The sequence below is a fragment of the Triticum aestivum genome, chromosome 1D (assembly GCF_018294505.1).
Source record: "Triticum aestivum cultivar Chinese Spring chromosome 1D, IWGSC CS RefSeq v2.1, whole genome shotgun sequence".
NCBI classification, from domain to species: domain Eukaryota; kingdom Viridiplantae; phylum Streptophyta; class Magnoliopsida; order Poales; family Poaceae; genus Triticum; species Triticum aestivum.
In genome coordinates, this window is record NC_057796.1 from 334,909,346 (window position 1) to 334,981,097 (window position 71,752).

The 71,752-nt window shown below is 47.8% G+C and overlaps 3 protein-coding genes and 1 pseudogene across 11 annotated transcripts; 3 read left to right on the forward strand and 1 right to left on the reverse strand.

Moving 5' to 3' along the window:
• Positions 1-34,039: 34,039 nt before the first annotated feature.
• On the forward strand, positions 34,040-38,623 carry LOC123181863 (uncharacterized). Of its 9 annotated transcripts, XR_006491913.1 has the most exons (4): positions 34,041-34,781; positions 35,075-35,154; positions 35,237-35,362; positions 35,558-38,590. XR_006491913.1 is itself a non-coding variant. In XM_044594259.1 (3 exons), the coding sequence occupies exons 1-3, from the start codon at positions 34,316-34,318 to the stop codon at positions 35,569-35,571; spliced, it is 606 nt and encodes a 201-aa protein (XP_044450194.1). In that variant the 5' UTR covers positions 34,047-34,315; the 3' UTR covers positions 35,572-38,587. The 9 variants fall into 9 exon arrangements, 2 of the variants coding, with proteins under 2 accessions (XP_044450194.1, XP_044450195.1); XR_006491912.1 differs by having other exon boundaries at positions 34,040-35,362; positions 35,558-35,591; positions 35,682-38,588; XR_006491915.1 differs by lacking the exons at positions 35,075-35,154; positions 35,237-35,362 and having other exon boundaries at positions 34,044-34,781; positions 35,558-35,591; positions 35,682-38,588.
• A 1,632-nt stretch (positions 38,624-40,255) lies between these two features.
• Positions 40,256-44,495, forward strand: LOC123169563 (putative disease resistance RPP13-like protein 1). Its single transcript, XM_044587432.1, has 2 exons — positions 40,256-41,423; positions 42,334-44,495. Exons 1-2 carry the CDS (start codon positions 40,296-40,298, stop codon positions 44,362-44,364), a joined length of 3,159 nt encoding a protein of 1,052 aa, XP_044443367.1. The 5' UTR covers positions 40,256-40,295; the 3' UTR covers positions 44,365-44,495.
• A 983-nt stretch (positions 44,496-45,478) lies between these two features.
• LOC123159187 (uncharacterized) lies at positions 45,479-46,869 on the forward strand (annotated as a pseudogene).
• Positions 46,870-61,545: 14,676 nt separating this feature from the next.
• LOC123169573 (late embryogenesis abundant protein 19) lies at positions 61,546-62,653 on the reverse strand. Its single transcript, XM_044587440.1, has 3 exons — positions 62,462-62,653; positions 62,008-62,361; positions 61,546-61,903 (listed from the first exon to the last, which is right to left on the reverse strand). Exons 1-3 carry the CDS (start codon positions 62,519-62,521, stop codon positions 61,766-61,768), a joined length of 552 nt encoding a protein of 183 aa, XP_044443375.1. The 5' UTR covers positions 62,522-62,653; the 3' UTR covers positions 61,546-61,765.
• Positions 62,654-71,752: the final 9,099 nt, after the last annotated feature.

Sequence of the window (71,752 nt, forward strand, 5' to 3'; positions counted from 1 at the left end):
GCTCTCTTGTTTCATCTTACTGAAAACGAGGCCTTTCAGTCATCTTGCCCATGTGGTATGATTTGCATGTCTCAAGTGATTCAAAATCAAGCGAGTCCAAAGGATCCATCTGTATGGAGTTTCTTCATGCATATCTACCAATAGACATGGTTCGCATGTCTCAATCTTTTCAAAAATGAGTGAGTCCAAAGATCCATCGACATGGAGCTTCTTCATGCGTTTTATACCAATATGACTCAAATGGAAGTGCCACAAGTATGTGGTACTATCATTACTATCTTATATCTTTTGGCATGAACATGTGTATCACTACGATCGAGATTCAATAAACCATTCATTTTAGGTGCAAGACCATTGAAGGTATTACTCAAATAAACAGAGTAACCATTATTCTCCTTAAATGAATTACCGTATTGAGATAAACATAATCCAATCATGTCTATGCTCAACGCAAACACCAAATAACAATTATTTAGGTTTAATACCAATCTCGATGGTAGAGGGAGCGTGCGATGTTTGATCACATCAACCTTGGAAACACTTCCAACACATATCGTCATTTCACCTTTAGCTAGCCTCCGTTTATTCCGTAGCCTTTTATTTCGAGTTACCAACACTTAGCAACCAAACCGGTATCTAATACCCTGGTGCTACTAGGAGTACTAGTAAAGTACACATTAATATAAGGTATATCCAATATACTTCTGTCGACCTTGCCTGCCTTCTCATCTACCAAGTATCTAGGGTAGTTCTGCTTCAGTGACTGTTCCCCTCATTACAGAAGCACTTAGTCTCGGGTTTGGGTTCAACCTTGGGTTTCTTCACTAGAGCAGCAACTGATTTGCCGTTTCATGAAGTATCCCTTCTTTCCCTTGCCCTTCTTGAAACTAGTGGTTTTACTAACCATCAACAATTGATGCTCCTACTTGATTTCTACTTTCGCGGTGTCAAACATCGCGAGTTGCTCAAGGATCATCATGCCTGTCCCTGATATGTTATAGTTCATCACGAAGCTCTAATAGCTTGGTGGCAGTGACTATGGAGAACCATCACTATCTCATCTAGAAGATTAACTCCCACTCGATTCAAGCGATTGTAGTACTCAGACAATCTGAGCACATGCTCAACGATTGAGCTTTTCTCCCTTAGTTTGCAGGCTTAAGAAACTTGTCAGAGGTCTCATACCTCTTGACGTGGGCACTAGTCTGAAATCCCAATTTCAGTCTTTGGAACATCTCATATGTTCTGCGACGTTTCAAAAACGTCTTTGGCGCCTCAATTCTACACCGTTAGCATTACGCACTGAACTATCACGTAGTCATCAAAACGTGTATGTCAGATGTTCGCAACATCCACAGACGACGCTCGAGGTTCAGCACACCGAGCGGTGCATGAAGGACATAAGCCTTCTGCGCAGCAATGAGGATAATCCTCACTTTACAGACCCAGTCCGCATAATTTCAACTATCAACTTTCAACTAAATTTTCTCTAGGAACATATCTTAAACAGTAGAACCAAAGCGTAAGCTATGACATAATTTGCAAAGACCTTTTGACTATGTTCATGATAATTAAGTTCATCTGATTATTTGATGAACTCCCACTTAGATAGACATCCCTCTAGTCATCTAAGTGATACATGATCCGAATTGACTAGACCGTGTCCGATCATCACGTGAGACGGACTAGTCATCAACGGTGAACATCTCCATGTTGATCGTATCTACTATACGACTCATGTTCGACCTTTCGGTCTCTTGTGTTCTGAGGCCATGTCTGTACATGCTAGGCTCGTCAAGTCAACCTAAGTGTTTCACATGTGTAAATCTGGCTTACACCCGTTGTATGCGAACGTTAGAATCTATCACACCCGATCATCACGTGGTGCTTCGAAACAACGAAACTTCGCAACGGTGCACAGTTAGGGGGAACACATCTCTTGAAATTTTAGTGAGGGATCATCTTATTTATGCTACCGTCGTCCTAAGCAAATAAGATGTAAACATGACAAACATCACATGCAAATCATAAAGTGACATGATATGGCCAATATCATCTTGCGCCTTTGATCTCCATCTTCGAGGCGCGGCATGATCACCTTCGTCACCGGCATGACACCATGATCTCCATCATCGTGTCTTCATGAAGTTGTCTCGCCAACTATTACTTCTACTACTATGGCTAACGGTTAGCAATAAAGTAAAGTAATTACATGGCGTTTTTCATTGACACGCAGGTCATACAATAAATTAAGACAACTCCTATGGCTCCTGCCGGTTGTCATACTCATCGACATGCAAGTCGTGATTCCTATTACAAGAACATGATCAATCTCATACATCACATATATATAATTCGTCACATCCTTTTGGCCATATCACATCACATAGCATACCCTGCAAAAACAAGTTAGACGTCCTCTAATTGTTGTTGCATGTTTTACGTGGCTGCTATGGGTTTCTAGCAAGAACGTTTCTTACCTACGCATAAGCCACAACAGTGATATGCCAATTGCTATTTACCCTTCATAAGGACCCTCTTCATCGAATCCGATCCGACTAAAGTGGGAGAGACAGACACCCGCTAGCCACCTTATGCATCAAGTGCATGTCAGTCGGTGGAACCTGTCTCACGTAAGAGTAAGTGTAAGGTCGGTTCGGGCCGCTTCATCCCACAATGCCGCCGAATCAAGATAAGACTAGTAACGGTAAGCAAATTGAACAAATCATCGCCCACAACTACTTTGTGTTCTACTCGTGCATAGAATCTACGCATAGACCTAGCTCTGATACCACTGTTGGGTAACGTAGTAATAATTCAAAAAATTCCTACATGTCACCAAGATCAATCTAGGAGATGCTAGCAACGAGAGAGAGGGAGTGCATCTTCATAACCTTGAAGATCGCTAAGCGGAAGCGTTGCAAGAACGCGGTTGATGGAGTCGTACTCGCGGCGATTCAAATCGCGGAAGATCCGATCTAGCGCCGAACGGACGGCGCCTCCGCGTTCAACACACGTACAGCCCGGGGACGTCTCCTCCTTCTTGATCCAGCAAGGGGAGAGGAGAAGTTGAGGGAGAACTCCGGCAGCACGACGGCATGGTGGCAATGGAGCTCGTGGTTCTCCGGCAGGGCTTCGCCAAGCACTACGGAGGAGGAGGAGATGTATGACGAGGAAGGGGCTGCACCAAGGGAAGGGTGTGGCTGCCCTCCCACCCCCTCACTATATATAGGGGGAAGGGGAGAGGGGGCTGGCCCCTCTAGATGGATCTAGAGGAGGAGGCGGCAGCTAGGGGAAACCCTAGATGGGTTTGGGCGCCCCCACCCCCTAGGAAACTTGCCCCCTAAGCCGGGAGTGGCGGCTGCCCTAGGGGTGGCGCCCCCACCTCTCTTGGTTATGTGAGAGGGGTTGGGAGGGGCGCACAGCCCCTTAGTGGGCTGGTTTTCCCCTTCCCCTTGGCCCATAAGGCCCCCCAACGCTTGCCGGGGCCTCCGAAACCCCTTTCGGACATGCTGGCCATAGCCTGGTACCCCTGGAACAATTCCGGACTCCAATACCCTTCGTCCAATATACCGATCTTCACCTCCGGACCATTTCGGAGCTCCTCGTCATGTCCGGGATCTCATCCGGGACTCCGAACAACCTTCGGTAACCACATACTATTTCCCATAACAACTCTAGCGTCACCGAACCTTAAGTGTGTAGACCCTACGGGTTCGAGAACCATCCAGACATGACCGAGACACCTCTCTGGCCAATAACCAGTAGCGGGATCTGGATACCCATATTGGCTCCCACATGTTCCACGATGATCTCATCGGATGAACCACGGTGTCGGGGATTCAATCAATCCCGTATACAATTCCTTTTGTCTATCGGTATGTTACTTGCCCGAGATTCGATCGTCGGTATCCCAATACCTCGTTCAATCTCGTTACCGGCAAGTCTCTTTACTCGTTCCATAACGCATGATCCCGTGGCTAACTCATTAGTCACATTGAGCTCATTATGATGATGCATTACCGAGTGGGCCCAGAGATACCTCTCCGTCATACGGAGTGACAAATCCCAGTCTCGATTCGTGCCAACCCAATAGACACTTTCGGAGATACCTGTAGTGCACCTTTATAGCCACCCAGTTACTTTGTGACATTTGGTACACCCAAAGCATTCCTACGGTATCCGGGAGTTGCACAATCTCATGGTCTAAGGAAATGATACTTGACATTAGAAAAGCTCTTAGCAAACGAACTACACGATCTTGTGCTATGCTTAGGATTGGGTCTTGTCCATCACATCATTCTCCTAATGATGTGATCCCGTTATCAATGACATCCAATGTCCATGGTCAGGAAACCATAACCATCTATTGATCAACGAGCTAGTCAACTAGAGGCTTACTAGGGACATGTTGTGGTCTATGTATTCACACATGTATTACAGTTTCCAGTTAATACAATTATAGCATGAACAATAGACAATTATCATGAACAAGGAAATATAATAATAACCATTTTATTATTGCCTCTAGGGCATTTTCCAACAGAATGAAGCCTGCAGCAACCTATTGACAGGTTTCGAGGTAAGACAGAGAAAAAAACCCATGTAGACAGTAGCCCCTGAGACACTGTCTGGTGTTCGGCGAGAAGAACCGGACATAGGATCAATCTTTTATTGTAGGAGACTAACGTAATATGTATGAATAAGTGCTACCTCTTGAGCACTGCGTTGGTTTTCCCTTGAAGAGGAAAGGGTGATGCAGCAAAGTAGCGTACGTATTTCCCTCAGTTTTTGAGAACCAAGGTATCAATCCAGTAGGAGGCCACTCACGAGTCCCTCGCACCTACACAAACAAATAAATCCTCGCAACCAACGCGATAAGGGGTTGTCAATCCCTACACGGTCACTTACGAGAGTGAGATCTGATAGATATGATAGGATAATATTTTTGGTATTTTTATGATAAAGATGCAAAGTAAAGTAAACAAAATAAAAAGGGAAATGGAAATAGCTTGTTGTCGGGAGATTAATATGATGGAAAATAGACCCGGGGGCCATAGGTTTCACTAGCGGCTTCTCTCAAGAGCATAAGTGTTTACGGTGGGTGAACAAATTACTGTTGAGCAATTGACAGAATTGAGCATAGTTATGAGAATATCTAGGTATGATCATGTATATAGGCATCACGTCCGAGACAAGTAGACCGACTCCTGCCTGCATCTACTACTATTACTCCACACATCGACCGCTATCCAGCATCACTACAGGAAACAGCTACTTTGCCGTCTGCCATGGCGGACGGCAAAGGCTCGAAAGGCGGACGGCAAAGACCTTTGCCGTCAGCCGCGGACGGCAAAAGGCTCCGGCAAAGAACGCTACGGTAAACAGCTCCTTTGCCGTCTGCTTCCTGGCGGCGGACAACAAAGGCTCTTTGCCGTCTACGGCGGACGGCAAAGAGGGCAGACGGCAACAATTGCGCTGTCAGTCCGTTAAGTGGCTAACGGCAGACCTTTGCCGTCCGCCGCAGACGGCAAAGAGCCTTTGGTCTTTGCCGTCCGCCTTATGATGTCATCTACACGTCACTAGATGGCAGGTTCTTTGCCGTCTGCTGCCACTGATGGCAAAGTGCAGGTTCTTTGCCGTCTGCCATGGACGGCAAAGTCTTTGCCGTCTGCCACTGTAGGCAAACTGACCAAATGGGTCAGCTCCCAGGAAGCACAGTTGGCTGCCACGTGGCTTCTTTGCCGTCCGCGGCAGACGGCAAAGAGCTCTTTGCCGTCGGTGGCAGACGGCAAAGAGCCTGCATATTGTCTGTTTTTTCTGTTTTTTGTTAAATCCCACAATTTGCACAGAAAATATATATGACATATAGATATATTTCACAGGCATTCATCACATAAACAAGTTCATACATCATTTCATACATAAACAAGGTCCATCCATCATTTCATACATAAACAAGTTCCATCCATCATTTCATACATAAAGAAGTTCCATCCATACATAAAGTAGCACTCCATAGCTAAGGTGACTAGAATGAGAAGACAAGAATGAGAAGACAAGAAGAAGAAGAGTAGAACAAGCACTCCATCCAGCACATAATGAAATCTGCAAAATGGCAAAATAAGAAAGTTAGAAATGGATCGTTTTTGAGGTAACTAAGGTGAAATGGATCGTTTTTGAGGTAACTAAGGTGAAATGGATCTTTTTTAGCTCACTTAGGTCAAATGGATCGTTTTTGAGCTAACTTAGTTGAAATGGATCGGTTTTGAGCTAACTTTGTTGAAATGGATCATTTTAGAGCTAATTTAGTTGAAATGGATCTTTTTGAGCTAACTTACGGTGAAATGGATCATTTAAGAGCTAATTTAGGTGAAATGGATCGTTTTTTAGCTCACTTAGGTCAAATGGATCGTTTATGAGCTAAATTAGTTGAAATGGATCGTTTATGAGATAACCTAGGTAAGATGGGTCATTTTGGAGTTAACCTAGGTGAAATGGGCCATTTTAAAGCTAACGTAGGTAAAATGGATCATTTAGGAGCTAATGTAGGTAAAATGGGTCATTTCTGAGCTAACTTGGATGAACTGCATCATTTATAAGCTAACCTAGGTAAAATGGGTCATTTTGGAGGAAAATAAGCTAACTCTAGGTCATTATGGTAAGCATATTGGAGGAAATAAAGCTAAGTCTAGGTCTTTATGCATTTGTTAAGCAAAACACTAGAGAAACTTACCGTGATCAGGGAGGTGTAGGAGCGGGGTGGCTAGTGCCGCTACCTGGAGAAGGATCGTGCGATGCGTTTCTGGAGTTAAGCTGCACCAAAGATCATTTCCAATGTCTCGTTAGCATTACGACACTCAAATGTTAAGACTACCAAGTAATGTCCATTCAAACTAAACTCACCGTGCTCCCAGGAGCAATCACTGGCATCGGCGGAGCGGGCTGACCGGACTTCTCGCACACAGACTGCACATTTGGTTTTCAGAACAGAGTCATACTAGTTAGTAATGAGACTCAAATGTTAAGACTAGCAAGTAATCTGCAGAAGAAACTTACCACAAGGAGCTCGTACATGGCCCTTGCCTGCATGTCATTCCGTGCCCTCTCCTCCTCCATCATCTTTCTCGTCCTCTCCTCCATCTCCCGCTGCCTCTCCGCCGCCTCCGCCAGAAGTTTCTCCGTTCTATCTCTCTCAGTCTGTATAGCAGCCTGCAACACCACTCACATGACCATTTGTAATCATTGATGGAAGCGCACACAATGTAATGGAGAAAGATAACTGAGTACGTATCACTAACCTTGATGGCGAGTTGCACTGGCCGTTCACGAGGCCTTATCTCAGGAGCGGAGCTCGACTGGCGCGCCTTGATCTCCGGGAGAGTGCTAGGACAACGGATAAGTCCATCTCCAATGGCTATGGAGCCATGGGACCTCCCGCCACCAGATATCATCACCAGCTCTGGATCAATGGGACCCTGGCTCGGGTTAAAGTCCTCCCCTTTCCTCGCCTTCCCCTCATCTCTATATCTCACGAGCTTGTTGTGGGAGGAGATGTTGGTGAAGTTGTTTGCATCATCGAGGTCAGACTGAGAGAAAGCCTTGACTTTCTTGTAAGAGCCAGTGTGGGCCATGGCATACAGGTCGTACACCTCTGGCACCTTATCCGCCTTATTGTGGCGTGCCTGAAAGAGAGAAACAATGAAAATTAGTAATTAAAGGGCTCAAGCTAGCATGATGAATGAATTGCATGAATCATGAAGCAAACCACATACCCAGTTGCGCCCGAACTGATATAAGTTGGAGCTGCCTTGATGGTGTGGCACACCTTCCATTTGGGCACGTTTGTCCTTGGCCTGGTTGTGGAGGGCTAGCCATTCTTGTGAGCACCACTCATCGACCAACACCTCCCAACAATCCATCCGATCCGCACACCATCTCGGAGGCGCCTAAGTTAGCAAATAGAAACTTGAGCGCTACGGCTAAGAATTACTAAATGAAGGAACTTAAGTAGAAGGCCTTAAGAATTACCTTCATGTACTGCTCCTTACTCAGGAACTTATCGCGGCACGCCGGCTTGGTCTTCTTGATACCACGCAAGGCGTAGTAGTCTCGAACAGCCTGCACCCGAGCCTCGTGCCGTAAGTTCTGGAGTAGGCGCTTGCAGACGTTCTGGATAACATTTGCGCAGTCCTCCTCGTATCCCTCCTCACACCTGTAGAATGTCTGCAATCAAATGAGACAATATTGATTAGTACAATTAATAACTAGCTAGTTGAAGATTTTGAAATGTGTAAAGGAGAAATTACCCAGAACGTCCTGATCACCATGTCTGCCCTCGTGTCGCACACGACACCGTCGATAATGACATCCGGCGGGGCCGGGGCAGCCACGTAGTGCTCCCAGCTCAACCCAAGCTCTGGAAGCCGACCCTCACCAGGCAACGTGACAAACCCCGGGAAGTTTTGCCGGCAAAGAACTCCAAGGACGGAGTTGGGCCGGCGGACACTATGATGGTGGTCCCAACCCCTGCAGCATGACAAGGCCAACGCATTAGTTATTTGAAGAAACGTGAATGCAGAAGGTACAAAAATATTAAATGCACTTACGTACCTCTCCCCATCAGGGAAGATCAACCACCTCTGCTCGCGGGTCGCCGGCACGGACGGGAGCCGTGTAGCACCACGCTGGTAGACGGTGCCACCCTCCTCCTCAAGATCAGTCGGCTCCCCGCCATCATCAGCATGGCCACTCGGCTCCTCGGGCTGATCCGGCCAGGTACCCCATCCGGACGTGTGCTCCTCCGGGGTCTCGTGGGCCGAACTCTCGTGGGCCGAAGGCCAGTCGACCCGAGGCTCGTGGGCCCAAGACCCGTGGACCGGAGGCTCGTGGACCGGAGTCCGTGTAGCCTCCTCCTCGGACGAGTCCACCCTAGCAGTCACGTGCTCGGGTGAAACAGCTGGGGGTGGCGGCGAGGAAGGCGCCCTAGCAGTCACCCTACCTCCTCTCCCGCGACCACGTGCCCCACCTCCTCTCTTCCTACCTCGTCCCCTGCTGGGCACCGCGGTGGACGAAGAAGGGCCCGGCGGTGTGGACATACTGTCCAGCAACGCTCGGCGGAAGAGGTACGTCTGGAATCGAAGACCTCAGACCACGCGCCGAGGAAGAAGGGGCCTTGGCGCGCTCCCGACCAGCGCCCACCATCTTTCAACACCTGCCATGACAAACAGTAAACGAAATTAGTACAACATAAAAAAAAGACCGACATGAATAATAATATGTGTATCACTTAAGTGTATCATCATCAAGTACAACATTAAAAATTTAATACCTGACACTACTAATAATCTCGATCAGTATCATCAATAAATGCATAATCATCATCATCACTATAATCAATGACGGGCTCATAGGGTTCAGTGGCATCAACATGTGCAAGGCCACCTTGACGTAATCGGTCAAGCAATGACAGGTCATCCGCAGCAGTAACCTCTTCTTGTTCCGGCTCTTCTTGTTCCTCCTCTGGGGTGATGTCGGATTCACTGTCGCTGTCTACTTCAATGTTTTGGGGTGAAGTATAGCGGTTCTTGAAACGCTTTTTGGAAAGACGTGTCTCTTGGAAGAATTCTCCTTCATATGTGTCTGGGTTAATGTGAGGTTCATAATCCTCTTCCTTTGGGGGAGATAGTCTAGCACGTGGCGGCACTTCATAAACGACATCCCAACCTTTCAGATTTGGATTAGTTTGGCAGGCCCACGGTAGATAGAATACTTGGGTCGCCTGTTGAGCCGTAATATAGACATCAGGAACATCTAAATGGGTGCTTTGGTTGATTTCAACTAGCCCTATATGTTCATGAGTTCTTCTAGTCTCCTTCGGCTGAAACCAATAACATTTGAAGACTACGACATTCGGTGGGTTTTCACCATAGAATAGAAGTTCATAAATTGCTTCAACTCTCCCATAATACTCGGTACCTCCTTCGCCGATAGCAGATACACAACAATTTGTAGACTTTCGGTCGGCCATAGATAGCTCTTTGCCATAGGTACGAAAGCGATACCCGTTGATGTCGTATTTGTCAAATGAACGGACCTTATAGTCAAAACCATTAGCGACTTGTCTCAATTCGGCGTCCATAGACTCTGAATTAGCCTACAAGTTTAATATGAAAGGATTGTTGCATTACGCACAAATTAGCGAATGAAACCGGGATAGCCGCCTACAAATTAGCCTACAAGTCTAATAGAAATTACCGTTTGTTTGAACCAAGAGATGAAACCGGGATAGCCGCCACCTTGCTTTGCGAGAAGCTCATACTCTTCGACAGAATCCTTTTGGATCACCGCTCCATACGAGAATAAGGCGACGTATCGACTGTATGAAATATCCAGGAATAAGAGCAGTTCAAAGGAAATAGAAGTTGCGAAACTATGTACCGAGAACTTACTCGATGTACGGCCGCACTTCTATCAGGTTGTTGAAGATATACAACGAAATGGTCCGCCATTGTTCGTTATCCAAAGATACTGGATTTGAAACACTGGCTGGTGCGAGATTCCCTTTGAATAGGCTGAGGTTGGATCCACCCTTTTTAGGGTCGTCAGCATTGTACCGAGGCTTCGGATTATGCAAATGACGATTTTTGGCTTCGTAGTGTGCTGTCACGAAGTTTGCCGCCTCCTCAGTGATGAATGCCTCAGCCATCGATGCTTCAATTCTACGTTTATTTTTACATTTTTGTCGAAGCGTCTTCTGCATCCTCTCAGTTGGGTAGCACCAACGATTTTGCACGGGCCCCCCCAATCTTGCCTCGGTCGGGAGATGCAAAATCAAATGTTGCATTGGATTAAAGAAGCCCGGTGGAAAGATCTTCTCTAACTTGCAGATCAACTCCGGCGCCAACTCTTCCATTTCTTCTAGCACGCCAGGCGATAGTTCTTTCGCACAAAGAACACGGAAGAAATAGCTGAGTTCTGCCAGTACTAGCCATTCATCCTCAGGGATGAAGCCACGCAACATCACCGGCATTACCCGCTCAATCCATATGTGCCAATCATGACTCTTGAGACCAAATATCTTCAATTTATCAAGACTGGCTCCCCTCTGTAGATTCGCTGCATACCCATCGGGGAACATCAACTGCATTTTCACCCACAAGATAATTTCCCTCATAGCCGGCCTTCCAAGATTGAACCATGCCTTTGGCTTCGTCCAGTTCTGCTTTCCTTTCGGTTCTTTCATGTTTTGTAACGGCCTATCACATAGCGCCTCCAGATCGACTCTAGCCTTAGTATTATCCTTTGACTTCCCATCTATGCCGAACAATGTACCAAAAAGTGCCTCGGCGATATTCTTCTCAGTGTGCATCACGTCGATGTTGTGTGGGCAAAGGAGGTCTTTGAAGTAAGGCAGATCCCATAAGCATGTTTTGTGAGTCCAGGCGTGCTTAGAATTATACCCCTTGAAGTACCCTGGACGCTCGGGATCTGGCTCGAGAGCGTTTAACTGATCCAGGGTCTGTTGGCCTGTCAATGCATGTGGTGCAGAGTTTTTGACAACTCTACCTCTGATGAAGTTCTTCTTGTCTTTCCTGAACTTATGGCGAGGATTCAGGAACTCTCTATGCATGTCGAAGCAAGAAAACTTGCGACCGGCCTGAAGCCAACGAAACTCAAGAGCTCCCTTGCATGTGGGGCACGGGAACCTTCCATGCACACACCAGCCAACGAATAGCGCATACGCCGGCAAGTCATGCGTCGAGTACATGTACCAGACACGCATTATGAAGTTCCGTTTGCTATAGGCATCGTATGTCTTGAACCCATTATCCCAGGCTTCTTGCAATTCGTCCTTAAGCGGTTGCATGTACACATTCATATTTTTCCCCGGATAGTTGGGCCCTGGAATTATCAACGTCAGGAAAATGTTCTTTCTTTGCATAATCTGTCCGGGGGGGAGATTGAGTGGAAAGACAAATACGGGCCAACAACTGTATTGGGCTGCCGTCATACCAAACACACTGAACCCATCCGTGCTGATGCCGACTCGAGGATGCCTCGGATCTGCCGCTTTGTCACCATGTAATTCATCAAACTTTTTCCACGCAACACCATCCGATGTGTGTACAATCATCAGATTCCCATCTGCATCTAGTTCGGTTCTTTTGCCCGTTTTGTGCCATGTCATCTGTCTGGCCGTCTCTTCGACCATGAAAAGACGTTGAAGTCTTGGTACGATTGGCATATACCGAAGAACACTAACGGGGATTTTGGTCTGTGTCTTCTCACCCATACCGTTGTCTACCACAACATACCTGGAAGACTTGCAAATGGGACAACAGTTCAAGTCCGCATAGTCAAGCCTAAACAAGACACATCCTTTCTCACAGGCATGTATCTTATCATAGGGCATCTTCAGTGCACGGAGGATTTTGTCCGACTGGTACAGGTTTGCAGGCATTACATGGCCTTTGGGTAGAAAGCGTCCAAATACTGTCATCATTGCATCGTAGCATTCTCTGCCCAAGTTGAACTGAGCCTTCAGAGCCATTACTTGTGAGATGGCATCCAACTGACAAAGCTCAGTGTGCTCATGGAGCGGACGTTTTGAAGACTCCAACATTTCATTGAAGGCCTTTGCAGATTCCTCCATCTCCTCGTCCGAATCCCGAGCATCATCAAAGTCTTGCACCATGTTTTCCATACCGGTACCATGCTCGTCGGTGCGACGACGATCCACCTCAGCTCGGTCACGTTGGGCAGACTCACCATGAAATGTCCACACCGTATAATCGGGCGTAAAACCACTCTTCTGCAGGTGTTTGCCCATTTCAGCCTCTGTCCTCTTTTCCCAATTGCCGCACCGTAAACAGGGGCACCAGGTTTTCCTCTGGCCATTTGCAAATGCGGCTCGCACAAACCCCTTGGTTTTTGTGAACCATTCAGTGCTCCATTTGTTCTGACCAGTGTGACCGGTGTACATCCACGCACGATCACTCATCTTGACTTTCAGAGCTACTAGACACACAACAAATATATATATATATAATTCACCATGTATGTATTCATCAGTTGATCTACTTTGTCAATTTTATTACGTCCATGCAACCTACACTCTAATAGGTAATGATAGGTCCTAATCCCACCCGAGTATGTTTAGATTGGGTTCATTTTCCCATGCTATGCCCCGGATCCTACGCAAAATTTCGGCAGCACCTCCCCGCTGTTCTCCTGATACACGTCTCTGCAATAAACAGAGAGGATGTGTACCCGGAGAACAACAGGGGAGGCACTGACGAAATTTATGCGTCGGATCCGGAGCAAAGCATATGGGAAAACGAACCCAATCTAAACATACTCGGGCTGTCCATGGATAGCGTTGGACAATTCGAAAGAATCAAGGTTATAAATATGCAAATGCATGCATATTTATAACTATGACGCTTTCGAACGGGAGACACATATTGGTTACGCATACTGATGATTCAAGACACATATATATCTAGCTATCAAGTTTCATCGGAATAGATCAAATAATTAATGGGGGAGGAGGACATGTCATTTGTGCTCACCCACGAACGAAGGGGCAGAGCTCGTCAAACGCACGGCGAGGTCGTCGAACACCAAACCTCGCAGCGATGAAACAACTGCACATTTAAAACTACCCGATCAACACAATTATATATGATGTTTTTCATAACAAAATCGAAAGATATATGACCTAACTAATAATTCACAAATATATGACCCCGTCGGGCTGGAAGGCCAAAGAACACCTTTTCGGGGTCGGGGTGTCGGGTCGGGGTGTCGGGTCGGGGTCGGGTCGTGTCGGTGTCGGGTCGGTGTCGGGGTCGGGGTCGGGTGTGTCGGGTCGGGGTCGGGGTCGGGTCGGGGTCGGGTCGGGGTCGGGGCGGGTGTCGTGGTCGTGTCGGGGTGTCGTGTCGGTCTCGGGGTGCCGTGTCGGGGTCGGGGTGGCGTGTCGGTCTCGGGGTGCCGTGTCGGGGTCGGGGTGTCGGGTCGGGTGTCGGGTCGGGTCGTGTCCGGTCGGGGTCGGGTGCGCTCGGTGTCGGGGTGTCGGGGTCGGGGTCGGGTCGGGTGTCGGTCCGGGTGGGTCGGGGTCGGGGTGGCGTGTCGGGTTGTCGGGGTCGGGGTGTCGTGTGTCGGTCGGGTGGTTCGGGTCGGGGTCGGGTCGGTGGTCGGGTCCGGTCGGGGTCGGGGTGCGGGTCGGGGTCGGGGTGTCGTCGTCGTGTCGGTGCGGGTCGGGGTGTCTGGGTCAGGCTCGGGGTCGGGGTCGGGTCGGGGGTCGGGGTCGGGGTCGGGGTCGGTCTCGGGGTCGGGGTGTCGGGGTGTCGTGTCGGGGTCGGGGTGTCGTGTAGGTGTCGGGGTGCCGTGTCGGTGTCGGGTGCCGTGTCGGGGTCGGGGTGCTGTTTCGGGGTCGGGGCTTCGGGTGTCTCCTCCTCTCCTTCCTCTTCTTCTTCTTCTTCTTCTTCTTCTTTTCCTCTTCTTCTTCTTCTTCCTTTCTTTTCTTCTTCTTCTTCTTCTTCTTCTCTTCTTCTTCTTTCTCTTCTTCTTTCTTTCTTCTTCTTCTTCTTCTTCTTCTTCTTCTTCTTCTTCTTCCTCCTCCTCTCCTCTCCTCCTCCTCCTCTCCTTCCTCTTCTTCTTCTTCTCTTCTTCTTCTTCTTCTTTCTTCTTTTCTTTTCTTCTTCTTCTCTCTTCTTTTCTTCTCTTCTTTCTTCTTCTTCTTCTTCTTCTTCTTCTTCTTCTTCTTCTCTTCTCCTCTCTCTCCTCCTCCTCCTCCTCCTCTTCTTCTTCTTCTTCTTCTTCCCCCTTCTACTTAACCTAAAACAGTCTAAACTAACCTACACTAAAAACCTAAATAATTAAAACTAAACTATTTAAACTAATTAGACCTAAACTTAAAACAGAAAAAAAACAAAACAAAAAAACAGAAAAAAAGGGAGGAGGGGCCTCACTGTGGGGGAGCGGCGTGGGTCGAGGGGCCGGCGACGGAGGGCCGGGGCGGGGCGGTGGAGGATGGCGGGGCGGCGGGGGGGCCCGGGCCGGCGGTGAGGCGGGCGGGCCGGTGGCAGGAGGCCCGGGCCGGCGGGGGGCCCCGGGGCCGGCGGGGGGGATGGGGGGGGGGGGCCGGGGCGGGGCAGCGGAGGAAGGGGCCGGGGGCGGGGACGGCGGGGGGCCAGTGGCGGCGGTCGGGGGCCGGGGGCGGCGGGGGGCCGGGGCGGGGGGCGACGGGGCGGTGGGGAGGCGGCGGGCGAAGCCGGGGCGGCGGGGCGACTGGGGCGCGAGCGCGCGGCGGGCGGCGGCGGAGGTGGGGAGGAGACGGGCGAGGCGAGGACCGAAGTGAGTAACGGCGGGGGTACCTGCCGTTAGGCAAGTGCCCTCTTTGCCGTCCGCCAGCCTTTGCCGTCCGCCTTTCTGCCTCTTTGCGGACGGCAAAGAGGTGGGCCGTTAGGATTTTTTCAAACGAGCGGGGGGTGGGGGCCACCACACTCTTTGCCGTCCGCTGGCAGACGGCAAAGAGCTGGCAGATGGCAAAGAGCTTCTTTGCCATCAGCCTTTTCTTTGCCGTCTGTTTATGTGTAGCTAATGGCAAAGAGCTTCTTTGCCGTCAGCTAGCAGACGGCAAAGAGCTGGCAGATGGCAAATTAGCTGATTCCAGTAGTGCATGCATCTAGAGTATTAAGTTCATAAGAACAGAGTAACACTTTAAGCAAGATGACATGATGTAGCGGGATAAACTCATGCAATATGATATAAACCCCATCTTGTTATCCTCGATGGAAACAATACAATACGTGCCTTGCTGCCCCTACTGTCACTGGGAAAGGACACCGCAAGATTGAACCCAAAGCTAAGCACTTCTCCCATAGCAACAAAGATCAATCTAGTAGGCCAAACCAAACTGATAATTCGAAGAGACTTGCAAAGATAACCAATCATACATAAAAGAATTTAGAGAAGATTCAAATATTGTTCACAGATAAACTTGATCATAAACCCGCAATTCATCGGTCTCAACAAACACACCGCAAAAGAAGATTACATCGAATAGATCTCCACAAGAGAGGGGAGAACATGTATGAGATCCAAAAAGAGAGAAGAAGCCATCTAGCTATAACTATGGACCCGAAAGGTCTGAGGTAAACTACTCACACTTCATCGAGAGAGGCTATGGTGGTTGATGTATAAGCCCTCCATTGATCGATGCCCCTCCGCGGAGCTCCGGAATAGGCCCCAAGATGGGTCTCACGGGTACAGAAGGTTGCGGCGGTGGAATTAGGTTTTTTGGCTCCGTATCAGTAGTTTGGGGGTACGTAGTATATATAGGAGGAAGAAGTACGTCGGTGGAGCAACAGGGGGCCCACGAGGGTGGAGGGCGCGCCTGGGGGGGTGGGGGGTAGGCGCGCCTCCTACCTCGTGCCCTCCTGGTTGATGTCTTGATGTAGGGTCCAAGTCCTCTGGATCACGTTCGTTCCGAAGATCACGTTCCTGAAGGTTTCATTCCGTTTGGACTCCGTTTGATATTCTTTTTCTGCGAAACTCTGAAATAGGCAAAAAACAGCAATTCTGGGCTGGGCCTTCGGTTAATAGGTTAGTCCCAAAATAATATAAAAGTGTATAATAAAGCCCGATAATGTCCAAAACAGAATATATTATAGCATGGAACAATCAAAAAGTATAGATACGTTGGAGACGTATCAAGCATCCCCAAGCTTAATTCCTGCTCGTCCTCGAGTAGGTAAATGATAAAAACAGAATTTTTGATGTGGAATGCTACTTGGCATAAATTCAATGTAATTCTTCTTAATTGTGGTATGAATATTCAAATCCGAAAGATTCAAGGCAAAAGTTTAATATTGACATAAAAATAATAATACTTCAATCATACTAACTAAGCAATTATGTCTTCTCAAAATAACATGGCCAAATAAAGTTATCCCTACAAAATCATATAGTCTGGCTATGCTCTATCTTCACCACACAAAATATTTAAATCATGCACAACCCCGATGATAAGCCAAGCAATTGTTTCATACTTTTAGTGTTCTCAAACTTTTTCAATCTTCACGCAATACATGAGCGTGGGCCATGGACATAGCACTATATGTGGAATAGAATGTTGGCTGTGGAGAAGACAAAAAGGAGAAGATAGTCTCACATCAACTAGGCGTATCAACGGGCTATGGAGATGCCCATCAATAGATATCAATGTGAGTGAGTAGGGATTGCCATGCAACGGATGCACTAGAGCTATAAGCAGATGAAAGCTCAACAAAAGAAACTAAGTGGGTGTGCATCCAACTCGCTTGCTCACGAAGATCTAGGGCATTTTGAGGAAGCCCATCATTGGAATATACAAGCCAAGTTCTATAATGAAAAATTCCCACTAGTATATGAAAGTGATATCATAGGAGACTCTCTATCATGAAGATCATGGTGCTACTTTGAAGCACAAGTGTAGTAAAAGGATAGTAACATTGTCCCTTCTCTCTTTTTCTCTCATTTTTTTATTTGGGCCTTTTCTTTTTTTTTATGGCCTCTTTTTTTTTCTTTTTTTTTCGTCCGGAGTCTCATCCCGACTTGTGGGGGAATCATAGTCTCCATCATCCTTTCCTCGCTTGGGACAATGCTCTAAAAATGATGATCATCACACTTTTATTTACTTACAACTCAACAATTACAACTCAATACTTAGAACAAAATATGACTCTATGTGAATGCCTCCGGTGGTTTATCGGGATATGCAATGAATCAAGAGTGACATGTATGAAAGAACTATGAACGGTGGCTTTGCCACAAATACAATGTCAACTACATGATCATGCGGAGCAATATGACAATGATGGAGCGTGTCATAATAAACGAAACGGTGGTATGTTGCATGGCAATATATATCGGAATGGCTATGGAAATGCCATGATAGGTAGGTATGGTGGCTGTTTTGAGGAAGGTATATGGTGGGTGTATGATACCGGCGAAAAGTGCGCGGTATTAGAGAGGCTAGCAATGGTGGAAGGAGGAAAAGTGCGTATAATCCATGGACTCAACATTAGTCATAAAGAACTCATATAGTTATTGCAAAAATCTACAAGTTATCAAAGCAAAGTATTACGCGCATGCTCCTAGGGGGATAGATTGGTAGGAAACGACCATCGCTCGTCCCCGACCGCAACTCATAAGGAAGACAATCAATAAATAAATCATGCTCCGACTTCATCACATAACGGTTCACCATACGTGCATGCTACGGGAATCACAAACTTTAACACAAGTATTTCTCAAATTCACAACTAAGCATGACTCTAATATCACCATCTTCATATCTCAAAACAATTATCAAGCATCTAACTTCTCATAGTATTCAACACACTCATAAGATTTTTTTTACTAATCTTGAATGCCTATCATTGTCAAAGCAAACTACCATGCTGTTTTGTAGGACTCTCAAAATAATCTAAGTGAAGCATGAGAGAACAATAGTTTCTATAAAAAAAATCCACCACCGTGCTCTAAAAGATATAAGTGAAGTACTAGAGCAAAAACTATATAACTCAAACGATATAAGTGAAGCACATAGAGTATTCTAATAATTTCCGAATCAAGTGTGTCTCTCTCAAAAAGGTGTGTACAGAAAGGATGATTGTGGCAAACTAAAAAGCAAAGACTCAAATCATACAAGACGCTCCAAGCAAAACACATATCATGTGGTGAATAAAAATATAGCTCCAAGTAAAGTTACCGATGGAAGTAGACAAAAGAGGGGATGCCTTCCGGGGCATCCCCAAGCTTTGGATTTTTGGTGTCCTTAGATTATCTTGGGGTGCCATGGGCATCCCTAATATTAGGCTCTTGCCACTCCTTGTTCCATAATCCATCAAATCTTTCACCCAAAACTTGAAAAGTTCACAACACAAAACTTAACAGAAAATCTCGTGAGCTCTGTTAGCGAAAGAAAACAAAACACCACTTCAAGGTACTGTAATGAACTCATTCTTTATTTATATGGGTGTTAAACCTACTGTATTCCAACTTCTCTATGGTTTATAAACTATTTTACTAGCCATAGATTCATTAAAATAAGCAAACAACACATGAAAAACACAATCTGTCAAAAACAGAACAGTGTGTAGTAATCTGTAACTAACGCAAACTTCTGGAAATCCAAAAATTCAGCCAAAATAGGAAGACCTAGAAAATTTGTTTATTGATCAGCAGAAATTGGAATCAATGTTTTATCACGTTCTGGTGATTTTTAACAATTATTTTCGTGAACAGAAAGTTTCTGCAATTTACAGGAAGATCAAATAACTATCATCCAAGAAGATCCTATAGGTTTAACTTGGCACAAAAACTAATTAAAACATAAAAATAAGTCTAACCAGAGGCTATATCAAAAATTTATTACTAAACAGAAGCAAAAAGCAAAAAACTAAAAATAAAATTGGGTTGCCTCCCAACAAGCGCTATCGTTTAACGCCCCTAGCTAGGCATAAATACAAGAATAAATCTAGGTATTGCCATCTTTGGTAGGCAATCCATAAGTGGCTCTCATGATAGATTCATATGGTAATTTTATTTTCTTTCTAGGAAAGTGTTCCATGCCTTTCTTTAACGGAAATTGGAATCTAATATTTCCTTCCTTCATATCAATAATTGCACCGATCGTTCAAAGGAAAGGTCTACCAAGAATGATAGGACATGAAGGATTGCAATTGATATCAAGAACAATAAAATCTATGGGCACATAGTTCCTATTTGCAACAATAAGAACATCATTAATTCTTCCCATATGTTTCTTAATGGTGGAATCCGCAAGGTGCAAGTTTAAAGAGCAATCATCAAAATCACGGAAACCTAACAAATCGCACAAAGTCTTTGGAATAGTGGAAACACTAGCACCCAAATCACACAAAGCATAGCATTCATGATCTTTAATTTTAATTTTAATAGTAGGTTCCCACTCATCATAGAGTTTTCTAGGGATAGAAACTTCCAACTCAAGTTTTTCTTCATAAGATTGCATCAAAGCATCAACGATATGTTTAGTAAAAGCCTTATTTTGACTATAAGCATGAGGAGAATTTAGCACGGATTGCAATAAGGAAATACAATCTATCAAAGAGCAATTATCATAATTAAATTCCTTGAAATCCAAAATAGTGGGTTCATTAATATCTAAAGTTTTGATCTCTTCAATGCCACTTTTACCAATTTTTGCATTAAGATCTAAAAACTCCGAATTTTTGGAACGCCTTCTAGGTAAAGGTGGATCATATTCAGTCCCATCATTATCAAGATTCATATTGCTAAACAAAGATTTAATAGGGGACACATCAATAACTTTTAGATCTTCATCTTTATTTTCATAGGAACTAGAAGAACACGCTTTTACAAAGCAATCTTTCTTAGCACGCATCCTAGCAGTTCTTTCTTTGCATTCATCAATGGAAATTCTCATGGCTTTGAGAGACTCATTGATATCATGCTTAGGTGGAATAGATCTAAGTTTCAAAGAATCAACATCAAGAGAAATTCTATCAACGTTCCTAGCCAATTCATCAACTTTAAGCAATTTTTCTTCGAGCAAAGCATTGAAATTCTTTTGTGAATTCATAAACTCCTTAACACTAGTCTCAAATTCACAGGGCATCTTATTAAAGTTCCCATAAGAATTGTTGTAGGAATTACCAAAATTATTAGAGGAATTACTAGGATAAGGCCTAGGATTAAAGTTACCAAAATTATTTCTACCAACAAAATTCACATCCATAGATTCATTATTATTCTCAATCAAAGTGGACAAAGGCATATCATTAGGATCAGAAGAAACACTCTTAGTAGCAAATAATTTCATAAGTTCATCCATCTTTCCACTCAAAACATTAATTTCTTCTATCGCATGCACCTTTTTACTAATAGATCTTTCAGTGTGCATTGAGAATAATTAACCATAATATTATCTAGGAGTTTAGTAGCTTCTCCTAAAGTGATTTCCATAAAAGTGCCTCCCGCGGCCGAATCTAAAAGATTTCTAGAAGCAAAATTCAATCCGGCATAAATTTTTTGTATAATCATCCACAAATTCAAACCATGTGTAGGGCAATTACGTATCATTAATTTCATCCTCTCCCAAGCTTGTGCAACATGTTCATGATCAAGTTGCTTAAAATTCATAATATCATTTCTAAGAGAGATGATCTTAGCGGGAGGAAAATATTTAGAGATAAAAGCATCTTTGCACTTATTCCAAGAATCAATACTATTTTTAGGCAAAGATGAAAACCAAGCTTTAGCACGATCTCTAAGCGAAAAGGGAAATAGCTTCAGTTTAACAATATCATTATCCACATCTTTCTTCTTTTGCATATCACACAAATCAACGAAGCTATTTAGACGGGTAGCGGCATCTTCACTAGGAAGTCCGGCGAATTGATCTTTCATGACAAGATTCAACAAAGCAGCATTGATTTCACAAGATTCAGTATCGGTAAGAGGAGCAATCGGAGTGCTAAGGAAATCATTGTTGTTGGTATTGGTGAAGTCACACAATTTAGTATTATCTTGAGCCATCATGACAAGCAAGCAATCCAACACACGAGCAAACAAGAGACGGGCAAAAAGAGGCAAACGGAAAAGAGAGGGCAAATAAAACGGCAAGGGTGAAGTGGGGGAGAGGAAAACGAGAGGCAAATGGCAAATAATGTAATGCGGGAGATAAGGGTTTGTGATGGGTACTTGGTATGTTGACTTTTGCGTAGACTCCCTGGCAACGGCGCCAGAAATCCTTCTTGCTACCTGCGTTGGTTTTCCCTTGAAGAGGAAAGGGTGATGCAACAAAGTAGCGTAAGTATTTCCCTCAGTTTTTGAGAACCAAGGTATCAATCCAGTAGGAGGCCATGCACGAGTCCCTCACACCTACACAAACAAATAAATCCTCGCAACCAACGCGATAAGGGGTTGTCAATCCCTACACGGTCACTTACGAGAGTGAGATCTGATAGATATGATAGGATAATATTTTTGGTATTTTTATGATAAAGATGCAAAGTAAAGTAAACAAAATAAAAAGGGCTATGGAAATAGCTTGTTGTCGGGAGATTAATATGATGGAAAATAGACCCAGGGGCCATAGGTTTCACTAGTGGCTTCTCTCAAGAGCATAAGTGTTTACGGTGGGTGAACAAATTACTGTTGAGCAATTGACAGAATTGAGCATAGTTATGAGAATATCTAGGTATGATCATGTATATAGGCATCACGTCCGAGACAAGTAGACCGACTCCTGCCTGCATCTACTACTATTACTCCACACATCGACCGCTATCCAGCATGCATCTAGAGTATTAAGTTCATAAGAACAGAGTAACGCTTTAAGCAAGATGACATGATGTAGAGGGATAAACTCATGCAATATGATATAAACCCCATCTTGTTATCCTCGATGGCAACAATACAATACGTGCCTTGCTGCCCCTACTGTCATTGGGAAAGGACACCGCAAGATTGAACCCAAAGCTAAGCACTTCTCCCATTGCAAGGAAGATCTATCTAGTAGGCCAAACCAAACTGATAATTCGAAGAGACTTGCAAAGTTAACCAATCATACATAAAAGAATTCATAGAAGATTCAAATATTGTTCATAGATAAACTTGATCATAAACCCACAATTCATCGATCTCAACAAACACACCGCAAAAGAAGATTACATCGAATAGATCTCCACAAGAGAGCGGGAGAACATTGTATTGAGATCCAAAAAGAGAGAAGAAGCCATCTAGCTAATAACTATGGACCCGAAGGTCTGAGGTAAACTACTCACACTTCATCGGAGAGGCTATGGTGTTGATGTATAAGCCCTCCGTGATCGATGCCCCCTCCGGCGGAGCTCCGGAACAGGCCCCAAGATGGGATCTCACGGGTACAGAAGGTTGCGGCGGTGGAATTAGGTTTTTGGCTCCGTATCTGGTAGTTTGGGGGTACGTAGGTATATATAGGAGGAAGAAGTACGTCGGTGGAGCAACAGGGGGCCCACGAGGGTGGAGGACGCGCCGGGGGGGGGGGGTAGGCGCGCCCCCTACCTCGTGCCCTCCTGGTTGATGTCTTGACGTAGGGTCCAAGTCCTCTGGATCACGTTCGTTCCGAAAATCACGTTCCCGAAGGTTTCATTCCGTTTGGACTCCGTTTGATATTCTTTTTCTGCGAAACTCTAAAATAGGCAAAAAACAACAATTCTGGGCTGGGCCTCCGGTTAATAGATTAGTCCCAAAAATAATATAAAAGTGTATAATAAAGCCCGATAATGTCCAAAACAGAATATATTATAGCATGGAACAATCAAAAATTATAGATACGTTGGAGACGTATCAATAAGCAGGCGTCGCTGTTGGCCGCAACCTCGCATGCTGCCGAAGTCTCTGAACTGAGGCAGAGGCTGGACCGGACCGAGAACGAGCTTGGCGAGGTTAAGGTTCGGCTCCAGGAGAAGCAAGGTGAGTGACGACTTGCTTTGTGTCCGGAAAAAACAGGCGCTGTATATTGACCGTAGTGTCGTAATATGTGCAGGAGCCGCGACCGAGGTCGAGGCCCTGAAGAAGGCCCTGGGCGACGCCGGGAGAAGGCTGTCCAGCAGCAAGCCGCCCGTAAGAAGCTCAAGGCCCGGGTCAAAGAAGTCCAGCAGGAGCTCCAGGATGCGGTGAAGAAATGCGAGGCCTTGGAGCATGATGCGTCGGTTCAAGGGACCGAACTCGCCAAGGCTCGTCAGAGCGCGGAGGCCGCACGGAATGAAGCCCAGGCCGCCCTCCAGGAGATCCAGGAGGCCAAGAAGATCGCGGCGGGTAAGGCATTTAAGATGCAAAGCAAGTATGCGGAGAAGCAGTACCTTGTACTAACCCGGGTTCGGAGTTCCCCATGGGCTTTTGCGGATTTACCATGCAGTGTATCGGACGCCGGAAAGTTCTTCCGAGCCGAAGGAGGGGGTTCTACGGAGAAGCTATTCTGGTCGCAATATGCGGCGCCAGAGCCTCCCGTGTTCTTCACCGATCAGCTGAAACAGCTGGTGGAGCTGCATAGGGTGGCCGAACTAGCCATGAAGGATTTGATAATCCGGCTATGGCCAGCCGAAGCTATGCCTGGCAGCTACTTCGGACTCGTGAGGCGGATGGTGAACGCTTGTCCTTGGCTGGACGTCGTCAAGCGCTCGGCCTGTATTGAAGGTGCGCGCATGGCAGTCGCTCGTTGCAAGATGTGGTGGGCGAAGATGGACGCCATCGAGGTGACCAGAGGGCCATCGGAGGGCAAGGAGCACCGCACACCCGAACGGTATTTTGCGGATGTCCTGGAGGGGTCTTGCCTTGCGGCAACACAATGTTCGCAGGACATCGTATTTGAATAAATGTATTCATGTTGCCTTTGCCTTGTATTATGAAAACAAAGCCTGTTTGTAATATAATTTTTGTTATGCTTTAATTGTTTCCTCCTGTGCGGCCGTGTTGTATGTAATCTGAGGGTTGGCCAGTCGTCGACTTCTGCCCTTACGGAGGTGTTCGGGATGGTATCTAAACAATCTTGATCCAATTATATGGTCCTTGAAGGAGTTGTTTAGCGCGACGAACAAGGCAATCAGACTATGCGGCTTAAACGCCCTCACTTAGCCATAGGAGTTTTATAATAAAGCATGGGCGCAGCCCCTGGTTCGAACCAGAGTGCTGTCAGCATCTGATCAGGAAGTACCGATCTTTCGCGTAATGCGGAAAAAATCTCCAATGATTTGTAACCCTCGAACAGCTGACCGGCTCTCGCCGCATCATGACAGTCAGTTTTTGGCTTTCTCTATTGAGGCGCTCATCCGGTTTAGACCAGGGCACAATCGCAGCAGTTCTCCCTTTACTACCCTAGCCGATGTAGCGGAACGTAGGGTAGCAAACACAGGAGCCGGACAACCCAACTATTGACCAAAGACATGATTCGGAGCCGATGCATATAATGCTAAATTTGGGCTGCCGAACTTCTCTATAGGAAGTGTTGGGACTTTGTTGCCGTGTTATGGGGCGATGAGGAGCCCCTGGCAAATATGAAAAGTACCAGAGTGTACGGTTGCTAGGAAATAAACAATTTAAAGGAAAATAGAAGGAGAACCGAGATAGTATCTGGGGTCTTGAATTTGGACTATGAACCGTTTCCATTATAGTTGGATCAATGCGTCAAAGCACATTGATACAAAATAGTGCAATAAGCAACTGGCTATTTGACATGCCACAACCAAAGGCGAGCTGCGTGTGGGTCCTGAAAACGGATAGAGTAATCGCTGAGTTAGCATCTAGGGCTTCCCATGTACGCCTGTGCTCCGTGTCAATCCGGTGTGTTTATCCTTTGACAGGACCATTAATCAGGCTGTCGAAGGAGGCCCGCATAAGAGAAACCTGAAAAAAAGGAAAAGGAAATAGTAAAGTTATATGTGTGTCCGGGATCGGTCTAGCCGAACTATAGATCCCGAGCTAGCTTGTGCCTCCATTGATGCCCATGGAATTTTGAGTGCGTAATTACGTACGCGTGGTACGAATGCCACTACCTCATCGGGACTGGGACGGAGGCCGAGTTGCTAATCGAGCTCTTAACGAGCCGCGCTGTCCTGTTGCGGTGCGGTCCGGACCCTCTTGGTGATGTCCAGGGGCTCGGCAGCCGGATTACGGTTCTGCTTGAGAAGGCCACTCTGTACCTCTGCTGCAAGGGCGGCTGTGTGCTCTTCTGTTCGGAGGGAGCGTTTAGTGTTGCCATTGACTGTTATGACGCCGCGTGGACCGGGCATCTTGAGCTTGAGATAAGCATAGTGCGGCACCGCGTTGAATCTAGTAAACGCGGCTCGTCCGAGCAGTGCGTGGTAGCCGTTGTGGAAGGGGAGGATATCGAAGATTAACTCTTCGCTTCGGAAGTTGTCCGAAGAATCGAAGACCACCTCCAGCGTGATTGACCCCGTACAATGGGCCTCTACGCCTGGTATGACTCGTTTAAAGGTAGTCCTTGTGGGTTTGATTCGTGAGGGACTAATGCCCATCTTCCGCACTGTATCCTGATAGAGCAGGTTGAGGCTGCTTCCACCGTCCATCAGGACTCGTGTTAGGTGAAATCCGTTGATGATTGGGTCAAGGACCAGTGCGGCCGAACCGCCATGGCGGATACTAGTTGGGTGATCTCGACGATCGAAGGTGATCGGGAATGACGACCACGGATTGAATTTTGGGGCGACTAGCTCTACCGCGTAGATGTCCCGGAGTGCTCGCTTGCGCTCCCTTTTGGGGATGTGTGTAGCGTATATCATGTTCACCGTTTTGACTTGAGGGGGAAATTTCTTCTGCCCCCCAGTGTTCGGCTGCCGGGTCTCTTCGTCCTTGTCCTCGCTTTGTGATCCCTTTTATTTGTTCTCGGCATTCAACTTGCCAGCCTGTTTAAAAACCCAACAATCTCTGTTGGTATGATTGGCTTGTTTATCTGGAGTGCCATGTATCTGGCACGGACGATCGAGTATGCGGTCCAGGCTGGATGGCCCCTCACTATTCCTTTTGTAGGGCTTCTTCCGTTGGCCGGACTTGGAGCCGCTGAATCCGGCGTTAACTGTGGTGTCATCGGTGTTATCACCATTGTTTCGGCGTTTTTGCCTATTGCGCCGGAGCTTGCCGGTGCTGTTCTTGGCCTCGGAGGGGCCTGCCTCGCTGGCTGTGTTTTTGCTACGAGCTAGCCAACTGTCCTCACCCGTGCAAAAGCGGGTCATGAGTGCTGTGAGGGCTGCCATGGTTTTCTGCTTTTCTTGGCCAAGGTGGCATGCTAGCCATTCGTCACGGATGCTGTGTTTAAAGGCTGCTGGAGCTTCGGCATCCGGACAGTCAACGATCTGATTCTTTTTTGTTAGGAACCTAGTCCAGAATTTTCTGGCTGATTCTCCAGGTTGTTGAACTATGTGGCTTAAGTCATCGGCATCGGGTGGCCAGACATATGTACCTTGGAAGTTGTCAAGGAAGGCTTCTTCCAAGTCCTCCCAGCTGCCGATAGAGTTTTCAGGCAGGCTATTTAGCTAGTGTCGAGCTGGCCCTTTGAGCTTTAGTGGGAGGTATTTGATGGCATGGAGGTCGTCTTCGCGGGCCATGTGGATGTGGAGAATAAAGTCCTCAATCCATACTGCGGGATCAGTTGTTCCGTCGTATGATTCAATATTGACAGGCCTAAACCCCTCGGGGAATTCGTGATCCAGTACTTCATCTGTGAAGCAGAGAGGGTGTGCGGCGCCTCTATATTGGGCCGCGTCACGGCGCACCTCCGATGAAGTCCGTCTACGGTTATCGGCCCGGGTGTGACTAGGTTTGTCATGTCCGAATAGGTAGCCGTCATCTTGAGTCGGGAGGCATCCTCGCGATCTGTAGATTGATCTGGTATGTCCTGCTCTGCTGTCCAGATCCTGCCGAAGGTCATATGCATGGTCCCGAGTTGTTTTGTCCCTGTTTTTACGAGGCGGTGGGGCGGGCTGTTGTTCGGCCTGAGTTGCCGTTTTATCCCGACCACGGGGTGGTCGGTCCGCCGCCCTATCCCGGCCACGTGGTAGTCGGTCCTCATTGTGCGAGGGAGGTATGGGATCTGGTGCCTCCTCATCAAATTGAGGTAGCAGTCTGCGCTTTGGGTAACTCTTGGCTGGGCGCTTGAGGCCGTATTCTTTGGCTGCCAGGACATCGGTCCATCTGTCGATGAGTAGGTCTTGATCGACTTGGAGCTGCTGCTGCTTTTTCTTTAGGCTTCTGGCAGTAGCTATTAGCTGGCGCTTGAAGCGCTCCTGCTCTAGGGGTGCCTCAGGCATGATGAAATCCTCGCTGCTGAGGCTCTCCTCATCTTCGGAGACTGGACGATAACTATCATCATCCGGGTCATTGGGCATGGCCTGTTTATCAGGGTTATCTTGCCCGTTGTCTTGTTCCTCCTGTTCGGATGCAGCTCCAACAGGGTCTTCATTGTTTTCGGCGCCGCCCGGAGTACTATTTTCTCCGGTGCCAGTGTTGCCATCTTTTGAGCTACGAGGCTTAGAACGGCATTTAGGGCGCCGGCGCTTGGACTGTGTCTCAGAAGGTTTATTCGCAACTGGATCCCCTTTGTCATCGTCGCTAGCTTTTTTAGGTGTGTCGACCATGTACACATCGTACGAAGAGGTGGCCGTCCAACGTCCAGTAAATGGCGGGTCCTGGCCTTGCTCCTTGTCGGCATCGTCGTCCATACCGTCGATGTCTTCGGAGCCGTAATCAAGCACGTCGGTTAAGTCGCCGACGGTGGCTATGAAGTGGGTGGCGGGTGGGAAGCAAAATTCCCCGTCATCAGCCTCTAGCTCGAACCGAACATAGTCCGGCTGTGAGTCCTTCTCCAAGGACAAATTCTTGAGAGTTTAGCACATCACCCAAAGGTGAGTGCTGGAAGATGTCTATGGCGCTAAATTCAAAAATCGATAACCGATCCAGCTCGGTGTCCGCAGGCGTACCCGGTCCAGAACTTATAACCGGAGATGAGTCCGGAGTTCCATTGAAGCGAATACTGCGGGGTGTCGAGTCCGTGTGCGGCTCCAACACCGCGGACTCTGCGGCCTCGGATGGTACGATATGCTCCGGTTCTAAGGCCGTTGCAGCAACAGGAGCCATCTCCTAGATGTGATCCGATGACAGATTTAAGTCATGTTCATCGGGGCGAGGGGGAGCGATCGCCGCGGTCTCTAATCCGTTGAAGATCAAGTCTCCACGGATATCCGCGACGTAGTTCAAGCTTCCAAATCTGACCTGGTGGCCAGGGGCATAGCTATCGATCTGCTCCAGATGGCCAAGCAAGTTGGCCCGCAGTACGAAGCCGCCGAATACGAAAATCTGTCTGGGGAGGAAGGTTTCTCCTTGGACAGCGTCACTATAGATGCTCGGAGGGGCCATCGAACCTCTCGTTGACGGCACAGTGGAACTCTCAATGAAAGCACCAATGTCGGTGTCAAAACCGGCGGATCTCGGGTAGGGGGTCCCGAACTATGCGTCTAGGATCAATGGTAGCAGGAACGGGGGACACGATGTTTACCCAGGTTCGGGCCCTCTCTATGGAGGTAATACCCTACTTCCTGCTTGATTGATCTTGATGAATATGAGTATTACAAGAGTTGATCTACCACGAGATCGTAATGGCTAAACCCTAAAAGTCTAGCCTATATGACTATGGTAATGAGTGAATCCTTTTCGGACTAACCCCTCCGTTTTATATAGACACCGGGGGGATCTAGGGTTACATAGAGTCGGTTACATAAGAAGGAATCTTCATAGTTCGGTCACCAAGCTTGCCTTCCACGCCAAGGAGAGTCCAATCTGGACACGGGTACGGTCTTCGGCCTTCATGTCTTCACAGCCCATCAGTCCGGCCCAATGGATAACAGGCCGGACACCCGAGGACCCCTTAGTCCAGGACTCCCTCAGTTAGCAATTTTAGAATCAGTTTTAGCTAGATGAATTAGATTAATGTCAAATTGTTAGAAAAATTTAGAATTTGCATATAGAATTTTAGTTATCACAATCCAATCATTTAAAAAATGTTACTTTTTGCGGGCATATAGTATTTGTTCTCAACGATGCCCGGCCCGCATCCTCGCCGTCGACCCGTTCGCGACGACGTCCGGCTGACCCATGTCCGGGATTGGGCTCCGCCAGGCTGGCACTGGGAGGTGCTACCTGCAGGGGCGCACCGCTTGGTGAGGAACCCGGCCTCGGGTCCCGTCGTCGACCCTGATCTCCTTTGGTGGCGTTTGCGTGGGCCACATTCGGTGCAGAGGGAGCCGGCCCTGCCGGAGGTGGTGCGTTGCCATGTCAGGGAGGAGGACGAGCACGTCCATCGCTACATGGCTGCTATGGACGTCAGGTTCTCCAGTACCTGGCAGGTTCTTTGGGCAGATGACCAGAGATATGATCCTGTGATGGTTCCTTCTCTTTGGGTGTCCACCGCCCACGCCCTAGGAACCTCGAGTGGCCTAGATTCTTCTATAGTATTCGATCTTTATTAGCTACCTAACCGGTGATGTATTCGATATATAATATTCGAGATGATGTATTCGAGATTATATATATTATTAGAGACGATGTATTCGAGATTATATATTATTAGAGATGATGTATTCAAGATTATATATTATTCGAGACGATGTATTCGAGATTATATATTATTCGAGACGATGTATTCGAGATTATATATTATTCGAGACAATGTATTTGAGATTATATATTATTCGAGACGATGCATATTATGTACTATATATTAAGGCCTAGAAGCAAGGCACGCGGACTTGGCACTCAAATTCCAGCGGCAGCAGCAGCATATCGACTCACTTAGCCAGGAAAGGGGGTCTCAGCAGCGGCAGCAGCTAGCGGATGATCCAACATTGGATAGCACCGTCCCATCCATGCCGAGAAGCAGCGTTGGTTCCGCCCCGGACGACGCACTGCTGGATAGATACCATGTGGATGACATCATAGAGAACACTAACTGTGAGCTACACTTCAAAATGAAGAACATATCCATGAAGGTGGCGGACGCCGTTGTTTTTACAAATCCCCCCGAAGCAACCTTCCATTGCAACCCGATTCCAGCGGGCTATGCTCGTGTCTTGGTTGATGAGGTGGTGGACCAATATTCGGGGCTAGAGCCTGACATTCCTGGAGGTGACGACGAGCACACACTGGGAGAGGCCATACATCGTATCATCCTATGGAGAAAGGATTGCATCATCTTTCGAAGGCCACCGACACCGCGTCAGCCGACTCCTCCTCGAAGTCCGCCACCGAGTCAGCAGATTCCCCCTCCTCCAAGTCCACGAACGCGTGAGCCGACTCCTCCTCGAAGTCCACCACCGTGTCAGCAGACTCCCGCTCCTCCAAGTCCACGAACGCGTGAGCCGACTCCTCCTCGAAGTCCGCCACCGTGTCAGCAGACTCCCGCTCCTCCAAGTCCACCAATGCGTGAGCAGACTCCTGCTCCAACTCAGCCACGTCAGCCGTCTCCGCCGCCTCAGCAATCGCAGAAGAGAGCCGCCGCAGCTATGGTGCGTAGCGGTACGAGTCGAGGTAGTACAGGAGGTACAGGCGGAGGCAAGCGATATAAATATGGTCCAAGCCTCACTCCTCTTCCTCAAAGGCCTTACGACAAGGCCGAGGAGCAAAACGCAGCCATAGTGCAGGCCCAACTGGACGCCCATTTTGGACCGAAACCGGCACCGCCGCCAAGGGAGAAAGTGCCTGAGGAAAAGATTGACCACTTCATTCGTATGGCTAGACCACCAGCTCCCAAGCCCGTTGACTCAGACTATGAGCGCCAAATCAGGAAGGCACATCGAGCACGACTACAGAAGGAAGCGAGCTCGAGCTCGAGCCAACAAGCAGCTGGCAAAAAATGCGGGAAACCGTTCCCGAGCTGGGAGAACAGGCGGCGCAATCGATCCCCCCGCTTGTTGTGCCAACAACACATGAGAGTACTCGCACCCTATATTATTGTGGGCAAACCGTTCCCCAGCTGAACAATCTGATAATAACCGAGGAGCATATAAGCCAGGCTAAAATACTCAATAGCAGTGTTGGACAACTCCTCGAGATCGAGCCCATGTCTCCGCTTAGAGAGGAGAAAATAAAACGGAAATATGTCCGGGGCCAACCTTTGGTCGAGCCCGAGGAGGTCAAGAACCTCCCAACGAGAATGTATGAATTGCATCAGTGGTACATGAACATTACCAAGAGTTCCAATCGAGAGTCCCTCATGGTGAAAGTCAAGGAAGAGCATTTCTTCCATAAGCTAGCTCTGTCCGTTGAGTATTCAGAACTATTTCAGTTATTCAATCAAGATGCACTCGACAAATCTCTCGTCAGTTGCTATTGTCTGTAAGTGATTTCTTTCTGTAATTTAAGTCTCAAGCTAGCTTTAGTGCTCATTGATCGATCATTACCTGTAATTATCCTCACTATATTCTTTTCTGTGGTATTATGCAGGATGAAGATCTATGAAATGAAAAAAGCTGGACGCTATGGCATTGGGTTCATTGACCCAAATACCGTTAATGAATACACATGGAAATTGGAATGCTATAGACAAGATGTAGAGAATAAAATGCTAGAGTTCTTGAAGTGCCTCAATACCAATGAAGATATACTACTTCCTTACAACTTCCTGTGAGTCACACTGTCTTGTACTACAAATTCTGTTTTTGCTTACTAGCTAGCTAGATGTTAATAATTAAGTGTATAGGGTTTAGGGTAGTTGATTAGTGTTATGCACACGCCCGCTTAATTAAGACATGCAAACGTGTGTGCATGCAGTTACCACTGGATCTTGTTAGACATTAAAGTTGAAGAAGGAAAAGTTGAAGTACTGGACTCACTACTTAAAAAAGAAAGTGACTACACCATCTTGAAGGGGATAGTCAACAGGTAATTTCAATCATTATTAACTATATCTCGGCCTATTTAGTTCGTCATTTCCTGATATGAACTATTTAATAACCCCTTTATTAATTTTCTTTGCCGGCGGGCAGGGCTTGGGCAAAGTTCATCAAGGTGACTCCAGGCAAATGGCCAGAAAAGTTGTTTTGGTATCGACCCAAGGTAAGTAATTAAGTAGTACTAGCTAGCTAGCTACCATCTCTTTAATTCTTGTTTCAATACCATTAATTAATTATCATGCTTGATTAATTATTACCTGATTAAATTCAATTTTCGTAAAGGCCCTCAAGCAGGCGCTGGGGACTGATGTGTGTGCATTCTATGTTTGCGAGAACATTCGCATGATGGCGTCCGAAAGGAGCAAATCTGATAGACAGCGGGTACGTTTGACAGAACACTATTCATAATTTTTACATGATTATCGATATCTAGTCACACAATTAATACACATGCATGCATATTGATCTCCTTCTTAACAGTTCAAAGACATGCGGGAGAAGCTCCTACCAACGGAGCGCATATGAGCACTTCAAGAGGAAATAACGGGATTTTTGCTTGACCAGGTCATAGATCCCAAAGGAGAATACTATTACCCGCTACCGCCCCATGAACCACTTGTCATCGTGCTCCGAAGGCACCAATGCAACATGTAGGAGAAATTGTATATATATACACACATGCATGTGTATGTGTGAATAATGGTGGTTGTGAGACATTCGATATATATATATATATATATATAAAAATTCTATATATATATATATATATATATATATGCATAACGTGTACAATATGTAGTTATCGTAAAATACCAGCAAACAAAAAAATATTAAATGGAAAACACAAAATTAAAGAAAAAATAAAAAATAAAACCAAAACCCCCTCAAATATTGTAGTCCCGGTTGGTGTTACCAACCGGTACTAAAGGGCTTCCCGTCCCCGGCGCTGGCTCGTGCCACGTGGGTGCACTTTAGTGCCGGTTCGTGCCGAACCGGTACTAAAGGGGGGGACCTTTAGTCCCCACTCTTTAGTGCCGGTTGTGGAACCAGCACTAAAGGCCCTTACGGACCGGTGATACAGCCCGGTTTTGCACTAGTGGGTGAAAACGGAACTGGATTTCGACGCTTGAATCAAAAGTTATGATTTTTAAGAATTTTTGAACCCCCAATAAATACACGTGACGGCAAGATCTAGGCTAATTTAACAACATCACGTGGGGAAGATGGTGAAAGGAACCAGGATGCTTCCTTTTCTAAAAACGTACGTGAAGAGACCAGTTGCTTTTTTTATATATGATAAAAGCGTTGGATCATACGAGCAGGCGCACGAGCGCTAGCTAACCCACGTCCATATCTAAAAGAAACTATTGGCCTGGGGCGCGCAGCCCATTCCTTAACCCTCGAGTTGGGCCTCAGAACGTTGAAAAGAAGCAAATCATGCCTGAGTTTCTTTTTCTATACTACTATTAAACAAGCAAACATTTTCTTCTCTAAACACCCCCAGCTAATGTACACACAACAAATCAAAGCAATTATAGCCTCACGATCAGACTCACTTATTTAGATCTAACTGTTAACATAACAACTAACCTCGTCAACAGTACGTTTAGCAATTTTGAGGTGCGGACGAAAACTCTGCCATGAGCGAGCGGACGTTAAAAAAAAGGCTCGCTGGGCAACCACGTAATCCCACCCTCAATTAACGCTAACTTCCTATCTAATCTCACCCGAGCGAGCGGGACGGGGGGCATGCCCGGCGGGTAGTCCGCCTCAGAAGTCCACGCCACAGGGAGCGCAGGATAACCACAGTCGCCGTTGCCATGGCTGGCAAGAGCATCGAGGCTGCTTCCTCTCCGTTCAGGACGCTGGTCTGGCGTCGGGCCGGAACAAGGTGTCGTTCTTTCTGTGCCGCGCGCCGTCCGTTCTTGGCGCGAGAGGGCTACGCCGCCGTCGCAGTTGGCCGTGTTGACGGAGACAACGAGGGCGCCGCCAAGTCCATGCGCCGCCTCGGCCCCAGTAGCTTGGAGTCTAAAGGGATCGTGCCGTTCCATGGTGCAGACCCTGCGCCGTCGTCCTTGGCCGCGCGGGGCTGCAGATCGCACCGACGGCCAGAGGCGACCACCCGTGCGGCTGCGTTCAAAGGCGCTGTGCACAGGGAGATGGCCAGCCTCCCAGAGAGGAAGACACCGATCAGAATCGACATGATTTTCTTACCATGGTGTAATCTTGAGCACGCAAAGGCGCTGTGCACAGGAGATGGCTGGCCTCCCGGAGAGGATGACACTGGTAAGAATCGACATGATTTTCTTATACCTTATTCAAACCAAGACTCTTGTGCATCGATATTGCTTGATGGATTCATATCTTGTGTATTCATACCTAGACTGTACGTTCAGAACCTACAGTTGTTTGTTGAATCTTTTGACTCAGACATCAATAATGCTTGTTTGCCACACCAACGTGAGTTCCCGGATGACACCGAGTAGGATGCATAATTTCCATTGGTTTCATTGTGTTCTTTCCAAAGAAATCTGAACATTTTTAGCTGGTTCCTAACTTTCACGACATCCTTTTGTAAGGTACTGAACTACTTGCCATTAGCTGTTGGTGATGTGGATTCAAACAGTCCACAATTATTTTGCTGAGTTTGGATAAAATTGTACGTATGATTTGTATTTTTTTCATGTTTGTAATATGCTTGGGACAGTCCGTATTATTCACAACATGGCTTACATATGCAGGATTAGTGGCAATATTTTACTCTCAGAAAATAAATGTTTATTATTGGATAATGTACTTAGAATTATTTGCAACACGCCAATGCGGGCGAATAGTTTTGTACTATCAACTGCAACAAGATGTTCCGGGTATCTACATCCTCCCCTTCATTACTACTCCGTACTATATAGTCCTATCAATGGGAAAATGAAGTGCAGAAAAGTCTGCAACAAGATATACTCTGTTATCTACCTTGTTATTTCAGTAATTGAATTCACGGGCTAATGAAGTCTGATAATTTTTCTTGCGTGGACATCAAATCTTCACTTCGATTTTGACTACAGGACTGACGACTTAAAGACCATAACCCAAATTTAGGTTCGGTTTTGCTTTCTCAGTTCAATAGAGTGGCCCAAAGAACTGATTTTGAAATTTACACTACAACCTGAGCTCTAAGAGTGTTTGCAGGTCATTGTTCAGACTGCAACAGTTTCGACATCATTATCTGCAATTAGATTTGATTTGGTGTGTCGCGGGGAAGAGGAGGCAGCGGCGCCGGTACGTAGCAGACTGGACTGAAGGCGGAGCATCAGAGTACTCTGATCTACCAGAGTGTCCGATTGATGCTGCCCACTGCTCTTGATATATCAAGTAAACAGTTCGCTCGGAGTGATTTAAATTTAGTCTTCACGAACGGCGGCCCGGCCGTCCTCCCCAGGGCGGCTCGGGCGGCGACCCCTCCCCCCGGCCGAAACCCCCCTCCCGCTACTCCCTCCCGCCGCCGCCAAAAGCTCCTGCCGGGCAAAGCCCGCTCAGATCTGGCGGCGGCGGGGCGTCATTCTTTGCGCAGAGCGCCCCACGAGCCGGGGAGCTCTGTGTGGCGCGGGCGGCGCGGCGTGACTCCGACGCGCGTCACTTCTTCGAGCGCGGTGGCCGGGGACGGTGGGGGTGGGTGCGCTTGCGGCTCCCTCCCGCTGGCCTCCCTCGAACCGGCGACTCCCCGCTGCGTTGGCGCCCGGTGCTTCGGGGGCGTCGGGGATCTGCTGGTTTTGGTTGGGGGTCCGGCGGAGGTGCTCTGTGAGGCGCGGGGTGGTGGTGCTCGCCCCTTGCCTGGGCGACGTGCCTGCCGGCCGCGGATTTGGCTCCGATCCGATTGGGGGCGGGCGGGGCATGTTGGATCCTGCCGGATCTGGCCTGCGGTGGACCGGATCCGGTCATGTGTGGCGGCGGGGCTGCAGTGGCCCTTCTCTGTGGCAATGTGCAGGGGGCAGTGCTCCACGACCTGTCAATGCTTCTAGGAGGTGGTATTCTCACTTGGGCGAAAGCTCTGCTCCTGCCGGAGCCGGCGACGGCGACGCCTGCGGGCGCCGTGTACCTCTGTGGAGGCGGCGCTGTCATGGTGAGTGCTCCTCCGAAAACCTGGGGAAACCCATGTTTCAGGTTCTCCTGGAACAGGTGATGGCGGCGCATTTTGTGTCGCATCCCTTCTTGAAGGCATCATCTAGGTTCGGCTTGGTTCGTCTATGTGGGGGCTGCTCGCTGTGGGTTCGATGGTGGTGGTGGTGCGGCCAATTTGGGGTCGACGGTGGTGTGTGCCTTGTTGGTGAGAAGGTGGTGCTCTGTCTGCGAGATCGTGGCTCAGCCATGCGCCGGATTGGGTTTGATTTTCATCCGAAGCCGGGTTAGCAGGGTCGTTATCCTACTCAATGGATCTCCTCGTTCCCATATGGCACCTCTACCTCTGCGGGGTGCTGTTGGGTGGCAACCAGCCGGCCAACGTTCAAGGCTCTTCTCCTTGCTTGGTCGGATGAAGGTGTAAGTTGAGGTCCTCCTCCTTGCTGGTTGTGCTGATGATATTTGGAATGGCGGTCGGTGGTGTTGGTGCGTCCGGCTTCGGATCTTCGAAAGGCCTTCTTCTGTGCCCTTTCCTCGGCGGGTCTTCCGGAGGTTCGGCTGGATGTGTGCGTGCGTGTGTGTGTGTGTGTGTTTTTTGGTTGTGTCTCCTCTTGTTTCCCCCGTGTATTCTGGTTCACTTGAACCTATCTTGTATGGAGCTGCGAGGCTTCTAGGCAAATTCGATGGAATATATTCAGGTGGTTGAGGGGGGCCCCTCCTCCCCTGGTGAAAATTAAAAAAAAAAATATCAGGTAAACACAGATAATGATTATTGCAGCCATGAACCTGTTGAGTCTATATTTCATCCCATCTTCATGCACGTGGTAGTCCCGCCTTTGCAGGGCCTTGATATATTTGCAATGGATTAAGCAAAGGGCCTCTGTTGATTCACTCGTGTTCTCATTTGAAACTATTTGAGATGTGAATCTTGAATTTTATGTTCTTATAATTTCTTAGCAGATTGATTAGGACTGATTTGGTTTCTATTTTGTTTGGGCAAGTGGAACAGCTTGCGAAGCTTTACACTAATTCACGGACTCACTATGTAGCAATTAAAGGGTGATTGATAGTTCCAACTTTTACTGTTATAACTTCGGTTATTACCTTTTCCAATATATGCATATTTAATATTTCTCTCTGCACATCATTTAAGCAGGTGGTTCCATTTGAGACATTTAGGAAGAGTACGGTCTTTTCAGATTTTAATTGATATCTATATTGTTTCTTTCATATAATGGGCAAGTGTGGAAACCAATGCTAATAGAAGGCATGCATTGCACATGTATTGTCTTATTAACCGTGCACATTTTGGAGCATGATAATTGTCAAATGGATTGTCTAACAATACTGAGGAGACCTGCATGTCTGTCTAGATTCTTAATATGGAACCAATAGATGATGGATGGCCATTTTTTGCAACATCTGACTGAGGAATAATGGTACAATTGATAAGACAAGGGCTGGACTTCCCTCCGCAACAATCTTCTTTGCTCAAGTAATTCAAGGTATGTTTCATTGACTTCCTGAACATGACACAACACCATGCTATTAATTTGTATATATCTGATCCTCATGGCACAGTCCTATTTTTCATGAATAATTCAGTCATATATTGATGCATATATACTGTGACTGGGCAACTGCACGTTCAACATTCCAATAGGCCAATTTATGGAAACCTGGCAATTTCAGATGTCTATGATCATCATTATGTAGACGTGCGTTGCACGTGCACACTTACTAGTAACGAGAAAGGAACGAACCGGCGTGGACGAGCCCTACCCTGCCGAGCCGCCGCCGACCGCCGCCATGTCTCGTTCGCACTGCCAGGCGGCCAGCCCCGTGCGGCAGCTGGCAGTACTCCCCTTGCCATATCCTGCGGCAGGCCCTCTCCTTCGACAAGGCGGCATGCTGCCCGGGGTTAACATTTGAGAAAGCATAGGCTTTCCTATACCCCCTTATCTAGCCACTCATTTTTGCATCGTGATTCATGCGAGTATATTTGTCTTTTTTGTTTCTCCCATATATAACAACATATGAACTTCAAACTTGACAGCTCAACAAAACATTCTTACTAGAATGTGGGAAAAAACTTTTAGAATTTTTCATGCAATATAAATAGTAAAAAGTACATTTTTTAATATAAAAAAATCTAATTTCGTATATTTATGTTTAACAAAAAAATCTAAAAGTTTTTTCTCACATTCTAGTTAGAACGTTTTGGTGTCTTGCAAAGTTTGAAGTTCATATGTTGTTTTATTTTGAAGAAACAAAAAATAGAAAATCTAATGTACAAAGTTAGTTGTCTAGCACGGATCTTAAAGCAATGTTGGAGGGTAAGGATAAGGGGTGTCCAGAAACCTGAGCTGTAAAAATCCGCGTCCTGCTGCCCGGCGAGGCGGTGACCCGGTTCGCCCAGTCCAGCGGTGCCCGTCCAGGTCTCGAGAAGCAACCGCGGCGGCCGGCGCCGGCGCCCTTCAGCATTCCGCCTCAGCGGCTCACACACACAAAGGGTTATCCCCGTCTCCAGCTCTCCCAGATTCCAACTTCTCTTGCTAGATGTCACAGTTTGATGCCTTGATTGAAACATGACCATAGTTCTTAATGCTTTCCCCTTTATATGTTGTTTCCTTCCTTTAGTTTTCTATATACAATTCTGCAGTCCTGTAAATGTGGGTACTGATTTTAGAAATTCTACAGTTTTACAATTATGCAATTTTGTAATTTCTGCGGTTTTATATAACTACCTTTACCTGCTATTTATGATTTGCATTTAAAAAAATTATCCTGGAAGGTTTAGCTTGTACTATTGAAGTTGTATCCGTGAGAGGCTCAGATCAATCAGTACTTTTGATTTGATACCATCTTTTGTATCGTCTCTGTTAAATATTGTCCTTTGAGATGTCTTTATTGGTTGAACCATCATTGAACAAATACTGTTATTGAATATTATATTTAGGTTTTGATGAGTTATGCAACATAGCTTCACTTTTGTATGCCGTGAAATTGCGTATTTTTGGTATTTTTTGGTCCTTAGTTTTTCGCCTGGGGCATCGGCCAATCCTGGCTCTGCCACTGGCCGTGGTACTCTCGCAAAAAATAACCTTGATACTTGTACCCAGCGGACACCTTGCCTGATGCTCAAGTAGAAATATAATACTCGGCGCAAATGATCAACGTTCCCGAAAGAGACTTGATATACTAGTGGAAACCTTGCTTGATGCTCAACAGCTCAAGTAGAATTATAATACTCGGCGCAGATGATCAACATTCCCTAAAGACTAAAGAGACTCGATATACCTAGTGGATACCTTGCTTGATGTTCAAGTAGAAATATAATACTCGGCGCAAAGAGACTTGATATTGCTAGTACTAGCTCTTTGACTCTGGTGGCCTGCTCATTTCACCCATCAGCGCTGAGTAATACTCTCAAAGAGCCGAGATCTTCTCCCTCGTCACAAACTGAGGTATAACCGCCAAAGCACGTTTTGTAAATTTCTTTTCACCTGTTCACTACACGCTTCTTTATATTTTTCTACATCTACCTGATCCTGATGTTCCTGAGCAGATTAAGTAGACTTTAGTTATCTAGCTGTTTAAGTCGCATGCACGCTTAAATATGTATGAATATGCATGAATTTGAACCCCGCTTGGTTTGTAGGATAAATTATCCAGGACGCCGGAGCCATGGCTGTTGTCCTGGACGCTTTGGTGCCGTATGTGAAGAAGATGATTACCAGCATGGCGGAAGAGGAGGTGCGCATGCTGCTGGGCGTCTCTGGCGAGATCAAGAGGCTGGAGGCCAACCTGGTGTACCTGCAGGGCTACCTGGCCGACGCAGAGAGGAGGCACATCACCGACAAAAGCGTGAAGGAGTGGGTGGGGAGGCTCAAGGACGCCATGTACGAGGCTACCGACATCCTCGAGCTCTGTCAACTGGAGGCCATGGAGCGACCGAAGGAGAGTGGGCGTAATGCCTCCAGCTCCACCCGCTTCCGTTCTCTCGTAGGGCAGCTGAAGAAGAAGCTGCAGGGCTTCCTCGAGCCGCTTCTGTTCTGCCTGCAGAACCCGGCCTTCACCCATGAGATCGGCGGCCGGATCAAGAGGCTGAACGGGGAGCTGGACGGCGTCCGCAAGGACGCCGCGGTGTTCAACTTCCATGCCAACTTCGGTTCATACGAGGAACGGAGGCAGCCGTCGGATCCGGCGAGCCACAGCAGGATCAGCAGGACAACGCCGGGGTTCGACGAGTCATCCATCGTGGGGGACAAGTTCGAGATGGACACAATGGAGTTGGTGCACAAGCTCACCAGCCACGGCCACGACATGGCATCCGCCAGGGTGAAGGTGGTGTCCATCGTCGGCCCGGGCGGCATGGGCAAGAGCACCCTCGCCAGGAAGGTCTTCGCGCAGGAGGCCATCAAGGTGGAGTTCAAGACCAGGATATGGCTGGGCATCACCCGGCGCTTCGACAAGGCGGAGCTGCTGAGAGCCGCCATCACGCACGCCGGCGGCAAGCATGGCGGCGAGAGGGACGAGTCCATGCTCGAGACAGCCCTCACCGATGCCCTGTTGGCCAACAGATTCCTGCTGGTCTTGGATGACGTGTGGAGCGACCGAGCATGGAAGGAGGTGCTCCAGGTTCCTGTCGTCAACGCCGGTCGGAGGCACCCGGGGAGCCGCGTCCTTGTCACCACGAGGAACGAAGACGTCGCTCTCAGGATGGGAGCCTCCGGCAGCGATCAAATCCATGTCAGCAAACTGGACGACGATGATGCCTGGTCCTTGCTCAAAAAACAGCTGCCGCAATTGCAGGTCAGCAATTCACTTAGCTCATTTGTTTTGACCAAAACCAAACAAATTCAAACCTTAAAAAGGCGCACATCTGATTCGACCATTTTAATCTACTCCAGCTTTATATATTATTTTGCAAATTAAACTTGCCTTTCTGTTTTCATTTGAGTGTTTTCCTATAATTTTATGATATTATAATGGGTTTTTCCAAAACTTGGTAACATGGCATGTGACGTGATCTCATGTCAAGTCAAAACGAGTTTAACTCGTCTCATGGGTGTACTTTATCAAATTTTGATAGTCAATTGCTCAATTTAGCTATTTTTTAGTTGAAGTGTGCAATCTAAACTCTAGCAATAGTTGAGGTCCAAAATGCTCTCTTTTCCTTTTCGATATTGGAAAAGCATGTGATTACTTTTAGTTTTTTTTTTATTTTCTCTTTCTAAAATTTTGTATATTAATACTTTTTATATTTGAATATTAATATTTTATTCCTTTTTTGTATATTGAATATCAATATTTTTGTTCCAAAATAGATATTGAAACTATTTTAATTTTCCTATCCACGTTTGTAGATTCTGAGATTTCGCTAGTTGGAAATTATTCCTGTTGTTTTGGGGATTGTCAGCTGTTAATGATGATCTTTGCATATTCTGAGGCAACATTCACTTATACAAGATGTACATTTTGTGTATACTTGGATTGGATAATACCATTTTTTAATACTAATTTTTAATAATTTATAGACACCATACTTTTTACAAAATTTACCAGTGGACATTTCTGGACATGTACTGCTACTTGATGTAAGGACGTCATATATTTACTACAAATACATACAAACATATATATATATATATATATATATATATATATATATATATATATATATATATATATAGTACAATTCCTAATTCTTATATTGTTGCAGGATGCCGAGAGTCACTTTGATCAGCTAAAAGATGTTGGGATGAAGATCATTGAAAAATGTGACGGTTTACCACTTGCCATTAAAGTGATGGGAGGACTCTTAAGCACAAGACACCCAAGCGAACGTGAATGGGAGATTGTTCTGAACAAGAATCTCGAATGGGAAGAGCATGGGTCACAGGAGGAACTGAACTACTCGGTACATCTGAGCTACGACGATCTATCTCCAGAGCTGAAGCAGTGCTTTCTATATTACTCACTCTTCCCCAAGGGTTCAGAATTCCTAGAGGATATAGCCATTAGCATGTGGATTAGTGAAGGGTTCGTTCAGGCCGACGAGAGGTCAGAGTCAGACCAACTAGACCTAGAGGAGATAGGAGCTGAGTACCACCGGGAGTTAGTCGCCAGGAACCTTCTAGAGACCAACGAGTCAGCCGAGAGCAGATGGGCCTACATCATGCACGATGTTGTCCGTTCCTTTGCTCGGTTTGTGGCTAGGGAAGAAGCTCTTGTGGTTCTCAAGGAGCAGACTGACATTAGAAGCCTTCTTTCACATAACCAGAGAATCCGCCGTCTGTCCATGAAATTAACCAATTCAGTACTGGAGTGGGATATCCTAGAAAAGCTGGAATCACTAAGGACACTGGTTATAGCCTGCAACTTCAAGCCCGGCAGTGGTTCTGGTCCTTCACTTGCTTCTTCTTTTGCTAGCTTACGGGCACTGGATATCAGCTTTGCAGACTGCGACTGGTTGGTCGACCATTTGTCTCAGCTGAGGCACCTACGGTATTTGTCCTTCACTGACACGGATGTATCTAGGCTGCCCCATGACATCCACAAGATGAAGTTCCTTGAGCACATTGCACTGTTCAACTGCAGGAAGCTGGACAAGCTTCCTGACGGCATCGTAAAGCTGGGGCGTCTAAGGTATCTCTCCATAGATGGGTCCAGTGTTGATGTTGTGCCGAAGGGGTTTGGCGCGCTGACGAATCTGAGGTCAGTCTATGGGTTTCCGGCACAGATGGTTGGGGACTGGTGTACTTTAGAAGAACTGGAGCATCTTTCTCATCTTAGGACTCTTAGAATACATGGTCTGGAAAATGTGCCTGGTGGTTCGGTTGTGGCAAGGGCCATGATCAGCAGCAAGAAGCATCTCAGCTTTCTGGACTTGATCTGCCACAAGAATGAGGAGGAAGATGGAGTGGGAGGAGAACAGATTCCTGAAAAGGACCAGGAGCGAATTGAGGCGGTGTTCGATGAGCTCTGCCCACCGCCGTATCTGGAGGATCTGTTCATGACAGGATACTTCGGCTGTCGGGTGCCATATTGGATGCGGGCGCCAACTGCAACGGCCTTCAAGAGCTTGACTGGCATCACGCTAACGCGTCTGCGCTGTTGCACCCAGCTACCCAATGGATTGTGCGGTATGCTCAGCCTGGAAGGTCTAGCGATCGAGTGGGCTCCAGCCATCAAGCTTGTCGGGCCCGACTTCCAAGCCCTTCCAAGTGGAGATGGCGGCAGCAGCGGCGCCATTGTTACAAGGCCATTCCCTAAGCTGACGAACCTGGAGCTGCACAACATGACGGGATGGGAGGAGTGGGACTGGGCGGAGGAGGAGCAGGGCGGGGCCATCTCCATGCCTGCACTGGAGCATCTCAGCATCATCCATTGCATGCTCAGCCGTCTCCCCCCGGGACTTGCTAGCAGCCGCAGGTATAACCTGAGAACGCTCGACCTCCGCAAGCTCAGCGTCCTAGCGTCACTGGAGAATTTCCCTTCAGTCATGGAGCTCGACGTGCTCTACTGCCCCAAGCTCAAGAAGATCAGCGGCTTTGCGATGCTCCGAAGGATGGCCGTCACTGATTGCCCGGAGCTGGAGACGCTGGAAGGTGTCCCGGTGCTCAAGAGCTTGCTGCTGAATGATGAGCCATGGGAGATCATTGGGACGTCTGCGTATCATCAAGCTGGACAGCCGCGTCACCTCCCACAAAACCTCGCTATTATCAGTAGCTCTGATCTCAGAGATGACTGACGTCTGATGTCTGATGACAGAAACAGAAGGCGCTATCGGCCGTCTGCCCCCCATGCTTAAGAAAATATAACAAGAGGGACTCTAATGTAAGAATATAGCGAGTGACTGCAATATATTTCTCTTCCACTGAAGTTCTCCTTCGACTTTGAGCATTTACCTGGATCAACAATTAGTTTTCAGGCTTGGCGCCTTGAATGGATGACTGAATCGTGGAGGCATCAACATTTTCATACTTGTAATTTTGTCAGGTTTCCTTACATGAGTCGTAGACGGAGCCACGGCCTACCTACCTCTGTTCGGCACCGCAGCTTGAGTGCACGGAGTAAGGACATTCCTAACCGATCCCCTAAAAGGCCATAAGGAAGAATAAATTCGATTACTCCCTTATGGCGCACCTAGCCGATCCCCTATCCGGCTTAGTGAAGTAATTGTTTAACTCCAACTCCTCAAATCTCCCCAAATCCTCTTATTTTACTCACTCTTGCGGTGGCCGAGTAAAACTGGCGCCACTCCCTTTCTCCTACCCCACGCTGCCCTGTCTCCCGCTTCCGGAGCCGCAGCGCCTCATCGCCAGCATCGATTACCATCCGGCCGGCCGGAATGGATAGCCCGGACCCTTCCCTCACCCTGCCGGCTGTCGCCGTCGGCGTTTTGCCGCCGGAAATCATCCATGTGCTGCCACCCGCGTCCAAGAAGAGTTTGGGGATGAAAAAACCCCACCGCGTCCAAGCTCCTCGTCCAACCGCCCCAATGGCCTCTGGGGTGGGCATCGCCTCTCTGGCAAAGGCCCGTCGCCCTCCCGCCGCACCCGCCGGAGCCAAACGAGTTTGAAAGCCGACGGCGGCGGCGGTGGCGCTCGAGGCGGTCGAGAAGAAGAAGATGAAGAAGGCCAAAGTGGTGCCTCATCCTAGGCCGGCGCCTTGTGCAGCTACTCCGGCGCCCCCTACGACCACTGCTCCGGTGCGGGTGGCGACCGCAGCCGGCAATAAGCATCACGGCCGCCAAGTTATCGATGAAATTCCTACAGGGTAAAAACAAAAACCTCGTGTGTTGTTGGTATCCGATAGTCATTGTTGGTAGTGTTTGCTTTGTTTATTGTGGTGCACAGATGAACATGGCCAAATTCCTTGCCTCCTTGGAGTCCTTGGCCGCCGTTGGACTTGATGAGCTCAACTACAACTCATTTTGGGATCATTCGGAGGCCACCCAAGACATGGAGCAAGAGGTGACCGGGGAAGAGGAGGAGGTCGGAGAGGTGGTGGCCAAGGAAGAGAAGGCTGTGGAGGTGGCCGAAGCAAGCACGAAGGTGCCAAGGTGTAGCACCCAAAACTACAACCAAAAGGAGGATATTGCTCTTTGCGATGCTTGGTGCGCGATCTCCATGGATGCAATGATTGAAACGGATCAAACCAAGAACATGTTTTGGGAGAGAATTACCGACCACTACAACAATTCCAAGGATGTGCGATCAAGTAGTACTCAAGGTTCTCTTGGGCATCGTTGGAGCACCATTCATGACCAATGCAACCGATGATCCGGCAACAAGTGAATCATGCACCACCGAGCGGTGTGCAAGTAGCGGAGTATGGACCATACCTTCAAGAACTATTCAAGCATAGAAACACCAAGTTTGGCCACAAGCCTTTCACGTTGCATCATTGCTACAAAGAGCTATGAAAAAAATGAGAAATGAATCCAAAGAATCGCGGAGACAACTCCAAAGAGATCAAGGTTGAGCATTTCCGTTGAGGAGGACGACGAGGTTGACGAAGATGCCAACAATAGACTGGAAGGAAACAAGATTGCAAAAGAAAGAAAGAAGAGAAATACATTTGGCGACACTTACAAAGAAGAACTTGTGGCAATGATCGAGACCAAGAAGATGTTGTCGGCCAAATGCAAAGAAGAGAAGACGGCGAGGCGGAATGAGCTCAAGGCGTTGGAGAGTGAGAAATGGAAGGCCAAGTCAGCAGCCGAAGAGAGAAAGTTGAAGGTGGAGGAGTGTAGGCTTGCACTTGAGGAGGAGAGAATTCGTGATGCCAAGAAGGCCGAAGAACGTGCTATCATATTCATGAACCCAAACACAATGGATGAAACCGCAAGAAAGTATTGGGAGCTCACTCGTGAAGAGATCTTGGAAGCCTCTCTTCGGAATGTTGGTGGCCGAGGGGGTGGTGTTGATGGTGGTGGCCGGGGGTGGTTGCAGTGATGGTGTTGATGGTGATGGCCAAGGGGGTGGTGGCAGTGATGGTGTTGATGATGGTGGCCGAGGGGCTGATGGTGCTGATGGTGGTGACCGAGAGCGGTGGTGATGGTGGTCGAGAGGATGGTGGAGTTGATTTCTTCACCGACGACATCTTTTGAGTGGTGGCCGATGGGGTGGTTGCGGTGACGGTGTTGATGGTGATGGCCAAGGGGGTGGTGACAGTGATGGTGTTGATGATGGTGGCCGAGGGGGTGATGGTGGTGATGGTGGTGACCGAGAGCGGTGGTGATGGTGGTTGAGAGGATGGTGGAGTTGATTTATTCGCCGACGACATCTTTTGAGTGGTGGCCGAGGGGTGATGGTGCATGTCATTGGTTGGCTCGGTCCACAACATATACATGCTATGTTTATGATGATTTTGGATCAAACATTGTGTTTGAAGTGATGTCTTTTGGGTGATCTTCGCATGTTTTAATTTGGAAAACGCGATGATGAAACTTTATGTTATGACTGGTTATACTATGCATGTTTTAATTTGTTTTAATTTAAAAACGTGATGGTGAAACTTTATGTTATGACGGTTATACTATGCATGTTTAATTTAAATGTTTTTAGAGCAACTTCAATGGGGCGACCCATTTCGTCCGCCGCCGTCTATTTGGGTCGGCGCAGACAAAAGCGGAGGCCCAACGCGGCGACCCAAACCCAAATGGAGTCCGCTTCGTGTCCGCGCCGACGCATTTGCGGCCCAAATTTGCGCCCCAAATGCGTCGGCGCGGACGCGGAACGGACGCCACCCGCGCCTTCTTGGCGCCCGCCGCGGCCCCACTTGGCGGTCGTCCAACGGCCCGCTACTTACCTGGTCAGCTTAATTTATGACCTCGGGCCCACACATCAACGACGGCGGTCGTCCTTTTTTAAGCCGATCGTGCGGCGGGGCCGTCCTCATCCAGCCAGCCCCTGTCCACATCTAGCCACGCTCGCTCCCCCGTCGCCGGCCAACCCTAGCCACCCCAGCCGCGCCTAATGGGGCTCTTCTCCGGCGCCGGCAGCAGCAGCAAGGCGAAGGACAAGTCGCCCGCCACCCCCTTTCCCCCGGAGTTTCTCCCGCTTCCGTCGGCGCAAGCTCGCCGGCCGAGGCATCGCGTCAACGTGCCGGTGCACCAGGCGGAGTGGCACTGGCAGCACCGCGTGCCTCTGCCGTACCCCGACGCCACCCTGCCGTGAATCCAGCCGGAGTTCGAAATCGGAGATAAGAATGGAATCGATTTCAGGCACTTCCCTCAAGCTGAAACCCGAACAGGAAACTTGTAACTTCTAGCCGAGAAGGATAAGAGAGGTTTGTTTTGCTTTTGAAGGAAATACGCCCTAGAGGCAATAATGAAGTTATTATTTATTTCCTTATATCATGATAAATGTTTATTATTCATGCTAGAATTGTATTAACCGGAAACATAATACTTGTGTGAATACATAGACAAACAGAGTGTCACTAGTATGCCTCTACTTGACTAGCTCGTTGATCAAAGATGGTTATGTTTCCTAGCCATTGACATGAGTTGTCATTTGATTGACGAGATCTCATCATTAGGAGAATGATGTGATTGACTTGACCCATTCCGTTAGCTTAGCACACGATCGTTTAGTATTCTGCTATTCACTACTAGAAAAAGCCCTATTAGTGGCGCACCTGTTTTCATTAGTAATGGCGCATTATAGGTGCGCCACTATTAACACGCCACTAGTAACAGATAGTAATGGCGCACCTCTGGTGCGCCATTAGTAATCCAGATAGTAATGGCGCACCTCTGGTGCGCCACTACTAACCCTTAGGTGCTCCACTGGTATTCCCTCTAGGTGCGCCACTAGTAATAAATGAAGGTGCGCCACTAATAAGGGCTGAAATGCGCCACTAGTAATGTATTTGGAAAACAAAAGAAAAATCCAAATTTACAGAAAACAACCTATAAGGAAAAATAATTTAAAAACAAAAAATGAAATAGAATCATAATTTTTATTATAGTAAGAATATTACAATGTCTTTACAAGTATCAAATAAAAGAAAAATTACAAGGAAATAAAAGAAAATTCTAAAACTAATCTTCGAGTAATCTTCTCTTCTTTTTCTTTACTTTATCCCTGCAAAGAATGATAGAAATATGTGAGAATGAATATTGCAGAGAAGTGAAATTGAGCAATTATTTGCATCCGACATCGAAGATCTAAGATACCTTGAATCATAGACATGGGTCATTTCATGAAGCCAAGAGTCTATGCCATTCAGGATGCATAGTTCCCTGTCAGAAGAACTTAATTATTCAGTAAACACAGTCCTAAGCTTTTTACATGAGACAAAACATCAGGTACATGCTTGGCGTAAGCTACGGCCACGCTAATCCTGCTAACAACACACATGCAACTAGCTAATCAAGATTACTACTAACATAATTCACCGAAAAGAGTAACAGGTGATGCATCAAAAGGAATCTGGCCAGATCCGATCACATTAGACGAGCCTAGGTGTGTGGATCCAAAACAAAGTGTGCAGATCTTTGATAAATGAAAGTTAAGGTTAATAATCTAAACTTTAATATTCTGAACTTTGTTACAGTTTAGCCCAAGGAGACATGCTCTATTCCTAAGAAATTAACTATTTAGTGACATAAACGTTGTGATTGATGTGACGATGAAGGAGTTTAAGTTCTGTACCTCATGCATTGCGCCACCGTCCAGTGCGGCTCGCTGTGCCGTAGGGTCCTCATCTCGACAGTGTGTGCGTTTTGAAATGAGAATGTGATCTATTCTAGAACCATAACTGAATTCTTCAGCTCCAACGGTTTGATTAAAGCAAGTATAAGCTCCCTCCCTGCACAAAACAAATGAAGGAAGCATACGGTACATCGTTAGAATGTGATTATCATGAAGTACACTATAGTTGTAATAATCCTATATAACTATAAAGTCAATCCCCACTGAACATTTTTCCTGCCCTCACAGCCTACCACATCAGCAAATTACTAACTTCTTTTAGTTGTTCAAAGATGGAAACCAGCACTGATACGTGCAAAGTTCTGAGGACATTGTTTAACCAATAGTAAAATATGTACTTACATTGTTGGTTCTGAGGACATGGAGTAATAAGCTATAACAAAGTTGCAAAATTATGAGAAGAATAAGAGTAGCAAGTAAAAAACAGGAGCCGCGATACCTTTCAGGGTATTTTGATCTGAAAGCATCCAATAAGGGACCTCCATGTTCTCTCAACATGTATCTCAGCCACTCACGAAACCTTGAATCAGAAGTAAAATTCAGTAAAACACCTACACATGTTCTACTGCAACTAGGACATCCTAAGCACTACATAGATTCCTATATACCTAAGCAACTACTGAATCGATCTAAACATCTAAAAATTCAGAGCTTGAACCCTAGGCTAGTGACAGTTCAGTACAGAATGCAGAAGCAGAGCAGAGAGAGAAGAAGGAGGATTACCTAGAGATCTCGATGCAGAAGGAGCGTCGATGCAGTGAAGAGGCGAGGCAGTGAAGGCGTAGCACCATAGTACCATCCATGGCGGAACCCTCTGCTGCACAAGCAGACGACACCAGCCACGGTGGGCACCACAGCGCCGAACGGCGGCACCAGAGACGCCAGCACCACTAGTGTATACAAAAAAAGTTAGGGCTTGAGCAGCATGTCGGAGAGGTAACTGAAGATAAAATGGAGCTTATGGAAACAATATTCAGAGAGTAGGAGAATAGATCCTAAATTAAAAGGATCCACTAACAGCATAATATTTTTCGCAGATTAGCATGTAAATTTTTTTGGCAGAACACAGAATGCACATCTGAATCAATCAAGACGGTCAGATCAAAGATTAATTATGATTGTGAAATTCCAAACAATATTCAGTTAATCACGGGCATCATTTAGCAAACAACTACGTGATGAAGCTTAGCAGAAAATAAGAAATGGGAACCAATTATTATGCTCCCTTGAGGCAGTCGATATACAATATATCAGTAGAAGTGTAGAACTACAAGCTTCAGGTTCAATATTATGCAAGGAAGTGCTTTAAAGTGTTACAGAAGAAAAATAATTGCTTTAGCATTAGCTTTATGGAAGCAAACAAATATCATCCCAGGTAGTAATTTCTTTAGCTAGTCAATCACAATCTCATCAGAAAATCGATAAGGAAAGTGCATGCACTGGGACTGTTGCATCTATAGAGCTGATTTCCATCGATGCACAGCAAAACGTGACAAGAAACTGCATTTCTTCTCCCCTAAAAAAATCCTGCAGCTACAAATCAATGCAGCAGATCGACGAATTCGTCTCACCTGCGTCATGCTACCACTTCATCCCGCGGGGGGAGAAGAGGATTGGGGGCTGCCTGTTGGGGTACGACTCATACCTTGACCAGAAGCTACGGTGGTCGACATCACGGCGCCGGTGACGCCGCTGGACGCCTCCACCAGCACGGACACGGCATCCAGATGCGAGGTCCCGGCTGGCCTAGGGTTTTGTGGCGGCGCGCTTGAGGCTCGATTGGAGGCGTGTCCGCGAGGGAATCTGCAGGGGGGCGGCGTCGGAGCTTCCCCGGACGGTGGCGAGGTTCGGGAGGGCTGGTAGGCGGCGGGGCGGAGGTGGGGCGAGGCTGGGTCTCGCGCGAGCTCGGGGACAAAGGGGGATTTGGGAGAGGGCTGGGAGGCGGATGGGGTAGGAGAGGTTTAGGGCCGGCAGCGGAAGGAGGGCTGCGGTGGCCGGCCGAACGGCGCCGGTGAGGGGACGTGGTGGCCGGCTGCTGTTGGTGGAGGTGAGGAATCATGAGATGGAGCTCGAGCTATGCGGTGGATAGGTGAGAGGAGAAAAGAAAAGAAAAAGGCGGGCCGGTCGGTGCATCACATAGCAATGGCGCACCAGGGGCTGATGCGCCATTGCTAGCCAAAAATGCCCACCTCCCCTTGCTTACCAATGGCGCACCTTTGCCAGGTGCGCCATTGCTACCTAAAATAGCAATGGCGCACCTGGCAAAGGTGCGCCACTGGTAAGCCTGGGGAAGGGGGTGGACCCGGGGAAAAAATAGCAATGGCGCATTGGACTAAAGGTGCGCCACTACTAAAAAAATAACAATGGCGCACCTGCTTCTGGTGCGCCACTGCTATATAGCAGTGGCGCACCACCACCATGGTGAGCCACTAATAGGGATATTGGCTATAGCCATTTTTTTAGTAGTGATTGCTTTCTTCATGACTTATACATGTTCCTATGACTATGAGATTATGCAACTCCCGTTTACTGGAGGAACACTTTTTGTGCTACCAAACGTCACAACGTAACTGGGTGATTATAAAGGTGCTCTACAGGTGTCTCCGAAGGTACTTGTTGGGTTGGCGTATTTCGAGATTAGGATTTGTCACTCCGATTGTCGGAGAGATATCTCTGGGCCCACTCGGTAATGCACATCACTTAAGCCTTGCAAGCATTGCAACTAATGAGTTAGTTGCGGGATGATGTATTACAGAACGAGTAAAGAGACTTGCCGGTAACGAGATTGAACTAGGTATTGAGATACCGATGATCGAATCTCGGGCAAGTAACATACCGATGACAAGGGGAACAACGTATGTTGTTATGCGGTCTGACCGATAAAGATCTTCGTAGAATATGTGGGAGCCAATATGAGCATCCAGGTTCCTCTATTGGTTATTGACCGGAGACGTGTCTCGGTCATGTCTACATAGTTCTCGAACCCGTAGGGTCCGCACGCTTAAAGTTTCGATGACATTTATATTATGAGTTTATATGTTTTGATGTCCGAAGGTTGTTCGGAGTCCCGGATGTGATCACGGACATAACGAGGAGTCTCAAAATGGTCGAGACATGAAGATTGATATATATTGGACGACTATATTCGAACACCGGAATGGTTCCGGGGGTTATCGGATATATACCGGAGTACCGGGGGCTTACCGGAACCCCCCGGAGGTTATTGGGCCTCATGGGCCCAATTGGTGGAAGAGGAGAGGCGGCCAAGGGGCAGCCGCGCGCCCCTCCCCCCAAGTCCGAATTGGACAAGGAGGGGGGCGCCCCCCTTTCCTTTCCCCCCTCTCTCCTTCCCTCTCCTCTCCTAATCCAACAAGGAAAAGGGAGGGAGTCCTACTCCCGGTGGGAGTAGGACTCCTGCTGGCGCGCCCCTCCTGGCCGACCGCCTCTCCCCCCTTGCTCCTTTATATACGGGGGCAGGGGCACCCTAGAGACACAACAATTGATCTGTTGATCTTTTTGCCGTGTGCGGTGCCCCCCTCCACCATAGTCCACCTCGATAATACTGTAGCGGTGCTTAGGCGAAGCCCTGCGTGAGTAGAACATCATCATCGTCACCACGCCGTCGTGCTGACGAAACTCTCCCTCAACACTCGGCTGGATCGGAGTTCAATGGACGTCATTGGGCTGAACGTGTGCTGAACTCGGAGGTGCCGTGCGTTCGGTACTTGATCGGCCGGATCGTGAAGACGTATGACTACATCAACCGCGTTGTGCTAACGCTTCCGCTTTTGGTCTACGAGGGTACGTGGACAACACTCTCCCCTCTCGTTGCTATGCATCACCATGATCTTGCGTGTGCGTAGGATTTTTTTGAAATTACTACGTTCCCCAACAGTGGCATCCGAGCCTGGTTTTATGCGGAGATGTCATATACACAAGTAGAACACAAGTGAGTTGTGGGCGATATAAGTCATACTGCTTACCAGCATGTCATACTTTGGTTCGGCGGTATTGTTGGATGAAGCGGCCCGGACCGACATTACGCGTACGCTTACGCGAGACTGGTTCTACCGACGTGCTTTGCACACAGGTGGCTGGCGGGTGTCAGTTTCTCCAACTTTAGTTGAACCGAGTGTGGCTACGCCCGGTCCTTGCGAAGGTTAAAACAACACCAACTTGACAAACTATCATTGTGGTTTTGATGCGTAGGTAAGAACGGTTCTTGCTAAGCCCCTAGCAGCCACGTAAAATTTGCAACAATAAAGTAGAGGACGCCTAACTTGTTTTTGCAGGGCATGTTGTGATGTGATATGGTCAAGACATGATGCTAAATTTTATTGTATGAGATGATCATGTTTTGTAACCGAGTTATCGGCAACTGGCAGGAGCCATATGGTTGTCACTTTATTGTATGCAATGCAATCGCCCTGTAATGCTTTACTTTACCACTAAGCGGTAGCGATAGTCGTAGAAGCATAAGATTGGCGAGACGACAACGATGCTACGATGGAGATCAAGGTGTCGCGCCGGTGACGATGGTGATCATGACGGTGCTTCGAAGATGGAGATCACAAGCACAAGATGATGATGGTCTTACACTTATATTGATTGCATGTGATGTTTATCTTTTTATGCATCTTATCTTGCTTTGATTAAAGGTAGCATTATAAGATGATCCCTCACTAAATTATCAAAGTATAAGTGTTCTCCCTGAGTATGCACCGTTGCGAAAGTTCTTCGTGCTGAGACACCACGTGATGATCGGGTGTGATAGGCTCTACGTTCAAATACAACGGGTGCAAAACAGTTGCACACGCGGAATACTCAAGTTAAACTTGACGAGCCTAGCATATAACAGATATGGCCTCGGAACACGGAGACCGAAAGGTCGAGCGTGAATCATATAGTAGATATGATCAACATAGTGATGTTCACCATTGAAACTACTCCATCTCACGTGATGACCGGGCATGGTTTAGTTGATATGGATCACGTGATCACTTGGAGGATTAGAGGGATGTCTATCTAAGTGGGAGTTCTTAAGTAATATGATTAATTGAACTTAAATTTATCATGAACTTAGTACCTGATAGTATCTTGCTTGTCTATGTTGCTGTAGATAGATATCCCGTGCTGTTGTTCCGTTGAATTTTAATGCGTTCCTTGAGAAAGCAAAGTTGAAATATGATGGTAGCAATTACATGGACTGGGTCCGTAACTTGAGGATTATCCTCATTGCTGCACAGAAGAATTACGTCCTACAAGCACCGCTTGGTGCCAGACCTGCTGCAGGAGCAACACCAGATGTTATGAACGTCTGGCAGAGCAAAGCTGATGACTACTCGATAGTTCAGTGTGCCATGCTTTACGGCTTAGAACCGGGTGTTCAACGACGTTTTGAACGTCATGGAGCATATGAGATGTTCCAGGAGTTGAAGTTAATATTTCAAGCAAATGCCCGGATTGAGAGATATGAAGTCTCCAATAAGTTCTACAGCTGCAAGATGGAGGAGAATAGTTCTGTCAGTGAGCATATACTCAAAATGTCTGGGTATAACAATCACTTGATTCAACTGGGAGTTAATCTTCCGGATGATAGCGTCATTGACAGAAGTCTTCAATCACTGCCACCAAGCTACAAGAGCTTCATGATGAACTATAACATGCAAGGGATGGATAAGACGATTCCCGAGCTCTTCGCAATGCTAAAAGCTGCGGAGGTAGAAATCAAGAAGGAGCATCAAGTGTTGATGGTCAATAAGACCACAAGTTTCAAGAAAAAGGGCAAAGGGAAGAAGAAGGGCAACTTCAAGAAGAACAGCAAGCAAGTTGCTGCTCAGGAGAAGAAACCCAAGCAGACTGGTCACTGGAAGCGGAACTGCCCCAAGTATTTGGCGGATAAGAAGGATGGCAAGGTGAACAAAGGTATATGTGATATACATGTTATTGATGTGTACCTTACTAATGCTCGCAGTAGCACCTGGGTATTTGATACTGGTTCTGTTGCTAATATTTGCAACTCGAAACAGGGACTACGGATTAAGCGAAGATTGGCTAAGGACGAGGTCACGATGCGCGTGGGAAATGGTTCCAAAGTCGATGTGATCACGGTCGGCATGCTACCTCTACATCTACCTTCGGGATTAGTTTTAGACCTGAATAATTGTTATTTGGTGCCAGCGTTGAGCATGAACATTATATCTGGATCTTGTTTGATGCGAGACGATTATTCATTTAAATCAGAGAATAATGGTTGTTCTATTTATATGAGTAATATCTTTTATGTTCATGCACCCTTGAAGAGTGGTCTATTTTTGTTGAATCTCGATAGTAGTGATACACATATTCATAATATTGAAGCCAAAAGATGCAGATTTGATAATGATAGTGCAACTTATTTGTGGCACTGCCGTTTAGGCCATATCGGTGTAAAGCGCATGAAGAAACTCCATACTGATGACTTTTGGAACCACTTGATTATGAATCACTTGGTACTTGCGAACCGTGCCTCAGGGGCAAGATGACTAAAACACCGTTCTCCGGAACTATGGAGCGAGCAACAGATTTGTTGGGAATCATACATACAGATGTATGTGGTCCGATGAATATTGAGGCTCGTGGCGGACATCGTTATTTTCTCACCTTCACAGATGATTTGAGCAGATATGAGTATATCTACTTAATGAAACATAAGTCTGTAACATTTGAAAAGTTCAAAGAATTTCAGAGTGAAGTTTAAAATCATCGTAACAAGAAAATAAAGTTTCTACGATCTGATCGTGGAAGAGAATATTTGAGTTACGAGTTTTGGTCTTCATTTGAAACAATGCGGAATAGTTTCGCAGCTCACGCTACCCGGAACACCATAGCGTAATGGTGTGTCCGAATGTCGTAATCGTACTTTACTTGATATGGTGCGATCTATGATGTCTCTTACTGATTTACCGCTATCGTTTTGGGGTTACGCTTTAGAGACGGCTGCATTCACGTTAAATAGGACACCATCGAAATCCATTGAGATGACGCCTTATGAACTATGGTTTGGCAAGAAACCAAAGTTGTCGTTTCTTAAAGTTTGGGGCTGCGATGCTTATGTGAAAAAGCTTCAACCTGATAAGCTCGAACCCAAGTCGGAAAAATGTGTCTTCATAGGATACCCAAAAGAGACTGTTGGGTACACCTTCTATCATAGATCCGAAGGCAAGACTTTTGTTGCTAAATTTGGAATCTTTCTAGAGAAGGAGTTTCTCTCGAGAGAAGTGAGTGGGAGGAAAGTAGAACTTGATGAGGTAACTGTACCTGCTCCCTTATTGGAAAGTAGTTCATCACAGAAACCGGTTTCTGAGACACCTACACCAATTAGTGAGGAAGTTAATGATGATGATCATGAAACTTCAGATCAAGTTGTTACTGAACCTCGTAGGTCAACCAGAGTAAGATCCGCACCAGAGTGGTACGGTAATCCTGTTCTGGAAGTTATGTTGCTAGACCATGACGAACCTACGAACTATGAAGAAGCGATGGTGAGCCCAGATTCCGCAAAATGGCTTGAGGCCATGAAATCTGAGATGGGATCCATGTATGAGAACAAAGTGTGGACTTTGGTTGACTTGCCCAATGATCGGCAAGCCATTGAGAATAAATGGATCTTCAAGAAGAAGACTGACGCTGACGGTAATGTTACTGTTTATAAAGCTCGACTTGTTGCAAAAGGTTTTCGACAAGTTCAAGGGGTTGACTATGATGAGACCTTCTCACCCGTAGCGATGCTTAAGTCTGTCCGAATCATGTTAGCAATTGCCGCATTTTATGATTATGAAATTTGGCAAATGGATGTCAAAACTGCATTCCTGAATGGATTTCTGGAAGAAGAGTTGTATATGATGCAACCGGAAGGTTTTGTCGATCCAAAAGGAGCTAACAAAGTGTGCAAGCTCCAGCGATTCATTTATGGACTGGTGCAAGCCTCTCGGAGTTGGAATAAGCGCTTTGATAGTGTGATCAAAGCATTTGGTTTTATACAGACTTTTGGAGAAGCCTGCATTTACAAGAAAGTGAGTGAGAGCTCTGTAGCATTTCTAATATTATATGTGGATGACATATTGCTGATTGGAAATGATATAGAATTTCTGGATAGCATAAAGGGATACTTGAATAAGAGTTTTTCAATGAAAGACCTCGGTGAAGCTACTTATATATTGGGCATCAAGATCTATAGAGATAGATCAAGACGCTTAATTGGACTTTCACAAAGCACATACCTTGACAAAGTTTTGAAGAAGTTCAAAATGGATCAAGCAAAGAAAGGGTTCTTGCCTGTGTTACAAGGTGTGAAGTTGAGTAAGACTCAATGCCCGACCACTGCAGAAGATAGAGAGAAGATGAAAGATGTTCCCTATGCTTCAGCCATAGGCTCTATCATGTATGCAATGCTGTGTACCAGACCTGATGTGTGCCTTGCTATAAGTTTAGCAGGGAGGTACCAAAGTAATCCAGGAGTGGATCACTGGACATCGGTCAAGAACATCCTGAAATACCTGAAAAGGACTAAGGATATGTTTCTTGTCTATGGAGGTGACAAAGAGCTCATCGTAAATGGTTACGTTGATGCAAGCTTTGACACCGATCCGGACGATTCTAAATCACAAACCGGATACGTGTTTACATTGAACGGTGGAGCTGTCAGTTGGTGCAGTTCTAAACAAAGCGTCGTGGCGGGATCTACGTGTGAAGCGGAGTACATAGCTGCTTCGGAAGCAGCAAATGAAGGAGTCTGGATGAAGGAGTTCATATCCGATCTAGGTGTCATACCTAGTGCATCGGGTCCAATGAAAATCTTTTGTGACAATACTGGTGCAATTGCCTTAGCGAATGAATCCAGATTTCACAAAAGAACCAAGCACATCAAGAGATGCTTCAATTCCATCCGGGATCTAGTCCAGGTGGGAGACATAGAAATTTGCAAGATACATACGGGTCTGAATGTTGCAGACCCATTGACTAAGCCTCTTCCACGAGCAAAACATGATCAGCACCAAGGCTCCATGGGTGTTAGAATCATTACTGTGTAATCTAGATTATTGACTCTAGTGCAAGTGGGAGACTGAAGGAAATATGCCCTAGAGGCAATAATAAAGTTATTATTTATTTCCTTATATCATGATAAATGTTTATTATTCATGCTAGAATTGTATTAACCGGAAACATAATACTTGTGTGAATACATAGACAAACAGAGTGTCACTAGTATGCCTCTACTTGACTAGCTCGTTGATCAAAGATGGTTATGTTTCCTAGCCATTGACATGAGTTGCCATTTGATTGACGCGATCACATCATTAGAAGAATGATGTGATTGACTTGACCCATTCCGTTAGCTTAGCACACGATCGTTTAGTATTCTGCTATTGCTTTCTTCATGACTTATACATGTTCCTATGACTATGAGATTATGCAACTCCCGTTTACCGGAGGAACACTTTTTGTGCTACCAAACGTCACAACGTAACTGGGTGATTATAAAGGTGCTCTACAGGGGTCTCTGAAGGTACTTGTTGGGTTGGCGTATTTCGAGATTAGGATTTGTCATTCCTATTGCCGGAGAGGTATCTCTGGGCCCACTCGGTAATGCACATCACTTAAGCCTTGCAAGCATTGCATCTAATGAGTTAGTTGCGGGATGATGTATTACAGAACGAGTAAAGAGACTTGCCGCTAACGAGATTGAACTAGGTATTGAGATACCGACGATTGAATCTCGGGCAAGTAACATACCGATGACAAAGGGAACAACGTATGTTCTTATGCGGTCTGACCGATAAAGATCCTCGTAGAATATGTGGGAGCCAATATGAGCATCCAGGTTCCGCTATTGGTTATTGACCGGAGACGTGTCTCGGTCATGTCTACATAGTTCTCGAACCCGTAGGGTCCGCACGCTTAAAGTTTCGATGACAGTTATATTATGAGTTTATATGTTTTGATGTACCGAAGGTTGTTCGGAGTCCCGGATGTGATCACGGACATAACGGGGAGTCTCAAAATGGTCGAGACATGAAGATTGATATATTGGACGACTATATTCGGACACCGGAATGGTTCCGGGGGTTATCGGATATATACCGGAGTACTGGGGGGGTTACCGGAACCCCCCCCCCCGGAGGTTATTGGGCCTCATGGGCCCAATTGGTGGAAGAGGCGAGGCGGCCAAGGGGCAGCCGCGCGCCCCTCCCCCCAAGTCCGAATTGGACAAGGAGGGGGGGTGCCCCCCTTTCCTTTCCCCCTCTCTCTCCTTCCCTCTCCTCTCCTAATCCAACAAGGAAAAGGGAGGGAGTCCTCCCCCTTGCTCCTTTATATACGGGGGCGGGGGCACCCTAGGACACAACAATTGATCTGTTGATCTTTTAGCCGTGTGCGGTGCCCCCCTCCACCATAGTCCACCTCGATAATACTGTAGCGGTGCTTAGGCAAAGCCCTGCGTCGGTAGAACATCATCATCGTCACCACGCCGTCGTGCTGACGAAACTCTCCCTCAGCACTCGGCTGGATCGGAGTTCGAGGGACGTCATCGGGCTGAACGTGTGTTGAACTCGGAGGTGCCGTGCGTTCGGTACTTGATCGGTCGGATCGTGAAGACGTACGACTACATTAACCGCGTTGTGCTAACGCTTCCGCTTTCGGTCTACGAGGGTACGTGGACAACACTCTCCCCTCTCGTTGCTATGCATCACCATGATCTTGCGTGTGCGTAGGATTTTTTTTGAAATTACTACATTCCCCAACAGCTTTGCCTTATAGTGATTGTGTGCCAGGGGTCAGCGAAGAGACGAGATGCTATTGTCCCGACTGGCACCTAGATCCGGAGAGGATCCCGGTGCCGGCGGCCCCGCGGTCGGCCAGGGCGCGCACGGAGGAGGTGCAGCGCCGGCGGGCACTCCTGACGCCGGAGCAGCGCCGGGACTCCGCCTACGCCTTCGACTCGCCCAACTGGGCGCGCTGGTTCGCCTTCGAGCACAAGGAGACGAGGCGACGCGGCGTCCGCGAGGTCGACCGCACCTTGCCACCGCCCTCGCTCGTCCTCCGCGAGGAGGACCAGGCGGCGGAGGCCGCCTACCAGGCTGCCCTTGCGGCGGTCTACCAGGAGAGGGAGGAGGACGAGCGGCGCAGAGCGAAGGCGGCAGAGGAAGAGGCGGCGCTGTACGAGGCGGCCATGGCGCAGGCCATGGCCCTCTCCGCGGCGGGCAATTGCGTCCTGCCGCCGGTGACCCCGCCGGCCCCTGTGAAAGCCGAGCCGGAGCCGGAGCCGGAGCCCATCGAGCGCTACTCCTGGACGGGAGTAGTGCGCGAGTGGGTCAACACGCCGCCGGTCTGGGTGGGGGCGACGCCGGCGCATGAGGCGGCATACCTCGAGCACTGGCGCCACATCCGGCTGGCCGAGGAGCGCCGCGACGGCGAGTACCTCGAGATGCTTGAGCGCGACGCCGAGGCCGAGCAGCGCGAGGCTGAGGAGGAGGCGCGCTAGGCCGCGACGGCACAGGCGGCCACACAGCCGGTGCCCTACATGAATGCCCTCTGAAACTCGGCGTTTTCCTGGGCCGGCCCTGCGCCGACGTTTATCAATCTCACGGATCCCGAGGACGACGACGTCTAGGGCTGCGCGCCGCGCCGCCTCGTAGTTTAGTTTATGTTTAGTTTTTATTAATGCTAATATGAACGTGTGGATTCTCGCCGGTCTTCGTGGCCGGCTTAATGTATAATTATTGCATGTTTTTTTTTCTCATGCCATCGAAAAATAGGTCGGGCCATGCTTTTTTTTCTCATGCCATCGAAAAATAGGTCGGGCCAGTGTTGGGCGTACGCACCAACCACCCAAATGCGGAAGCGGATGTTCGTGTCCGCCTGGCCGACCCAAACGAAAAAGGGTTCTGGACGGCCCGTTGGAGTTGCTCTTAAGACATGTATTGGGTAGTGTTCGAAGTTCAAGCACACAAAATCTACACAATTTTATTTTAAGGAATCGGCTTAGCTGCCATCGTTAGTGAGAAAACATTTACTCGCCAGATACTCCACTAACTTTTAGAAGATCGCATAGAAATGTAAGAGCACAAAATGCATTAATATTTTATTCATGAAAACGACCGAAGGAGCATTAACATATCAGATACCAGGATGTTGACAACTTGAAATCATGAGCATGGTCTGTACGCTTAAGGACGAAATTACTTACGGTACGCAGTACTTTATTATTATTGTTATTATTACACCATTGTGGAACTTAAAACGAGAACTCTGAACACCAAGATACATCTCTCGTCAGTCAGACATTCTCGCCCGACCTCGACATAGAGACTCGGACACACCACAGGAATGTGGAGCTCGAGGGGAACTGAAGGAAAGAAAGCATTATGCAACCGCGACAGGTATAATCTAGTGACGGCTCTTGGTGATGGTCTCGGTGGTGCTCGCGTCCTTGGTTGCGCTGGAGGTGTTGTCTCCCCCCATCCCCAGCGTGCTCGCCACCGCGTCTTTCGCGCCGACCACCGCGTTCTTCACCTGCTCGCCGGCCTACACAGAAACCAAGTTCAGCTTCAGCATACGTAGCACAAACGGGTACAAACAGAATACTGTACGGCAATGTCGTCTTCGATGAGTGCAAGTGGCTGAATGACCTGGCTGAGGACGCTGCCGGTCTTGTCCTTGCCGGCGACGGCGGAGTCCTTGGTGTACTGCGCCGCGTCGGAAGCCCTGTCCTGCGTGTACCCCGTCGCCTCGGAGGCCTTCTGCTTGGTCCCCTCGGTCGCGTGGCCGAGGTAGCTGCCGGTCCGGTCCTTGCCCTCGGCGGCCCGGTCCTTGCCGGCCTGCGCCGTCTCGGACGTCTTCTGCCCCGCCTCGCCGGCCTTCTGCTTCGTGGCCTCCACGGCGCCCTGCCCCTTCCCCGTCGCTTGCCCCGCCGCGCCCGACGCCCGGTCCTTGGCGTCGCACGCCTCGTCCTTGGCCGCGCCGGTCACCTGTCCGGCCTTCTCCTGCAACGTAGTACGAGCGATGGATGGAAGCATTTCAGGAGACTCAACACGGACCGTGTGCTCCGGCAACAACTTGAAGAAGATCGGCGGAGATGGTCACCTCGGTGTGGGCCTTGGCCTCGCCGGCGCGGTAGCTTGCCTTGTCCTGGTTGGAGGCCATGGCTGCTGCTCAAACAAACACTGGACTGGAGTGCAGACACGAACTGAGCTCTCTCGGGAAATGGAAAAGCAAGATTACTTTTGGCTAATGGTTAACTCGGATCAGCTGCTTGCTGCAAGGAGCTTGGAACAGGGAATATTTATAAGCTGCGGCTACCATACGGATAGAGCCCGCGGGCATCGCGGGCAGGACACGTCGCGGGCGGAGCTCGTACTGGGCGCCACGTAGAATAAGAAAGGACACGCCTTCTCACGCACGCGTCCGTACCTACGAGAAGCCTGTCCATGTAGACGAAGCTGATTCGAAACCCATGTGCGCTAAGGTAAATGCCAAGATGAAGAACCTATCTATGTACCCAGTGTTGACAAAAGCGTGCACTACATGTGCTCGTGACTCAATATTAAGCACAAGCTGGCCATCGTCACTTCTATATACAGTACGTACATAGCTGCATTTAAGTACTAATACAATTAGCATAGTGATTCAGAATAACTAAATAAGTAAATGCAAATGATGAACAAAAACACCTTTGAGGAAATTTTCTTACCTGACAATGTACCAGAGATAATCTATCCCATCTTTAGTCATCGAGGACGCGTTTGGTAGGCTGCACTACCCTTAGCCAGGCCCGCGCAGGGGATGAAATCGATCTGTTTGATTGTCTGGGCTGCATCTGTTTCATGACCCGCATGAAACTTAAAGTAGCTCTGGGTCTACATCCAGTGAAACAATCGAATCGTTCGTTTTTCCCGAGCCAGGCTCGCTCGAGCTACGCGTGACGAGCGTGTGCATGCGCCGGGAAGCACGTGAGACAATGTGATGTCTCATAACTCCCACGCTCTCTCCAGTACCTCCCACTGCAGTTCACTCACACCCGCTCTCTCTCCCCTCACCGCCTCTTCGGTGTTTCCGATGGCAGAGCCACTGTCGCACCCCCACTTCCACCATCAACGGTAGCAATCCCATCCAGGAGAGGCGGATTGTTGGCCTCCCCTCTTCCGGGCCGGATCTCGCCACGGTTCTCCCAGCGTCGTCCCCTTTCTGCACAATGTCGCCGCCACGGGCCAATGCACCATTGTCGGCGCACGCTCTGACTCCCCCACCGGTGCCAGACCTCCTCATCCTAGGCTTGGCGACGTCAGGGTTACAGACCCCACCGCTTGCGACTTTGGAAGGTCCGGCTTATGGGGGTATTTCTCCCATGCATCTGGTGCAAGGGGAGGCGAGCTCGAGGATGGCGCGCTCATCCGCCAACCGACATGCAATGAGGACCACAGCCGCAACCCTCGGAATGGCCGGCTCATCTTCGGCGGCGGTGGCACCCCTGTTCCCGCCAGGGTTTTCTCCTCGGCCGGCCTACGCTGCACCGGCCCCCACTCTAGTAAGCTTCGATTTCTCCCCCTTGTAGACGAGTTCGTAGTTAGGGTTCTTAGCGTACTTCGAGTAATGTTTAGGTCAATGTTAGATTTGATTGTTCACGCTGGGTTGGATTGGATTGGATTCGATCTGGCTCAATTCGATTCGACCGGATTCGATTCGAATCTAGTACATTTGGATTGAATCAGAGCAATGCAGATGTTGCTACTACTTAGATGAGAATGATGCTACCTTAGTATTGCTAGATTGATGCATTTGTTGTTGTTCTTGCCACATTGATACTACCTACGGTACTCATGGTAGATTGGTATGTTCATGTGATACTTGTGAGTTTCATTGGTATTTTCTCTGTAGAGGAAGGGTGAAACAATATAGTAGCTGATAAGTATTTCCCTCAGTGAGAACCAAGGTCAGCGAACCAATAGAAGAACCACACAAATCCTAGTCAAATAGTACCTGCACACACAAGAGAAAATACTTGAACCCAACGCGGCAAGAGGTTTGTCAATCCCCTTGAACTCGTTACTTGCAAGGATTAAGTCTGATAATGGTAGGTAAATAAATTGAAAAGTAAAATAAAAGATAATAAATTGCAGCAAGCCATTTTTGGTTTTTGTAATATGATAAAGGTAGACCCGGGGCCATAGTTTTCACTAGAGACTTCTCTCTCATAAAGATAGCATGCGGTGGGTAGACAAATTACTGTTGGGCAATTGATGGAAAAGTGCATAGTTATGATGTTGTTCATCGAAATGATCATGTATATAGGCATTACGTCTGTGACAAGTAGACCGAAACGATTCTGCATGTACTACTATTATCCCACTTTGAGAGCGCTTATGTGCTTGCCTTTCTACGTATTAAGTTCATAACAAACAAAGTAATGCATGAAGTATGATGACATAATATAGACAGAATAAACCAAGCAATATGATTGAACCCCGTCGTTTTACCCTTAATGACAACAATACAAATACGTGCCTCGCTACCCCTTCTGTCACGAGGTTGTGTGGCAATTTACAGCGCTGGAATTATGTCAAACGGAGCTGCGTGGGACCCACGAGCTCAGGTGGCGCGCCCCATAGGGGCGCGTCGTGTGATCTCGTGGCTTTCCCATAGATCTTCTGGCCTCCTCCCGAACGTTCTAGGGTCTTTTTCAGGTCCAGAAAAAAATCACCGTAAAGTTTCATCATGTTTGGACTTCGTTTGGTATCGATTCAAAAGCCAAAAACAAGCAAAAATAGCAACTGGCACTGGGCACTAAGTTAATAGGTTAGTCCCCAAAAAATGATATAAAATTGCATATAAAGTATCTAAGATTTATAATATAATAGCATGAAACAATAAAAAACTATAGATACGTTGGAGAGGTATCATCATGCCACATTGTTACTGCGTTTAATGCTATTGTTCTTGCCGTTTTGGTGGTGTTCTTTCTGTATGTTGCTAGATTGATGTGTGTGTGTGCATGATCAGTAGGTGCTACATGATTGCATGATCAACGTAGGACAATGCATGTGCATTCTAGTAGAACAAACCTGAATGCCAAAAATAGTAGTAGGACAAATTTAAGCATGCGCATTTGACAACTGTCATGATCTGATGGTAGCACGGATCATTGGCATTTGCACTTGTGTGGTGCTATGATCTGATCATAGCACGACTCAAATGCAACTGCCACTAATCAACAGCAATTGCAAATGATAAATGCCAATCATCATCACTAATTTGCTAACTGTCGTCCACTTAACTGCCAAGATAATGAAGACGGAGTGGGACACAACTAGTGAAGGGGCGCATGTCATCGTCGGCGCCGAGGCTGCTGAGGACCTCATCCCCACAAACTGCTGGCTGAAGAAGGAGGAGGTTCCGGGCAGGGTGGCGGCCATGAGCGTGCCACTGGGTGCTGGCAGGAGGTCGAGGATCGGCCACGAGGAGGGTGCACGGGTGAGGGAGTCCTGGACTAAGGGGTCCTCGGGCGTCCGGCCTATTAGCCATGGGCCGGACTAATGGGCTGTGAAGATACGAAGACCGAAGACTGCACCCGTGTCCAGATGGGACTCTCCTTGGCGTGGAAGGCAAGCTTGGCGACCGAATATGTAGATTCCTTTCTTTGTAACCGACCTTGTGTAACCCTAGATCCTCCGGGTGTCTATATAAACCGGAGGACTTAGTCCGGAAAGGGGAGATCATTACCATAGTCATACAAACTAGACCTCTAGGGTTTAGCCATTACGATCTCGTGGTAGATCAACTCTTGTAATACTCATATTCATCAAGATCAATCAAGCAGGAATTAGGGTATTACCTCCATAGAGAGGGCCCGAACCTGGGTAAACATTGTGTCCCCTGTCTCCTGTTACCATCAACCTTAGACGCACAGTTCGGGACCCCCTACCCGAGATCCGCCGGTTTTGACACCAACATTGGTGCTTTCATTGAGAGTTCCACTGTGACGTCGACGACAGGATCGATGACTTGCCTCATCCTTAAAGAAAATATCACCGCTGGAGGAGAACTGGCCCAGACCAAACCCTCCGGCAGGGCGGCTTTACCATGACCGCCCGTTCAGCCGTTAAGTCGACGATGACCTCTCGGGCCATCGAAAATCCCCTTCGTATCGACTCCAAACACTCCAAGCAGATGAATCCAGCGGAGTTTTCGTCTTTAAACGAGCTCCTTGATCGCATCGCCGACCTGGGAATCGCCACAGATTACGATCGGATCGGGCTTAAACCCGACCAAAGAGAAATCAAATCTCCATCGGTCACCCACCAGATAGCGGTAGTCGAGGAGCAAGACGGCGACTCTTCCCCTATACTCAAGATGGACTATGTCCGGATCGCCGACCCTGCAGAGCCGGATACCCACCAGCAAAAGGAGGTGACCAACCTTCCGAACATAGAATCGGACGACGGGCACAAGCAACAAGAAGATACTCCGGAGCCCAGACTGTTAAGTCTGGAAAACCTTCAGACTCCAGATCATTGATCGGATCAGGGTCCGGATCCAAGTCCACCCACCCACCCAGACTTAAGCGCTCTCATGAGCATACAACAGCAGTCTCAGGAAACGGTCCATCACTTCTGGGCCAGATTCCTCCTTGTCAAGGACAAGGTTAAAGATTACCGCGACGAGGATGCGATATCAGCGTTCTGCAACAATTGCACGAACGAAGGAATCCTCAACGCCATTAATCGCCGCCGCATACTACACTTTGCTGACTTGGCGACTATCATACAGAAGTACAACGCAATGGAAAGCGCCTGGAAATATCAGGCAGCTTGTTGGGAGCCATCGGTCCCAACTCAACCGCTGGTCCAGGCGAAAAGGGCGCATCCTCGTGACACGCCCAGTCCAATAGCTAAGAAATATAAACCCATTACGCGGTACGAAACTGTTCTGGAGGGATGGCTCGATGGCCCATGCAAAATACACACAACACCGGACACCATACCAACCCACAGCCTTAGAGCATGTTGGATACTCCAGCAGGTAGCCAAGAGCGGCGAGGACATCCTTGCCAAAAACGCCCAGAGCAATACCCTCCAGAAGACGACGACCCCAGAGTATTGACGGTCTTCGAGACATTCGCTTCAAACAATAAGTGCAAAAGGGCACTCCCCGACCTCGCCGAAGTCTGTCAAATCGCCGCGATAAACCCTTGGAACGACACTGCTATAACCTTTAATGCCGGTGATGAACCAAAATACAGGACAGTCCGAGCACCAGCTGCATTAGTCCTCAGTCCCATCGTGGACGGCTTTCGACTCACCAAGGTCGTCATGGACGGCGGCAGCGGACTAAACCTCATCTATGAGGATACACTCCACAAGATGGAAATAGACAGAAGCCGCATCGAGCAAGGCAGCACGACCTTCCGAGGAATCATTCCTAGTCGGGAGGCGCGGTGTGCGGGAAAAATCACACTTGACGTGGTATTCGGCACGCGGAGAATTATTGGTCTGAAGAAATAACCTTCCAAGTGGCTCCTTTCAGCAGCGGATACCATGCCCTGTTGGGGCGAGATGCTTTTACACGCTTCCAAGCTATACCTCATTACGGGTACATGAAGCTCAAAATGCCCGGATCAAACGGCATAATCACTCTTGTCAGTGATCCGGACATAGCACTCCACGCCGAAAACAAAACCGCATCCCTGGCCCTTGAGGCATTATCTGAAGCCCTCGCGACCGAAGAATTAACCGCACTGCGCTCCACGGTGGATAGGGACGATGTGATCTTAGACAAACGACCCAAATCCACCTCCTTCAAACCGGCAGAAGAAATTGTCAAATTCCAGGTCCACCCAACGGACCCCAAGAAGACAGCATCTATTGCAGCACAACTAGACCCAACGGTCGACGCTACACTACGGGATTTCCTTCGCGAAAACTGGGATATATTCGCCTGTCACTCTTCTGATATGCCAGGAATCCCACGCAAGCTAGCCGAACATAGTCTCAATATATTAAAGGGATATAAACCAGTCAAACAAGCACTGCGGCGCTTTTCCGAACCAAAACGCCAAGCTATGGGGGAGGAGTTAGCCAAGCTAATTGAGGCCGGATTCATTAGAGAAATAAAACATCCGGACTGGCTGGCAAACTTGGTGATGGTACCAAAGAAGGACAAATCATGGCGCCTGTGCGTCGATTTCAAAGACCTCAATAAGGCTTGCCCTAAGGATCCCTTCCCCCTCCCCCGCATTGATCAAATCATTGATGCTACCGCAGGACACGACTTACTGTGTTTCCTTGATGCATATTCCGGATACCATCAAATCAAAATGAAGGAGTCCGATCAAGCTGCAACAGCATTCATTACCCCATATGGGCCATTCTGCTTCAACACCATGCCCTTCGGGCTCAAGAACGCCGACGCCACATACCAACGCATGATTCAAACATGCCTGGAGAAATAGATCGGCAAGATAGTTGAAGCTTATGTGGACGACATCGTCATCAAAACTAGGCACGTCAAAACACTAATAGACGATTTACGTCTCACATTCGACAACCTCCGCGCGTATGACATTAAGCTCAATCCGGAAAAGTGCGTTTTCGGCGTCCCCGCTGGAAAACTGCTGGGCTTCATCGTTTCCAACTGAGGAATTGAAGCAAATCCAGCCAAAATCTAAGCTCTGTCACAATTGGCTACCCCAACAGACCTTAAACAAGTCCAAAAGCTCGCGGGTTGCGTGGCAGCTCTAAGCCGCTTTATCTCCAGATTGGGAGAAAAGGCACTGCCACTCTATCGCCTTCTACGGCGAACCAATCACTTCGAGTGGACGGATGCGGCAACAACCGGACTGGAAGAAATAAAAACCCTTCTAGCGAGCAACCCAATCTTGGCCGCGCCAAACGTCGGCGAACCCATGTTACTATACATATCGGCAACACATCAGGTGGTGAGCGTTGTGCTCGTCGTTGAACGAGAACAGGACGGACACAAATTCCCGCTTCAGAAGCCAGTGTACTACGTATCCACTGTCCTTACACCATGCAAATCCCGGTACCCCCATTATCAAAAGATAGCATACGCGGTCTTCATGGCATCTCGAAAGCTACGACACTACTTCCAGGAGTGTTCGATCACGGTGGCTTCCGAAGTACCACTCAACGACATAAGAACCAACCGCGATGCCACGAGCCAGATCGCCAAATGGGCCATTGAGCGCCTTCCATTCGATATTACATACAAACCACGTCGAGCTATTAAATCCCAAGTACTGGCTGACTTCGTCGCCGAATGGACAGAGGCCGAACTCCCTAAAGAGTACGGCACATACTCCAATTGGGTTATGTATTTCGATGGCTCCAAAATGCTGGCAGGACTAGGAGCCGGCGTCGTGTTAACATCTCCTACTGGAGACGTTGTTCAGTACGTACTCCAAATACTATACATAGATTCCAACAACGCAGCTGAATACGAGGCCTTGTTGCATGGTCTCCGGATGGCTGTCTCCATGGGCATACAACGCCTAGAGGTGCGCGGGGACTCAAACCTTGCAATATCTCAAATAAATGGAGACTTCGATGCCAAAGACCCAAAGATGGCGGCTTATCGTAATGCCGTCCTAAAAATGTCGGCTCGGTTCAAGGGGCTCGAGTTCCATCATGTGGCCCGTGAAAGTAATCAAGCGGCGGACGTTCTCGCTCGTATTGGCGCCAAGCGCGACCCCGTCCCACCTAATATATTTTTGGAAAGGCTTTTTAAGCCATCTGTGTTGTGGCAGGGGGAAAGCGGCAACACTAGTCCGGAACCGAGCACAACCCCAGATGCCGAACACACAGATATCATCGGCGGCTCAGCCACCGAAATAACACCGTCGGCCCATCTCATTATGGCAGTCATTGCCCCATGGACCGAACCTTTCCCGACCTACCTTAATAGGAAAGAACTTCCTGAGGATAGGAATGACGCCCGCCGCATCGTCCGACGTTCGAAGGCCTACAAGGCTCACGATGGAGAGCTCTATAAGAAAAGCGCTACCGGAGTCCTTCAAAGGTGTATCTCCGAGGAAGAGGGGCAGCAGCTCCTGGCTGAGATTCATGCCGGTCTCGGCGGGCACCATGCCGCAGCTCGTGCCCTTGTTAGCAAGGCCTTTCGTACAGGATTCTATTGGCCGACGGCCGAGCAGATGCACATGACCTTGTCCAACGTTGCGTCGGATGCCAACTCTTCGCCAACCAAAGCCACATGCCCCCACTGCCCTACAAACAATCCCCATCACTTGGCCTTTTGCGGTCCGGGGACTGGATATGGTTGGACCCCTTAAAGGAGGAAGCCATAAGAAAAAATATCTGCTGGCCATGGTGGATAAATTCACCAAGTGGATAGAAGCCAAACCAGTTAAAACGGCCAAGTCCGGGACAGTGATAGAATTCATATCCAGCGTCGTACACTATTATGGTGTTCCGCACAATATCATCACCGATAACGGCTCCAACTTCACAGCCGACAAAGTGAAAACCTGGTGTGCTAATATGGGCATTAAGCTCGATTACGCCTCTGTCTATCATCCACAAACAAATGGTCAAGTCGAAAGAGCCAATGGTCTTATTATGAGCGGCATTAAGGCTAGACTAGTGCGGTCTTTGAAAGAATCAGACAAGCACTGGGTTGAGGAGCTCGACTCCGTACTCTGGGGGCTGCAGACCACGCCCAATCGAACTACCGGACACACACCTTTCTTCATGGTGTTCGGCACAGAGGCAGTGCTACCCTGCGGCATTATTCATGACTCGCGTCGAGTGCGCATGTACGAAGAGAGAGAGGCCGAGCTCGATCGGCAGGACAGCCTAGATGCCCCGGAGGAGGAGCGTGATGTCGCAAAATCCCGTTCCGCATTTTATCAACAACAGGCTCGAAGGTATCAAAGCAGAGAAGTGCGGGCTAAAACTTATAACGTCGGCGAACTCGTTCTACGCCTACCGAAGAAGAAAAAGGACAAACCCAAGCCCAAGTGGGAGGGTCCCTTCATCATCGACGAAGTTCTCACCGGAGGGGCGTATCGTTTGCGTGATGCGTCAGACAACCGACTAGAGCCGAACCCCTGGAACGCGGCCAGACTCTGAAGATTCTATGCCGAGCATCGAACCCTTTGTTCGTTTCCTCCCCCCTATTGTTTTCATCATTTTTTCTCTCTTTTCGTTTTTTCTCTTTAGCCTTAAAAGCTTTCGTGCGGTTAGACCGTGCACACCCGACGCATACATCTTCAAGTATGTACGTCTATTATACCTGGGGGCTTCTTGGACAGAAGCTTGCTGTTATTATTTTTCTGAGCATCAAGCTCATTACATATGCGTTTTCTCCCATATGTACCTTCTCTTCGCCATTATATGCATTGAT

Coding starts and splice junctions, on each gene's coding strand:
- LOC123181863 (XM_044594259.1), top strand. CDS start 34,316: ATGGCTGGCAAGAGCATCGAGGCTGCTTCCTCTCCGTTCAGGACGCTG. Junction 34,782..35,236: donor TCCCGGAGAGGATGACACTG/GTAAGAATCGAC, acceptor TTACATATGCAG/GATTAGTGGCAATATTTTAC.
- LOC123169563 (XM_044587432.1), top strand. CDS start 40,296: ATGGCTGTTGTCCTGGACGCTTTGGTGCCGTATGTGAAGAAGATGATT. Junction 41,424..42,333: donor AACAGCTGCCGCAATTGCAG/GTCAGCAATTCA, acceptor ATATTGTTGCAG/GATGCCGAGAGTCACTTTGA.
- LOC123169573 (XM_044587440.1), bottom strand. CDS start 62,521: ATGGCCTCCAACCAGGACAAGGCAAGCTACCGCGCCGGCGAGGCCAAG. Junction 62,362..62,461: donor AGGCCAAGGCCCACACCGAG/GTGACCATCTCC, acceptor ACTACGTTGCAG/GAGAAGGCCGGACAGGTGAC. Junction 61,904..62,007: donor CCGGCAGCGTCCTCAGCCAG/GTCATTCAGCCA, acceptor GTTTCTGTGTAG/GCCGGCGAGCAGGTGAAGAA.